This window comes from Dasypus novemcinctus, chromosome 10, assembly GCF_030445035.2.
Source record: "Dasypus novemcinctus isolate mDasNov1 chromosome 10, mDasNov1.1.hap2, whole genome shotgun sequence".
NCBI classification, from domain to species: Eukaryota; Metazoa; Chordata; class Mammalia; order Cingulata; family Dasypodidae; genus Dasypus; species Dasypus novemcinctus.
Window position 1 is genome coordinate 108465465 of NC_080682.1, and position 60948 is coordinate 108526412.

The window sequence follows — 60948 nt, forward strand, 5'->3', positions numbered from 1 at the left end:
GGACAGGCAAGAGCACAGCATGAGCAAAGACCCAGAGGTAGACAAGCACATTCAGGGCCACAGCAAGTGGCCTGATGTGACTGGAGCAAGGAGGTGGGAAAAGGAGTGGAGGGGAGGGTGGCAGGGGCAGGATCATGGGAGGCCTTGGGTGCCAAGTTAAGGAGCTTGGGCCTCATCCTAAGAGCTATGGGGAGATATGGCTGGATTGTGTTACAAGGATCATTCTGAGATCAGCGTGAAGAGTGAGGCTGGAAATGGGGTCAGTGAAGAGGCTAGTGTATCTGTCTACACAAGAGAAGGTGGGGGAAGTGGACTTGGCCCAGTGGTTAGGGCATCCGTCTACCACATGGGAGGTCCATGGTTCAAACCCCGGGCCTCCTTGACCCATGTAGAGCTGGCCCATGTGCAGTGCTGATGCGCACAAGGAGTGCCGTGCCATGCAAGAGTGTTCCCTGCATAGGGGAGCCCCACACGCAAGGAGTGTGCCCCATAAGGAGAGCCGCCCAGCATGACAAGATGATGCAATAAAATGAAACACAGATTCCCGGTGCCGCTGATAAGGATAGAAGCGGTCACAGAAGAACACATAGCAAATGGACATAGAGAACAGACAACTGGGGGGGGGGGGCCGAGGAGATAAATAAATCAATCTTTAAAAAATAAAAAGAAGGTGGCATGCCTAGGGCAGCAGGAGAGGAGAGGACTGTTTCCAGGTTGGTTAGTGAGGGAGATGTCGGTGGGCGTGTTTCTTGGTGTGGCCATACATACATACATTCTTCCACAAAAGGTCCACCTAGCCAGAAATACCAGTTCTCTTCGGTTTCACAACCCACCATACCCAAAAGCATGGGTGAGGATGAGGTGGCTCCGAGACATTCAACCAAAGGCTGACTTTATGTTACTTCTTAATATTATCCTGTCAGATCCAACACTCTCTTCAGGCTGCCAGGGTCTTCTGATCCTGGTTATCTCTTCCAAAATGTGTACTTTCCCTCCCTGCTTTGTAGCTCCTGCACGCCCTGAGTCAATATCCTGCAAGCCAGTGATTAAAACACAACACAACACAACAACAAACTCACAAGGCCAGGCTGAGGGTGGTGCCTGGAGCAGCCAGGAAAGCCCCACTCTAGGATTAGCCGCCCCCTGAGGCAGGTACTTCCCCCTGCTGGGCTCCTCCTGGGCCAGCTGCTCAGTTGCTGAACTCAGCCTGGGAACCAGCAATGCTGTCAGAAAAGGAACTGGGGAGACAGACTTGGCCCAGTGGTTGGGGCGTCCATCTACCACATGGGAGGCCCACACTTCGGACCCCGGGCCTCCTTGACCTGCGTGGGGCTGGCCCATGTGCAGTGCTGATGCTCGCAAGGAGTGCCCTGCCATGCAGGGGTGTCCCCCGCATGGGGAAGCCCCAGCGTGCGCGGGGAGTGCGTGCTGTAGGGAGAGCCGCCCAGTGGGAAGGAGAGTGCAGCCTGCCCAGGAATGGCGCCGCCCACACTTCCAGTGCTGCTGATGACAACAGAAGCGGACAAAGAAACAAGACACAGCAAATGGACACAGAGAACAGACAACCGAGGGAGGGAGGTGAATTAAATAAATAAATAAATCTTTAAAAAAAAAAAAAGGAACTGGCACCCCAAGGCTACTCCATGGTGACTCAACCCCAGCTCTGATAAGCAATGCTTCCCTTTCATGAGGGCCACAGAACACCCTCCAGAGTATACAGTTTGTACCACAGACCTCAGAATCTGGACAGGACTTTGCAGCTGTTCCAGAGCATGAGCTCTGGAGTCAGCCACTAGCAGATGCAGGACCCTGGGCAAGTTATTTAACCTCTCTGCACGCCTCAATTTCTTCATCTGTACAATGGGACTAATGATAAAATCTACTTCATAGGGCTGTGAGGCTTAAATAAATCCACAAGTGTAAACTATCTAGAATAGTAACCGGCACGTGGTAACTACTCACTGAAGTTCAGCAACTGTTATTACTTGCTGCGGATATGAAACCTGCAGTGTCTCCTCGCAGAGAAATCAGGACCATACTGGCCCACCTCTAGGAAAAGCCATGAGATACTTTCTTCAACTCAACACCATCCCCCGGAGGTTACAGATCCACCTGCAGGTTCTCTTAGATGCATGCTCATGCTCAGTTGCAGGGGCCTCACAACAAAGCCTGTCAGCAGTGATTCTCAAAGCATGGCCTTCAAACCAGCGGCATCAGCATCTCCTGGGAACTTGTTACAAATGCAAATTTTCAGGTCCCACCCCAGACTTACTGAAACAGAAACTTGAAGGGTGGGCCCAGCAAGTTGTGTTCTGACAAGGTGATTCTGATGCACACTGAAGTTTGAGAACCACTGCAGTGTAGCACAGCATAGTGATTTATTCAGGTCACTGCAGCCCTGATCCCTTCTCTTTCTTCTTGTGTTACAGCCATTGTGCCCAGAAGTACATCCCCAGAGGGCAAGCTCCCCAAGAGCAGAGCAGAGTCTCGCCCATCTCTGCCCCTGCACGAGGCACCCTGGGCCAACAGTAGGGGCTCTGCTTAAGAGGATTTGCTGAGCCAAAGTCAGAACAGTTCCAGTTTCCTCTAAGACTGAGCTCCCCTCCTCGCAGGATGCTCCCCCACATTACATCTTCCTTTGTGAGTTGTGGTCATCCCCCACACTGGGATGCCTGTCTCTCTGTCACTTCTAGTGCCCTCCAGTTTCACAGGTTTCTCTGAGCATTTTACTCTTCCCTCCCCCTTTATGTTTGTTCTAAGTCCACTGGACAGGGTGCCCCATCTCCAGGCAAACTGTCATCTCCAATTCTTATTTCCATTTATAGCCCCTCTACTGATGACAACACTCATCAAGTACTTGACTGTATGCCAGGTCCTGATATGGACGCTTTACATCATTCATGTAGTCCCTACAACAACCCCGGGAAAGAGATACTTTACTTATTCCCATTTGGAGAATAGAGAAGCGGAGGCTCACACATGGTGAGCAAGGTTGACCTGATGCAAGGTTAGAGCTCATTCGGGCTGGGGCGGGAGGCAGAGCCTGTGTGCATAAGGATTAGAAGAGCCCTGACTAGGCAGACTTACTATGATTATAAAAGTGATCCCACAAACCATTCTGAGCCCCTCCTCAGTAAGCTGCAGCGCAACAGGGGCTGCCCTTGCCTCACATCGGGCACATCTGCCTCACCATCTTCAGCGCCTCCCTTGCCACAGCATTTACTTTCTGTCCTGAGAGAATTTTCAGACGGTTCCCCCAGAGCCCTAGAGAGTGAGATGGGTGGGCTGGACAAGAGAGAGGCTGAGCATGTGGAGCTCCGGCATCACCCCTGCTGTGACCAGAATCATCCCGTCATCATCAATGGATGTCCCAACAGGGAAGGCCACATAGGAAGAGAGGTTTTCATTCCTAAAGAAAGCTTGGGAAATTGCTGAAGAGTAATTGCCTTTTTAATGGATCATTTCATTCCCTCGGCATGTGGGTTCCTAGAGAGCAGGGACTGCGTCCCTAGCACCCAGCACAGGGCTAGGAAGGTCTCAGGAGAGGTGAGCCAGATGGAAGGACAGAGGAAAAATGAGTTCTCGGGCGCGGATGAGGCTCAAGCGGTTGAGTGCCTGCTTCCCACATGGGAGGACCGGGGTTCAGTTCCTGGTGCTGCTTAAAAACAAAAACAAACAACAAGCAAACAAATGGAAAAGCAACTCAGGGGAGCTGATGTGGCTTAGTGGGTGAGCACTGGCTTCCCACATATGAGGTCCTGGGCTCAATCCCCAGCCTTGGTACCTCAAAAAACAAGAGGAATGTAAGGTTTAATCTTCCTGCCCCTCACCCATTTTCCTACAGGAGAAAGACCTTGGGAGAGCTAGAGACTCGCAGGCAGAATGATGCAAGGGGAGCTTTCTGTACATATCGCAGCAGAGCATCTGAAGCAGGGCCAGGACTGCGCTGCTGGCTGGTTCCCAAGGGACTCAGCCCTGCGCTTCTTCCTCCTGCTGGACAGACCTGCCGCACAAGGTAGGGCCAAACCTTGCCCCACCCCTCCCCAGCTCTGCACGGGGCAGGCTCATGCTCCAGGTGTGCATCCCTGTCCTGGAACCGGGGGGAGCAGAGCAATCCTCGTGCACGGACTGGGTCTGAGGCACTCACTGTACCAGAACTTGCCTGTGTGTAAAAGGTGCTCACAGAGCTCTCCTCCAGCCATTGGTGCCAAGAGTTATGGGAAAGTAGTCAAGTCATGATGCTGGGGGAGGGATTACAGGCTGCAAGACAAATGCAGCTGCCAGAACAGTGAAGAAGCTGCTCCCGAGGGAAGGGGAGACATTTGTATCCACATAACAGAAGAATTCCTAGGGCCATACACTCATCCTAAGACAAGATGCAAGCTCAGCAAGGCTGAGGGGGTCCCCTAAGGTCTGGCCTGGAGTTATTCCCTAAATTCACTGTAGGGATGAATCCTGAGGGAGAGTTCTACTACTTCTTCTACTTCTACTACTCCTCCTCTTCTTCATCATTGCCGTATTTATCATCGTCATCATCTTTCTTTTAAAGATTTATTTACTTATTTATTTATTTCTCTCCCCTCCTCCCCACCTCCCCTACCCCGCCCCGCCCTGGTTGTTCTCTGTGTCTATTTGCTGCGTCTTCTTCTTTGTCCACTTCTGTTGTTGTCAGTAGCACGGGAATCTGTATTTCTTTTTGTTGCATCATCTTGTTGTGTCAGTTCTCCGTGTGTGGGGCGCCGTTCCTGGGAAGGCTGTATTTTCTTTTGCACTGGGCGGCTCACCTTACGGAGTGCACTCCTTGCGCGTGGGGCTCCCTTACACGGGGACACCCCTGCATGGCAGGGAACTCCTTGCATGCATCAGCACTGCACATGGGCCAGCTCCACCAGGGTCAAGAAGGCCCAGGGTTTGAACGGTGGACCTCTCATGTGACAGACAGATGCCCTAACCACTGGGCCAAGTCCGCTTCCCGTCATCATCTTTTTGTTGTGAGTGTTAGCTCCTGGTATTTAAGGAAAGCTCTGTTATAACACTGGATGGATATAAGCTTAAGGAACAGGGGCCTCAGAATCTAAATTCAGCAAAGTGCATTAAAATATCAAAATACAGATATCTCAACAAAAGATCACAAAACATGAAGAAATAAGAAGCCACTGCCCAGCCAAAGAAGTGTAAAGCATTAGAAGCCATCAGTGAGGAGCACTAGCCAGGGACACACCAGATAATGACTTTTTAAAAGTGGTCCTAAGTATGCTCAAAGTGCTAAAGGAAAACACAGACAAGGAACTAAAGGAAATCAGGAGAACGACAGATGAACACAAAGAGAATATCAATATAGGTGGAAATTATGAAAAATTATCAAACAGAACTGAAGATGACAGTAACAGAAAATCAGCTCTGAACATCGGTGTGCATGTATCTGTTCAATTTCCTGTTTTCAATTCTTCTGGGTTTTATCTAGCAGTGTGACTGCTGGCTCTTAGAGCAGCTCTTTAGTTAGCTTCCTGAGGAACTTTACCAGACTGTCCTCCACCACGGCTGCACCATTCTACGTTCCCACACATCCTTTCCAACCCCTGCAGTTTTATGTGTTTTAATAGCAGTCAGTGTTATTGGTTTAAGATGACATATCATTATAATTTTGATTTGCATGTCCCTAATAGCTAGTGATGTTGAGCATCTCTTCATGTGCTTTTTAGCCATTTGTATTTCCTCTTTGGAAAAGAATCTATTCAAATCCCTTGCCCATTTTTTAAAGTGGGTTGTCTTTTTATTTTTGAGATAAAAGAGTTCTTTATATATACTAGATATTAGACCCTTATCACATAAGTGGTTCCCAAATATTTTCTCCCATTGAGTAGATTGCCTTTTCACTTTCTTGACAAACTCCTTTGAAGCACGAAAGGTTTTAATTTTGAGGAGGTTCCGTTTATCAATTTTTTTTCATTGCTCGTGTTTGGGTATAAAGTTCATGAAACCATTTCCTACAAGATCTCATACATGGGGAAGCAGATGTGGCTCAATGGATAGAGCTTCCACCTACCACATAGGAGGTCCAGAGTTTGATACCCAGGGCCTCCTGGCCCGTGTGGTGAGCTGGCCCATGTGGAGTGCTGCTGCATGCAAGGAGTGCCCCCCGCGCAAGGAGTGCTGTCCCACGCAGGATTGCAGCCCACCCATGAGTGGTGCCACCCACACAGAGAACTGATGCAAGATGACACAACAAAGAGACACAGAGAAGAGACAATGTGAGATGCAATGAACTACGGAGCTTAGGTGACACAAGAGAACAATCGCCTCTCTCCCACTCCAGAAGGTCCCAGGATGGGTTCCCAGAGCCATCTAATGAGAATAATACAAGCAGACACAGAAGAACACACAGCAAATAGACACAGCAGACAATGGGGGGGGGGAAGGGGGGGAGGAGGGAGAAAAAAAATCTCATAGATGCTGTATTAGTCAGCCAAAGAGGTGCTGATGCAAAATACCAGAGATTGGTTGGTTTTTATAAAGGGTATTTATTTGGGGTAGGAGCTTACAGATACCAGGCCATAAGGCATAAGTTACTTCCCTCACCAAAGTCTATTTTCACATGTTGGAGCAAGATGGCTGCCGACATCTGCTAGCGTTCAGGCTTCCTGGGTTCCTTCCTTCCAGGGTCCTGCTTCTCTCTGGGTTCAAGGTTCCTTCCTTCCCAGGGCTTGCTTCTTCCTGGGCTCAGGGTTCCTCTCTTCCTGGGGCTTGCTTCTCTTTCCTCTGTGAGCTTACTTCCCAGGGCTCCAGGAGGCTACAGCATCAAACTCCAACATCAAAACTCCAACATCAAAAATCCTTACATCAAAAAGCTCCAACTCTGGGAAGCAGACGTGGCTCAACTGACAGAGCGTCCATCTACCATATGGAGGGTCCAGAGTTCAATCCCCAGGGACTTCTGACCCATGTGTGGAGCTGGCCCACGCACGGTGCTGCTGTGCACAAGGAGTGCCATGCCACGCGGGGGCACCCCTACATAGGGGTGCCCTACATGCAAGGAGTGCACCCCATAAGAAGAGCTGCCTCACATGAAAAAAGCACAGCCCACCCAGGAGTGGCGCCGCACACATGGAGAGCTGATACAGCAAGATGACGCAACCAAAAAGAGATGCAGTTTCCTAGAGCCACCAAATAATGCAAGCGGATGCAGAAGAATGTACAGTGAATGGACACAGAGAGCAGAGAACTGGGGGAAGGGGAAAGAAATAAATAAAAAATAAATCTTAAAAAAAAAAAGACTCAAACTCTGTCCTTTGCCATGCCTTTTATCTGTGAGTTCACACCCACCAAGGGGTGGGGACTCAACACCCTAATGATGAGGCCCAATCAAAGCCCTAATCATAACTCATTCATGCCCAGTAAAAGACCAGATTACAAACATAATCCAGTATCTATTTTTGGAATTCATAACTATAGCAAACTGCTACAGAGGCTTACCTACATGATCTCCTAGGAGTTTTATGGTATTGGCTCTTACATTTAGGTCTTTGATCCCTCTTAATTTTTGTACAGGGCATGAGATGGTGATCCCCTCTCATTCTCTCACATACGGCTATCCAGTTGTCCCAGCAGCATTTGTTGAAGAGGCTATTGTGTCCCAGTTGAACGGCCTCGGTGGCCTTGTTGAATACTGGTTGGCTGTATATACATGGGTCTATATCAGAACCCTCAATTTGGTTCCATTGGTCAGTATATCTATCCTTGTGCCAACACCTTACAGTTTTGACCATTGTAGTTTTGTAGTATGCTTTAAAGTCAGGTAGCATGATTCTCCAATTTTTTTTTCTTTTTCAATATGATTTTGGCTATTCAGGGACCCTTGCCCTTCCAAATAAGTTTCACAATTGGCTTTTCCAGTTCAGTAAAAAAAATGCTCTTGTAAATTTTATTGGGATTGCATTAAATCTGCATGTCAATTTGGGTAGGATAGACATCTTAATGATATTTAGTCTTCCAATCCATGAACATGGATTATTATCCCATTTATTTAGGTCTTCCTTGATTTCCTTTAACAATGTTGTGTAGCATTCTATGTACAAGTCCGTTCCATCGTTAGCTAAGTTTATTCCTAGATATTTGATTCTTTTAGTTGCTTTTGTAAATGAAATTTTTTCTTGATTTCCTCTTCAGATTGCTCATTAGTAAACAGGAAATCTATTGATTTTTGTGTGTTGATCTCATATCCTGCCACTTCACTGAACTTGTTTATCCCCTCTAGAAGATTTATACACATAGAGATGATCATGTGATTTTTTTTCCTTTTGATTGGTTAATGTGCTACATTACATTGATTAAATTTCTTATGTTGAACCATGTTTACATACCTGGGATAAAACCCACTTGATCATAGTATACAATTCATTTGATGTGTTATTGGATACAATTAGCAAGTATTTTGCTGAGGATTTTTGCATCTAAATTCATAGAGATATTGGTAGGTAGTTTTTTCCTCTTTACTTTTTTTTTGAAGATTTATTTATTTTTAATTTATTTCTCCTCCCCCCCCCCCCTCCATTGTCTGCTCTCTGTGTCTGCTTGTATTCTCACTAGGTGGCTAGGGAACAGATCCTGGGACCTTCTGGAGTGGGAGAGAGGTGATCATTCTCTTGCGCCACCTCAGCTCCCTAGTCTGTTGCATCTCTTATTTTCTCTCCTCTGTGTCTCTTTTTGTTGCATCATCTTGCTGCATCAGCTCTCTGTGTGGGCCAGCACTCCATGCGTGGGCTGGCACTTGCTCGCGAGGTGGCACTCCTTGCACAGGGCAGCAATCCGCATGGGCCAGCTCACCACATGGGCCAGCTCCTATACCTCCTATAAGGTAGACAGGAGCCCAATTGTTTGAGCCACATCCGTTTCCCTAGTTTTCTTTTCTTGTAGCATCTTTATGTGGTTTAGGATTATTAGGATTAGGATTAGGATGATATTGGCATCGTAGAATGAGTTAGGTAATGTTCCCTCCCCTTCTACTTTTTGGAAGAGTTTAAGCAGGATTGGTGTTAGTTCTTTCCAGAATGATTGGTAGAATTCACCTGTGAGGCCACCTGGTCCTGGGCTTTTCTTGGTTGGGAGGTTTTTGATGATTATTTCAATCTCACTACTTGTGAATGGTCTGTCGGGTTCTTCTATTTCTTCTTTCATCAATATAGATTACTTGTGTGTTTCTGAAATTTGTCCATTTCATCTAAGTTATCCATCTTGTTGGCATACAATTTTTTTTTTTTTTATAGACATGACTTTTTTTTTTTTAATTTTTTTATTTTTTATTGACTTTGTAATAATATTACATTAAAAATATATATGTGAGGTCCCATTCAACCCCACCCCCCCACCCCCCCTCTCCCCCCCCCCCAACAACACTCGTTCCCATCATCATGACACATCCATTGGATTTGGTAAGTACATCTTTGGGCACCTCTGCACCTCATATACATTGGTTCACATCATGGCCCATACTCTCCTCTATTCCATCATGTAGGCCCTGTGAGGATTTACAATGTCCGGTGATTACTTCTGAAGCACCATCCAGGGCAGCTCCATGTCCCGAAGACGCCTCCACCTCTCATCTCTTCCTGCCTTTCCCCATACCCTTTGTCCATTATGTCCACTTTTCCCAAATCAATGCCACCTCTTCTATGTGGACACTGGATTGGTTGTGTCCATTGCACCTTTATGTCAAGAGGAGGCTCAGATTCCACCTGGATGCTGGATGCAATCCTCCCATTTTCAGTTGTAATCACTCTAGGCTCCATGGTGTGGTGGTTGTCCTTCTTCACCTCCATCTTAGCTGAGTGTGGTAAGTCCAATAAATCAGATTGTAGGTGCTGGAGTCTGTTGAGGCTCAGGATCTGGCTATCACATTGTCCGTCCAGAGATTCAAATCCCCTAAATATATCTTAAACCCCAACATTAACTGCACCTCCAGCACATTAGCATGAAAGTCTTATGAAGGGAGATCCCATCTGAGTCCAGATTCATCACACATAAACACCATTTCCAAAGAGGGGCCATCTGCCCTGGTAGTTAACCCCATCGGCCATGACCATAACTCCCATGGGTCTCTTTAGCCCTCAAAGGAACCAATATCTGGGGGTTGTATCTGCTTTATCTGTCTCTCTGACTCTGCTCAGTTGTGCATGAGGGCAAACCTTCTGCCAGCCTCCAGACTCTTTTTTAGAAACTCGTAGCCATATAAACTCATTTCTCCTTTCCATTTCCCCCTTACTTTAGGTCAAACAGCATTTTAAAGTCATGGTATTTTATGTAGACATGGATATTCTGCTGATCCGCATTGAACCTTCCGTATAAGGTCATTTTCCAGTTGCATCATCAGTTGGTAGTTGATAGTGGTCCCTCGTTGCCAGGGAGGCTCATCCCCGGGTGTCATGTCCCACGCTGGGGGGAAGGCATTGCATTTACATGCTGAGTTTGGCTTCGAGACTGGCCACATTTGAGTAACATGAAGGCTGACAGAAGGAAATTCCCAGGCACAAAGTTGCTCTAGGCCTTGTTATTATTTTGGGTTTATCAGCTCACAAGCATAGTCATTAGTATCAGGGGCTCACTGTTGAACCCTCACTCCCTCCCGGTCCCCACCACTGTATCTGGGAGACTGTCGCTGCTCCCCTAGGGACCACGACAGAGCACCACTGGCCAGGAACCCAGTGGCATACAATTTTTCAAAGAACCTCTTATGATACTTTTTATTTCTGTGGGATCAGTGGTGATATTCCCTCTTTCATTTTTTATTTATTTACATCTTTTCTCTTTTTTATTTGTTATTCTAGGTAAGAGTTTGTCAATTTTATCAATCTTCTCAAAGAACCAGCTTTTGGTTTTGTTAATTTTTTCTAGTGTTTTTTAAAATTCTCAATTACATTTAGCTCTGCTCTAATCTCTGTTACTTTTCTTCTGTTCAATTGTAACAAATGCACCAAACTATTATAAGACGTTATTAATAGGGAAGATGTGGGAGGGGTAGACAATGGGGTATATGAGAATCCCTTATGCTTTTTTTTTTCTTTTTAAAGATTTATTTATTTTTTTTATTTCTCTCCCCTTCCTCCCCCCCACCCCGCCCCAGTTGTCTGTTCTCTGTGTCTATTTGCTGTGTCTTCTTTTCTGCTTCTGTTGTTGTCAGTAGCACGGGAATGTGTTTCTTTTTATTGTGTCATCTTGTTGTGTCAGCTTTCCGTGTGGGCGGTGCCATTCCTGGGCAGGCTGCACTTTCTTTCGCGCTGGGCAGCTCTCTTTATGGGGCACACTCCTTGCGCGTGGGGCTCCCCTACGCCGGGGACACCCCTGTGTGGCACACCACTCGTGCGCATCAGCACTGCGCGTGGGCCAGCTCCACATGGGTTAAGGAGGCCTGGGGTTTGAACCGCAGACCTCCCATGTGGTAGACGGATGCCCTAACCACTGGGCTGAGTCCATTTCCCCCCTTATGCTTTCAATGTAACTTTTCTGTCATCTAAAACCTCTTTAAAAATAGAGATTATAATATAAAAATTTTTTAAAAAGAAGAGACTCACTTTAGACCCAAAGACAAAAATAGGTTGAAAGTGAAAGACTGGAAAAAGATAATCCATGCAAATAACCAAACACTGAGCTGGGGTAGATATACTAATATCAGACAAAATATTAAACTTTAAGTCAAAAGCTGCTATAAGAGACAAAGAGGGACATCATATACTATATATATATATATTTTTTAAAGATTTATTTATTTATTTAATTCCCCTCCCCTCTCCCAGTTGTCTGTTCTCCGTGTCTTTTTGCTGCGTCTTGTTTCTTTGTCTGCTTCTGTTGTCATCAGCAGCATGGGAAGTGTGGGCGGCGCCATTCCTGGGCAGGCTGCACTTTCTTTCGCGCTGGGCGGCTCTCCTTACGGGTGCACTCCTTGCGCGTGGGGCTCCCCTACACGGAGGACACACCTGTGTGGCATGGCACTTCTTGCACGCATCAGCACTGCGCATGGGCCAGCTGCACATGGGTCAAGGAGGCCCAGGGTTTGAACCGCGGACCTCCCATGTGGTAGACAGATGCCCTAACCACTGGGCCAAGTCTGTTTCCCATATACTATATATTAATAAAAGGGTCAATCCATCAAGAAGAAGTAACTATCATAAATATTTATGTAGTGAATGGTACCCCAAAATATATGAGGCAAACCCTGGCAAAACTGAAGGGAGAGATACCTCTAAAATTATTGTTGGAGACTTTAATACACCACCTCTCATCAATAGATAGAACATCTAAACAGAGGCACAATAAGGAAGCATAACTTGAATAATATGATAAATGAACTAAACCCAACAGACATATACAGAACATTGGACCCCCAAACAGCAGGATATATATTCTTTTTAAGTACATATGTATAGTTCTCCAGGATAGACCACAAAACAAGTCTCAATAAATTTTAAAAGATTAACATTATACAAAGCATCTTCTCTGAACACAATGTAATGAAACTGGAAGTCAATGACAGGGAGAGAACTATAAAATTCACAAATATCTGGAAGTTAAACAACACACTCAAACGATCAGTAGATCATAGAAGAAACCTCAAAAGAAATTGGTAAATATATGAAGACATATGAAAATGAGAACAGAACATATCAAAACTTACGGGATGCAGCAAAGGCAGTGCTGAGAGGGAAATCTGTAGCCCTAAATGCTTACATTAAGAAGGAAGAAAGAACTAAAAACAAAGACCTAACTGCACAGCTGAAGGAACTAGAAAAAGAACATCAAAATACCCAAAGCTAGCAGAAAGAAATAAAGATTAGAGCATAAATAAATAAAACAGAGTATAAAAAAACTAATAGCGAGCATCAACAAATACTAAAATTTGGTTCTTTGAAAAGAACAATAAAATTGACAAGTCTTTAGCTAGACTGACAAGTTAAAGAGAGATGATGCAAACAAATAAAATCAGAAATGAGGGAAGGGATATTACTACTGACCCCACAGAAATAAAAAGGATACTATGAATTATATGCCAACAAATTACACAGCCTAGATGAAATAGACAAATTTCTAGAAATACACGAAGAGCCTACACTGACTCTAGAAGAAAGAGAAGATCTCAACAGACCAATTACCAGTAAAGAGATCGAATCAGTGCATCAAAAAACTTCCCAACAAAAAAAGCCCAGGATCAGTTGGCTTCCACCAAACATTCCAAGAAGAATTAATACCAATCCTGTTGAAACACTTCCAAAAAACTGAAGAGAAGGGAACACTACCTAACTCATTCTATGAGGTCAACATCACCATAATACCAAGTCAGATAAAGATACTACAAGAACAGAAAATTACAAATTTATCTTATGAACATAGATGCAAAAATGCTCAATAAAATACTTATAAACCGAATCCAATGGGTTATTAAAAGAATTATACCCAATGATAAAGTGGGATTTATCCTTGGTAAGGGATGCCCACTACCACCTCTGTTATTCAACATTGTCCTAGAAGTTCTAGCCAGAGCAATTAGGCAAGAAAATCAAATAAAAAGCAACCAAATTGGAAAGGAAAAAAAAAATCTTTCTCTATTTGCAGATGACACGATCCTATATATATAAAGTCCTGAAAAATCTGCAAGGCTATTAGAACTAATAAACAATTCAGCAACGTGGCAGGGTACAAGATCAATATGCAAAAATCAGTGGTGTTTCTATACATTAATAATGAGTGATCTGAGGTGGAAAACCAGAAAAAAAAAACCCATTTACAATAGCAGCTAAATGGAGAGGGGCTGGATTGAAGGCACATGTCTATTGTTCAGGGAGTGTAGAGGCACAGAAACTATTCTGGGCATTTTACAGAGGGAGATGTTCTTGAGCTTGTTGACAGTCCCTTTGATACCAAGAGCTCAACCAACAACATCCTGTTTCTGACAGATGTTGCTTTAGAGGTCAGTGCTGCTGAGGAAGCAGATGTGTCCAGCTGTAGTGCTGAGACCTGGCACTGCAGACGTAACAGACAGGAAGGTGTGCTACAGCCTCATCACTTCCTTCAGTGAACTGGATCTGCTGTCCTCAACTCAGAGAAGGAGTTCCAGTGGCTCATGCTGTTCCTCACAGAGTTGTCCCTATAGTCTAGTACTATTCCAAAGGTAAAATTAACTTAAAAACTTCCAAATACCCATATATATATATATATATACACACACACCTATATGTGCATGTGTATGTATGTGTATGCTCAAATTACCTTCTATAGGCACATAAGGCAAACAAAACAAAACAAAACACCTTAGTTCATTGGAAATGGAAGCTTATTTTAAAATGTTAAAATGAGGGGATGGGGGGTATATGGGGACCTCATTTTTTTTTAATGTAACATTAAAAAAATAAAGACAAAAAAATGTTAAAATGTATTAGGGAGCAGACGTGGCTCAAGCAGATGAGCACCTGCTTCCCATATGGGAGGTTCTGGGTTCACTTCCCAGTGCCACCTAAAACAAAACAAAACAATACAAAACAAAAAACTAAGCAAATAAATGAAGGAAAAAAAAAACAACTCAGGGTCGCCAATATGGCTCAGTAGCTGAGTGCCAGTTTCCCCCATATCAGGTCTCAGGTTCAATCCTTGGCCCTGGTACCTCAAAAAAAAAAAAAAAAAAAGTATATGTAGAAATTGTTTGAAACCATAACTCTAACCCTTATTAAGGGCAAAGTGTAATCGACAGAATATATTATTAAAATACAAATCACATTACAGAGTCAATATATTGTTTATCAGGTCACGTACCAAAACGGAGAGTTATTTTTGAGAAGTTATTCTGAAATCTTTTCATTTTCAAACCTGAAAGTTTTTCAAAGAATTATTTCTAAAAATGATTCATTGCCCCATTTAGGGGTTAGTTTGTCAGAAGATTACAAGAGCTGCATTTCACAATATTTGCCTATGTTCACATACAAAGGTATTTGCTTCTGTTCCAAAAGACACAAAATTGGGAAATAGAACTCCATTCTTGATCATCAGATATCTGTCACTTAGAAGAAACTTGCTGGGGGAAGCAGACTTGGCTCAACGGATGAAGCGCCCGCCTACCACATGGGCGGTCCCCAGTTCAAACCCTGGGCCTCCTTGACCTGTGCGGAGCTGGCCCACATGCAGTGTTGATGCGTGCAAGGAGTGCCATGCCACAAGGGGTGTTCTCCGTGTAGGGGAGCCCCACGCACAAGGAGTGTGCCCCATAAGGAGAGCCGCATAGCGTGAAAGAAAGTTCAGCCTGCCCAGGAGTGACATATAAACTCATTTGTCTTTACATTTCTCTTTTATTCAAGGTCTTTTTCTAGTCGCATCACCAGCTGGTGATTGGTACCTTCCCCTCAGCATGGGACATGACTCCTGGGGATGAGCCTCCCTGGTGCTGAGGGATTATTAGCAATCATATTCTTTTTGGCTATTTGTATTTCCTCTTTGCAGAAATATCTGTTTAAGATTCTTGCCCATTTTTAAATTGAATTGCTTGCTCTTTTATTGCTGAGTTGTATGATCTCTTATATAGCATGGAATTCAAACTCTTATCAAATATGTGGTTTCCAAATATTTTCTTCCATTGTGTGGGCTGCCTTTTCACCTTCTTGACAAAGTACTTTGAAGCACAAAAGTGTTTAAGTTTGAGGAAGCCCCATTTATCATTTTTTCTTTCATTGCTTGTGTTTTCAGTGTAAGGTTTAAGAAACCACCACCTACCTTCAGGTCTTGAAAATGCTTCCCTACATTTTCTTCTAGGAGTTTTATGGTTCTACCTTTTATATGTAGGTCTTTGAACCATTTTGAGTTCATTTTTGTACAATGTGTGGGATAGGGGTCCTCTTTCTTTTGTACATAGGTATCCAGTTCACCCAGTACCATTTGTTGAATAGGCTGTTCTGCCCTAGTTGGATAGGCTTGACAGGCTATCAATCATCACTTGACCATAGATGTGAGGGTCTGTTTATGAACTATCAGTTTGGTTCCATTGGTCTATATGCTTATCTTTATGCCAGCACCATGCTGTTTTTACATTAAATATAAAGCCCTGAAGTGAGCATCCACCAACTTCGTTCTTCCTTTTTAAGACATTTCTTACAGCCAGTTGCTTTTTGACAAGGCTGCCAAGTCCACTCAATTGGGAAAGAGTAGTCCTTTCAAAAATTGGTGCTTGGAAAACTGAATATCCATATGTAAAAGAATGAAGGAGGACCCTTACCTCACCTCATATCCAAAAATTAACTCAAAATGGATCAAAGACCTAAATATAAGAACTATGAATATGACACTGCTAGAAGGAAAACCAGGGAAGCACCTTCAGGATCTTGTGTTAGGCAATGTTTTCTTAGACTTTACACCAAAGCACAAGCAACAAAAGTGAAAATAAATAAATGGGACCTCATCATAATTTAAAACTTTTTTACATCAAAGGATTTATCAAGAGAGTAAAAAGAGAACCTGCCCAATAGAAGAAAAATATTTGGAAACCACATATCTGATAAGGGTTTAATAATCAGAATATATAAAGAAATCCTACAACTCAACAATGAAAAGATAAACAACCTAATAAAAAACAGGCAAAAGGCTTGAATAATATTTCTCCAAAGAGGATATACAAATGGGAGGATGTGAAAAAATAGTAAGAGTCATTCATTTCTGGGGGAATGTAAAATGGTGCAGGCACTGTGGAAGACAGTTTGGTGGTTTCTCAGAAAGATAAGTTTAAATTACCATATGACCTGGCAATCCCACTACTAAGTATATGCCTAAAGAACTGTAAGCAGGGACTCAAACAGATATTTTCACTCTAATGTTCACAGTGACATTACCTACAATCACAAAAAGATGGAAGCAAGTCAAGTGCCCAACAACAATGGATAAACAAAATGTGATACATGCATACAAGGAAATACCACTCAGTATTAAAAAGGAATGAAGTTACGATTTATGTGACAGTATGGTTGAAACTTTAAGAAATCATGTTGAGTAAAATAAGCCAGACACAAAAGGACAAATATTGTATGATCTAACTGATATGAAATAATTGAAATAAGAAAACTCATAGAATCAGAATCTAAAATATACACTAGCAGGAACTATGTTGGGGGTAGGAAATGGGGTGTTAGTGCTTAAATTGTACAGAATTTTTATTGGGGTAGACTGTAAAGTTATGGTAATGAATAGTAATGATGACAGCACAACATTGTGAGTGTAATTAACAGCACTGAATTATATATCTGAATGTGGTTAAAGGAGAAATTTTAGGTGGTATATATATATTACTAGAATAAAAATCCAAAGAAAAACATTGGACTGTACAACACAATGAACCCTATTATAAATGATGGACTGTAGTTATAAAAAATACAATTATAAAGATGATCTTCCATGAATTATAACAAATGTACTTCTCTTATGTAAGTTGTTAATAATAGGGTGACATAGAAGAACTCTGTATTTTATATATTTTATGCAGGATATTCTGTAAACCTACAACTTCTCTAACAAAAATATTAATTAAAAAAACAAAAGTGATTCTTACAGATGAGAATCTTAAATTTAAGCCCCACAGTAAGTACAAAGAGAACACGAGAGAACACGCAAGCTCTTACAGATGGAATTCAGCATGCAGTGTGCAGGGGACAGGAGAACGGGGTGTTAGTGCATAATAGGTGTAGGGTTTCTGTGTGGCGGATGGGCAAGTTTTAATAATGGAAACCACAACATTGTGAATGTGAATAATTCCATTGAATTTTATGCTTGGGATGGTTGAGATGGCAAAGTTTATATTGTCAAAATGTTCCCACAATTTAAAAAAACTAAAAAGAGCAATTAAAGAGTCAGTGACAATCAAATGCACTAAGTGATGCTGGACGGGGACCAATGAGGAGAAAATGCTCCAAGAGATATTATTGGGACACGTGATAAAATGGGAATATAGACTGTAAGCTTTATATAAATATTAAATTTCTTGAACTTGGTAACCATGCCTAAGGTTCTTTCTTAAGAAAGAACAAGGATATTCACTTAAACAACCTATACTCAAGGGTTCAGAACATGGACTGATAGACAGGCAGATTAATAGAAAGATAGATAAATAGAATGATACTGAAAATGTGGCAAAATGTACAAATCGGTGGATATGAGTATCTGGGTGGGTGCGGGTGTAGGGGTATGGTGGAGTTCTCTGCATGGGATTTGTATTATTTTTGTAACTTTCCTGTCAGTTTGAACGTGTTTCAAAATAAAAAGTTAAAAAAAAAAAAAAAAAAGGATAGGGCCAAAGGCCACTGCCAGGCCCCCCAGGCTGGCCTTAGAGCTGGGAGGTCAATGCTCTTGGGTTCTGACTCTGAAACCAGAGTCATCTTCAATGTCCCCTCCTTGCCCTCTGTCCTCTGTTCATGCCACCAAGACCTAGAGGTTCTAGAGCCTCAGAGTTTCTCAAAACCATCCCGTCTTTCTTTGTCTGCCACACCTTCCCTTCAGGCTGCACGGTCATCTCCCTCCCTTCCTTCCTTCCAACTTTACCAATTCCACCTTTGGACCAGCCCCTGTGCTGGCCACTGGGACACAGAGGACTGAAATTCTACCTGTGTCCTCAAGGAACCCTTACCTCTTTGGGGATTTAGGTAGGTAAACATTAAAGTTATGGCTGCTGTGAAAGAGAGGAGTCAGGGGCCTCATGGAGGCACAGTAGAGGGAGAGGGTCCTTGAGGGGCACTCTCCACCTTCTCCAGCCTGCTCTTGCCGTGGGTGCCCTGCGTGGACTGCCCAATGGGCTCCCTTGCCCTCCGGCCAGTAAGAAGCTCTGGGAGAAGACCCGAGGGAGAGGGTGGGAGTAAACTTACCAGGTCCCTGGGGATCAGCTGTGCCCCTTCAACAGAGGCCATAGCTCTGCCAAGGTCTTATTTACAAATGGATTCACACCCACAATGGGGCTGAGACCCCAACATGCCTTCTGTGTGGGGCACAACTCAGTACCTAACAGGTGCCGAGGAGGTGACAGCTGAGGGCATTCTTGTCTAGACGATGATCTTTCTAAAGCATAAAACTGACCACACCTCACCCCGGCTTAAACTCTCTATGGCTCCCCTTATGGCTCTCAGGATAAAGCCCAGACTCCTTAGGCTGGCACCAGTTGTACACCATCTGGCCCCTGATGGCCAAGCAGCATGTGGGGAAGTCACCCAGGAGGGGACAGGAGGGGACGTGGAACGGTAGGGCAGGAGTGCCACGAGGGGTGCTGCCAGCCATGAAGCAGTGCTGGCTGGCAAACTCCTGGATGGGAAGGCAGAAGTGGGCGAGTTTCTTGGCCAAAGGGTCATTTCAGGCTCCCTGCCCCGTGCCAGAACCTCTGCCCTCCCAACCTCCCAATAATCTGAGAACTGGGCAGAAGTTGAACCCAGATAGCCTTGGAGCATGAGCACTGGGCCAAATCCCAGTCCCATCGCTAACATGTGCAAGCTCTTCAGTTCCCTGAGCTTCAGTTTTCCCAACTACAAAAATGAGAGTAACCTCATGGGACTGTGAGGCAATGCACGGGTAGTTCCGGCATCAGGGGTGTTCCCTCTCCTTGGCCCTGTGACACAGGAAGAGCACATGGGCTGGGAGGCAGGGACACTTGGGTTTGAATCCCAGCTTCACTACTTCCTGTGCGGTGATCCTAAACATGTCACTTCGCCTCTCTGAACCTTATCTGCAAAGTGGGATGAGAGTCATTCCTCACAGAGCAGTTGTGAAGATTTGGTAAGCTCCTACCGGCCAGGGCCTAGCATGGGGTAGGATACTTGGTAAATGTTTGTTTTTTCCTTTCTCTCTGTGTCTCTCTGAGGGCAGGCATCTTTCCTGCCTTGTGGGCTGGCCCCTTACCCTCCTCACCGGTCCATGGAGGCTGGCTCAGAGATGCAATGTCTGAGGTGCACTTGGGAAAACCACCTGAAACTTCAAAGCCTCTCCCATGATTCCTCAAGGCAACACAACACTGTGACTGAAGAGGGTGGTGGGACATAGCGCCCTTCCAAAGCCCACCCTGGCCAAGCCCTCTGTGGAGGCTTAACTTCACCTCTTTGTCTCTGGTTTAGCCAAAGCACCCATGGGCTGGGTTGGGAGCCCAGTGAGGCTAAAGTGATGCAGGTCCATGGGGCACATTCTCATGGGCATCCTGCGCGCTGAAGAAGGAGCAGGCCAAGCTACCAGAGACAAGTGATGTAAGTGGGGTGTGGGGAAGGGGCCATGAGGAGGCAGTGTCTGGTGCAATCCTCCACCCCCACCTCACACAGGGGCAGAGAATCCCAGAACACAAAAGGGCCTCCAGGAAACTTCTTCTCTGGGCTACTTGAACCCTGGCTTGGTTTTCCAGCCAAATGTAACCTGGACTGAGCAGCACTAGCCTTGGGTGTGAGAGCTAGAGAGCAGGGGCAGGGAGTGTTCTGGAAGTCAGGCTGCCACTGGCTGCTGGCTCTGAAGCGAGCGAATGACCCTGTCAGTCCTTGGATCTGCCTCTGCCTCCTTTAGTGGATGTTCCATTGTGTGAAGGATCCAAATTAGGGGCCAGAGCGTGTTACTCCATTCCCCAGGCTCCCACCTCCACACCTCCAGACGTGACCTTTTTCACCCCCTATCTGATCAAGGTGTCCCTGCTGCCCACGCCCCTCCCTTGGCTGTCCATCGCCCACAGGACAAGCTCTCTGGCACAATTTCAAGGGCCTTCAGGTCTGGCTCCTACCAACCCTCTAGCCTCACCTCCTATCCCTCCTGCGCCTGTATTCCCTCTTCCAGCCACCTAGGGTGCTCCAGTCACTTCTAGGCTTTTGTTCATGCTGTAATTTCTGTCTGGAATGCCCGACCCCTTCTTCTCTGCCTGGCAGAATCCAACTCAGCCTCCCAGGTCCAGCAGCAGCGTCATCTCCCAACCTTCTCGACACTATTCCTTCCTTGGTGCTCCTGCACCGCTTTGTCCATGATCTAATGTACAGTTCATTGGCCAATCCACTGTGGACCGAGCTGCTCTGGTGAGCCAAGCCCCACACTGGGGCACATGTAGTGAGGTTCTTGCCCTCTGGGGGCTCCTGGCCCAGTGGACAGGCAGACACTGCAGACAGTGACTGCACAGGAGGGAAGGGCTAACCTTCAGAGCCTCCCATGTCTCCCCGTATTACAGCCTGGCTGTCTTGCGGTCACTGGCTTTGGAACACCATCTCCCCCACTTGAGTGAATTTCCTTTGAGGGCAAGGACTGGACCTGATTCCCCTCTGAACCCTAACTCAGGTCCTGATCCAGACAGGATGCTCAGGAAGAACGTGCTGAGTTAGATTAATATGGGATCCAAATGTCCTGAAGAGGCCTTGGTGACCCCAAGTCTTGGGAAGGCACATAAGATAATGGTACTTACTTTTCTTAGCAAGGTGCAAATTTCCTTTTACATGGAATTTCACTTGATCTTCAGATTCCCACGTGAGGTCAGTAAGACAAGAGTCCATTTCATGATGCTGAAACGGAAATTTAGAGAGGGGCAGTGACTTGCCCAAGGACACTTGGCAAGTCAGTGCACAGGCAAGGCCAAACCCAGGCCTCTTGCCTCCCAGTCCAAGCTCTGCCCCATGCATCTTACTATGAGATGAGTGGGTGAGCTATGGGTTCCAGCCCAAGGCCTCCTCCCCAGGAGATTCTTCTGGGGCAGGCACAAACCACACACTGATTTGGAGTCCTTCCAGGCTAGGTGGAGTCTCGCCCCAGAGAGGATCCAAAAACACCTGCGGAGAGGGGTGGCAAGAAATCGCGAGCACCCTTAGCATCCACCTGGCTGCACCCCTTGCCCAGAAATACACCACACCCATTCCTACCTCCTGCTTTTGCATATGCTTATTCCTGCTGTCCCTCCACTCAGCGGGCACACCACTCATCTTCCTTCCGTTCCTTGAAGGTACCAAGTTCCTTCCACCCTCAGGGCCTCAGCATATGTCTGAGAAGTGCTCTTCCTTCTACTCTTTGCTAACTCACACCTCAGGACTCAAGGACATATTCTCCGTGAGGTTTATCCTGACTCCCCCCACTTTTTCCTAGGGATTTACTCAACCTCTCTGACCTGACAGCTGATATCATGACTTGCTTGAGTTGAACATATGGAAGTACTTCTAGGTCCCACCACTGGCATTTGTCACACACTGCCCTGGTGCTGTGACTTCCGTCGTTTCTCTGCTGAAGAGATGATAAACACCTCAAGAGCAGAGACTTCCCTTCCTCTTATGTGGTGACCCCACATCCAGCTTGCTCGAGCTGTGCCCCGGAAATCCGTCTTTTCATTGACATGCTTGTTGTCCCCATCCTTCCCCTCAGCCTTCACATCCGATAAGTCACACCCACATTCTGGCAGACCTCACCTCCCTGGATGCTTTTCTCCATTCCCTGCGCCACTGCTCCAGCTCATCCTTTCTCACCTGGGTCCCTCCCACAGCTTTCTCACTGCCCTCCTGCTTCCAGTCTCTCCCATCCATTGCCCACACTGCAGCCCGAGGGCTCTAAAAAGTAACCGATCACTGTCACTCCCCTACTTACAGCTCTCCCAAGAACCCCCACCGCCCTCCCAACCTCTCAAGAACCTTCATAAAATCAGGCCCCATCCTCCCTTGCTTCAGCCTCATTTCCCACAGTTGCCTGGGCTGCAGCCACGTCAAGACCCCTAGCCCTGCCCCGAAGAGCTGGCTCTTCCCTCTTTCTAAGACTTTATGTCTGTCCTCCTGCCTCGCCCCACATCCACACCCCCCATTTGCAAAACCCCTACTCAATCTATGGGCAAAGAAAAGAATTTTGGAATACCTTCTCTGTGACAGGCACTATGCTAGACTCCTCTCAAACCTTACTTCATTTAGTTTTCCACAGCACCTCACAAAATAATATTTATTATTTCCTTTCTACAGATATGGAAACTGAGGTTCAAGAAAAGCAGGGCCAGGACAGGCCTCCAGGGCCATCTGATTCCACAGCTGCTGGGCAGTAACCTCCCTGGGAAGAGTGCCCAGTCTCCAGCCAGGGGCAGGGTCCTCTCGCCTCTGTGGTTCCCCAGTCCCCGGCTTCGTTTTCGTCCCTGCATCGTTGCTGGCAAACGGGTGCGGCTGTCTCCGCCGCTCTCCACCCTCACCTGCCTGAGCTTTCCGAGGACAGAGCCAGGCTGCCGCGTCTGCGGTCCCAGCCGCCAGCAGGGTTAAGGACCCTCTGTGAGGTTTTTTGGGAAGTAGATGGAAGGTGACGGCAGCTCGGGTGGTGTAGGCGCTCGGCCATAACCTAACTGACCCCAAAACCATCGACCGGAGGCGAGACCTTTGCGTCGACAGCCTCAGTTAGGCCCAGGCAAAAGATGAAAAACGTTTCCACCCTCTTGCCCCCCGAGTGCGCGGCACGTGCTCTGCTTTCCCCGCCCACGGCCCGGATTTGGGCCATACCAATCTTCGCGGGGGGGGTGGGCAGAGGCCGGCAGAGAGCAGCTGGAATGAGCAGGCGCCCTTGGTGGAACAGGGCCTCGCGTGCCAACGCTCGTCCCCGGTCCGTGCAGCCCGCGCCAAGCGCCGCCGCCCGCAGGGGGCCCTTCGGCGCCGAGCCGAGCCGGGAGCTCTCCCCTCGGCGGGAAGTGGTGCGGGCCGCTGGGCGGAACGCCCCGCCCCCGCCCGCGTCGGGCCCGCCGGCTGTGAGGTTATAAAGCGCCGCGCGCCGCGCGCCGCCAGTGGGGCCGCAAGCCTGGCTGCTCTCGGCGCGCGCTCGTCGGCCGCCCGCGCCGCGGCGCCCAGCTCCTGGTACCGTAGCCGCCTGCGCTTCGGCGCCGCGTCGGGGCTCCGGTCCTCTGCGCGTGGCCCTGGCCCCGGCGCCGGGGCATGGGCCAGGGGCGCGGGCTGAGGCGGCTTCCCGCGCAGCCGTGCCCGGCCCCGGCTTCAGCATGAAGACGCTCATAGCCGCCTACTCCGGGGTCCTGCGAGGTGAGCCCCCGCCGAGGCTGTGCGGACGAGGGCGTCACGGGGAGCCTCTACCTTCACGGGAGGGGACTGGGAAGCGGGCTGTCACAGCGCAGGGGGCTGCAGGGCCGCGGGCTCTCCTCCTGGGGTTGTGAGCTGGACGGCGGTGACGGGGAAGGGCTGGACGACAGGCTCCCCGGGGTCTTACGATGCGGGCACGTGGCTGAGGACTGACCGGCGACTGCAGGTTAAGGCCCCAACGCCTTCCTTTTCTTTTGGGGAGGTTTGCCCCCCCCTCCCCTCAGATTACCCGGGCCTGAGGTGAGGAAAGAATACCCGCTACTTAGTCTGGTCCAGACGGCCTGGCCTGGCGGTCAAGTCCGCGCTCCATTCTCCACTCTGGCACACGCCAGGCCCTTTCTCCTGGCTGTGAGCTGGGAGTGATACCACCCGCCCCTCTCGGTTATTAGGGATGTTAGGGAACTCCTGAACGGCCCCAGCACCTGACGGTTTTCTCCCTTCGGGCCTGGCAGGGTGGAGCAAGCTTTAGCAGGGTGAGACTGGCGGCCCAGGGTGGCGAGGCTTTTGCAATCCCTTGAAGCAGCCAGCCGGCGGGAAGGTGCCTGGCTGGAACAGGTGTGCCCGTTCTGCCTCCGCCCCACGGCCATCCTCCGGCCCCAATGCGGCTCCACTAGGTGGGGACTCAAAGCCTGGCACACTTAGAAGGTGGGGCCGAGCCCGGCTGTTCTCCAGCCCGACCCACGCCCCTGTGCTTGCTGCCAGCCTGGGACTAAGGCCCTCAGTGAATCGGGGGCAGAGCTGAGAGCTGACCAGTGTTTCCCTCTCAAAGAAGAGCATCCTTTCCAACCATCAGACCGACGGGGATGAGAGGCAGAGGGCTGTGTGACCTTTCTCCTCGACAGATGCCCAGCCAGGGGATTAAGTACAAATCTGGAAGTCCCCAGGAAGCCGTCACAGCTGTCCTGGTCTGCGTGTCTGTCTCACTTTGAAACCTCCCTCTCTCCGAAACCTTTGCTCTGCTTGCCCAACTTCTCCTACTTAGGGTTTTTCTTTAGTAATTAATCACCTACTCCCCTTTCATCTTCATTATAAAAATAAAATTGCTAATTTTTGACATTAAAAAAATATATAGACAAAAAATGAAAATTGCTGGTAAATCGACTATCCAAAGTTAACTTCCTATTAGTGTTTTAGGATCTCTCTGATTTTATCTGTACACATTTTCCACATGAAGTTGACATGCTGTAGAGTTCTGAATCCTGCTTTCTCCCTCCTAATGTGACCTCATGAGCATTTCCTTCACTTACTCAAAATCGTAGCGTTCCAGGGGCTGCAAGCTGACCCACCCTGGAGCCGGATCACCGTTTGACCATCTAACGTGGCCTGGCATTGGCATCGTTCCCCACATGATCACCACGTGGCACTGGCCCTGTCGGCCCCGGTTGGGCCGGGTGCTGCTCCTGACCCTTGGAGAGGTTCCCAGCAGCAGTCCCTGCCTTGGGGCTACCTCACGCACCCTGAGCAATAGCCTCGGACAGCCCCTCCTCTCACTTAGGAGTGTTTTTCCATTCCCTGTGCCCTTGGATGCCCATGAAGGGGAAGGAAGGCACTTGCCCCCGTTCATGCTTTTAGAAATAGTTTTGTCTCCAGTGAAGGGGGTGGGGGTGCCCAGCAAGACAGCTCTGCTCTCCACAGGCTGTGAGTTGTGTCTTCCAGGAGCCAGGGATCCCAGCTCTCCCATTTCTGACCTAGAGTTTGTTGCTCGGGAGGACTTCTATTCTAGCAGATGGTTTAGGGCAGGTCACTTAAGAGCTGATCAGCCATGGACTATAGTTAATAGTACAGTGATAATACTGTTGTTTCATCAGTTGTAACAAATGCACCACACTAACACAAAGTGTTAGTAAGGGGGAAGGGTGTAAATAGGAACTCTGTATTTTTTGCATGATTTTTCTGTAAATCTACACCTTCTCTAATTTAAAAAAAAAATTCTTTTAGGAGCATTTCCCCCTGTTATCAGATCTTGAAAAGATGCTTTTTTGTTGCTTTTTGTTTCACTGGCTGCAAAGAATTTCATCATAGGATGTAGCAAGCAAGGGCTGGTATGCAATGCAAACCAGTCAGTTTTGCTCTCTGGAATCTGCTTGGTAAAAGACTGGGTGGAGTAGAGGAGTGTGCTGAAGCAATTTATGTGTTATCTGGTCATCTATTAGACCTGCTTTCTACATCCTTGGTCCTTGCAGACGCTCCTCAGTGGCCTCGTTTGCCTCTGTGGGTAAGGTACCACTATTGTGAGGTGGTGAACAACCTGTCAGTGGCAGTGTGCCAGGAGAGACCATGGATTCTATGAAAGGAAGTCCTGTGCTGGGTAAGAGCAATGGATACCTCGATGTCTAATTCCTTGGCCAAAAGGAAAGCCGAGCTGTGAGAGCTCAGTTGGATGGGTGGCTATGAGTGTGTGTGTCTGGGGGAAGGAAGGCAGTCTGTAGGCTTCTGAAGGACGGTCCTGTGCGAGGCATGGAGGCAGCAGATTTAATTGCACTTGCTTCTCTGTTTTTGCCCCCTGACAGGGGTCTCATAAGGCCAGAGCTTTCTGATGCCTGCCCTTATCCCCACAGGACCCAGCATGGGATGGTGGCAGCCTGGGGAAGTTCTGAACTGTTTATTCTGTGACTTTAAAGAGAAATGCAAGGAACAGGGGAAGGATTATGGGGACCAGCGTTTTTTTTTTTTTTAATTAATTAATTAATTAATTTCTCTCCCCTCCTCCCCCACCCCGGTTGTCTGTTCTCTGTGTCTATTTGCTGCATCTTCTTTGTCCGTTTCTGTTGTTGTCAGTGGCATGGGAATCTGTGTCTCTTTTTGTTGCGTCATCTTGATGTGTCAGCTCTCCGTGTGTGCGGCACCATTCTTGGGCAGGCTGCACTTTTCTTTCGCCCTGGGCGGCTCTCCTTATGGGGCGCACTCCTTGCACATGGGGCTCCCCTACGCGGGGACACCCCTGTGTGGCAGGGCACTCCTTGCGCACATCAGCACTGCGCATGGGCCAGCTGCACACGGGTCAAGGAGGCCCGGGGTTTGAACCGCTGACCTCCCATGTGGTAGACGGACCCCCTAACCAATGGGCCAAGTCTGCTTCCTGGGGGACCAGGCTTTGATGCAATGGAGGAGAGTGTTCTAACATCTTGAGGACTGAAATAGTCTGGGAGTGGCTGGAGATGGACTTCCCCATCCATGGGAATATGCGAGCAGGGACTTGGTAAAGGGTGAGACTCAGTGGTTAGATTTATTAGGGGTGACTTGAACTACGGGTTGAAAGTCACCTAACCCAGTCCTAAATCATGGGATAGCAGCATCACTTTCATGTTCCCGTCTCAATTCTGTGTCGTTTCCCTACACCACTTCCCCAACTGCTCATGGGCCATTTGGAGTTATCTCTGCTACTGGGGGCTCATCTGGGCTGGGAAAGGAGGCCAGTAGTGACGGTTTCTTTTCTTGGGCTGGGTGACTCAATGGTTGGTGTGGAAATCCCGTCCTGCCCTCAGCTCCTCCTACGCCATGAATGCAGCAGCAAGTACTTGAGTCATAGAATCAGAGTTAGCACTGGATCGGCCCTTTAGCAAGCATCTGACCCCAATCCTCGTGTAACCCTGAGCCCCTCCGCCCAGAGAAGGAACTCACCCAGGGTTATCAGAGCCAAGATTAGAACTCAGATCCAACTACCAGGCTATGGCTTGCCTCCTGGAATGAAGGTCTTAGAAGTGTGGTGAGACCCTGTGCATCGTAGCCCAGTGGCTTGCTGAATGTGATGCTCATCAAGGTGGTCCCTGCCTACCTTATTTGGGGAACCACTGCCCACCCCCTCATCACCACAGCCTGCTTTATTTTTTATTGCCCTTATCATGGCCCAGGTATCACGCATACTTTTCTATTCAGGTGATTGTCTCCCTGCAAGAATGTCAGCCCCATGGGAACAGGGACTTTGTCTCTCTTGGTCAGTGTCATGCCCCTGTCCCATCTAGTACAGTGCCTGGTATGTAGTCGGTGCTTAGTGAATATTTGTTAAATGAATGACTGACTGAAGGAACAAGCCCTCCTGAGAGCTCTCCTATTTCCTTTGGTAGGTAGCCCTGCCCTTACCTTCTGTGTGATTCCTCAAGCCTTCCTCAGGCCCCTTTGTGCCCACCTGTCCTGGGCGCTGGGGCTGCAGCCTTTCCCTGCCCTGGGAACACTTCAAGTCTGGTGAGGAGCCAATTCTGGGCCTGAGCCCAAGTGGGCCCACTGGTTCCTCTTCGTGACCTGGGCTTAGGAACTAGAGGGACAGGATTCCAGCCCTAGCTCCTCTCTGGAACCTGGTTGAGTAGCTCACTTTCCCTCTGGGGTCTCATTCTCCCTATCTGGAAAATAGGGTCAGAAATCTCAAACTCAAGGTGGCTGTGAGGGTTTGAGTTAAGAAGAGTAGAAAGTGCCTTAAAAACTCACTGTGATGCTCAAGTTAGTCCTCGTTATTTGTCCTGTTGGCGTGCAGTGGGCCCCCCATGGAGAGCAGTGCGCTCCCCTCTGGGGCATCCGGGAAGGCCTCACAAGGTGGGGACTGTGGCACGGGCCTTTCACCTTACTGAGTGAGCATGTCATGCGTCAGACCTTTTATTTACACACAGGGGATCAGGTGCAGTCCCTGTCTTTGGAGAAGCAAAGCCAGTGGGGGTGTCCACGAGATGACAGTGCAGTGATCTGTGCCATGTTAGGGAAGGAAGTGCGCAGACCTGTGACTGCTCGAGGTGAGGGTAGGACTCTAAATCATCCTGAGGTCAGGAAGGCTTCCTGGAGGAAGTGAATTTCTGTCTGGGTTTGAAAGCTGGATACAAGCAGGCAAAGACATTCAGGCAGAGGAACAGATTGGAGGGTCCTGAGCAATCCTACTGGGCTGAGGTCCTGGTGCACGAAAGGGAGACAGGAGGCTGTGGCCAGGCATGAGAGCTCAGCCAGGTGGGAACGTCTGAGAGCTCTTGGGAAAAGAGCTTGGCACAGTCAGAGTTTCTTGACCTCCATCCCTTTAGGCCTCCTGGGGATGGAGCTGCTGGGGCATATTTGACGGTCTGTGGGCAAGGGCTGGGGCCAGGAGTCAGGCGTGGGGTCTCTCCAGCCCCTGCTCTCCCACGGGACTGCTGTGCAGCCTAAGGAAACCATGACCCCTTCCTGATCCTCGGCTTCGTCATCTGTACTGAGGAAGGCTGGGAGAGATAACCTCCTCCAGTTCCGTCCAGCTCTGCTGGGAACATGTGATTCCACTGATGCCCCTTGACTGCTCTGGGGCCCTCGGGGTCTGCCTTCTCCCATCTTGTCCTCGACTTCTTATGAAAGTGGGGTTCCTGCTTGGGGCCCAGGTAAGTGTCCCAGCAGAATCTATCTCCCTCCACTCACCCATGATCTATATTGCGATAGAGGACTATTTTGGGGACTTCTTGGTGATGCACCCACAAGCTGGTGGTGTTGCCATGGTAACTCCTCCCACTTCAGCAACTATTTTTTGGATGTGCTAGGTCAGAGGGTGGAGGTGGGAAAGTGGGCCATCGGAGTACTCAGCAATCAACAGCCTGGATGCGGCTCCAGAATATCAAGGACATGTGTCCTGAGAGCCTGCATCCTTGGCCTCACCTCTCAGGACTCAGCTCTTTTTCATGAAAACCAAATATGTGAAGTTCCTCAAGAGGAGCTTATATTCCTTTCTGGGGGAACTTTTGGGGGATATAAATTCACTGGTAGTTTCCAGTAGGGCACAGAAGGCTCAAGTTGGCAGGATCTCAGGCTTCATCTGATCGACCCCAGTGCCAATTGGGAAACAGACCGAGAGAGGGGAGGAAGAAGACCAGAGTTCCAGAAAGTCTGGGTGCCCAGGAGGTCTGGCTCACCGCCAGGATCTTGCCCACCAGGCCCTGAGGACAGACACGCAGAATCCAATGAGTCTGGGCAGGGGTCCTGATGGCCAGGCCAGGTGCTCCCACCCAGTGCACCAGCCACTGGGTCTTGATTTTCCAATGGTTTGACTTGTCCTTTGGGCCAGATGTTTGGATGGCCCTGCTTTAAAGACACCTCGTTTGCTAAACAGAATCTTTGAAAGGGATCCCCACCCCTTCCAGAAAAAAACTCCTCTGTGCGTGGGGACCAGCTGGCTGGCTGCCTCGGGGCCCCCTGGGCACATGAAACGTTGGCGTGGAGGGGACTGGGTGGTTCTCCCTGCCTGGCACTCCAGGGCCTCCATGCTTCCCTCTGCACTTCCTCAACTAGATTCACAGCCTCTGCTGAGTGTTTACTGGATATTTGTAGCTAGTTCCTCACACTCGTGTTCTCCCCCCCCTCCAAGCCTTTGCGAATGCTGCTCTCACCTCCTGGAGGCCTCCCTCCCGTCAGTCTGGCGGGCCCTTACTCAGCCTTTACATCTCACCCGAGCTGTTTCTTCCTCCAGGAAGGCACTCCTGAGAACCTCCCCTGGTCCAGATTGGGGGCCTCCTTCTGGTTGTGCTGGCCCTGACTCACTCTCTGTGTATAATGTTCACAGCCCTCTCCCCCCAGCCTTATCTGGGGTGGGGTCCGAGAGCAGCACTCAGCCTCCGGCAGGTCCCGGAGAAGCAGAGGTGAGGCGGGTCGTGGTGCTCCGGTCCTGGTGCGGAGCCTGGGTATAGAGAAAGCACGCGTTGAGTGAGGGTCAGCATTTGCGCTCCACCCCTCTGTCCCTCTGGAGCCTTCCACTGCTGCCCCTGCCTTTAACTCTGCCCCCTGGGGCTGGATTAGACCTTTCCTTCCTGATTACCCAGAAAGCTCTGTTTGACCCCCTGTGATAGCCCAGGTCAGGCAGCCATGGACTGGCCTTGTGTCTGCTCTTGTCCAGGCCCTTCTTATTCATCTCAGACCCCTTTGAGCAATCAGTCATTCAACAGACATTGACCAAAGAGTGCCTCTGTGCCTGGCACCGTGCTGGCCCGGGGGTCAGCATGTCCATCCCTCTGCCTCCGTGCAGGCTTGTACTGAGCCCCCTGGAGTAGCTCAGGGGTAACTTCCTTATTGTCCACTTGGCAGCTCTCTGGGTCAGCAGAAGGCAGTCGGCTGAGGACCAGGTGAGCCCAGGTGTGGGGTTCTTGGGGTTGGGGCGTGAGCAGCTGGCTCCCTAGTAGAGGATCCCTCGAGCCGTCCCATCTGAACCGGCGTCTTTCCTGTTCTCTAACAGAGGTACCAGTCACTCTGCTTGGCCCTTCTCCATAAGCTGTTTAGACTCCTCACAGCAATCCCAGAGGAAACTGAGGCTCCGAGTAGGGAAGTGACTTTCAAGGTTACACAGCGGATAAGAGTCAGAGCCAGGATTTGAATCCCAAGTTGGTCTGATGCCAAAGGCTCTGCTCCAAGGCAGGGCAGGACTTGTTTTATCCATTAGAGAGGACCGGGAGGCTCACTTGATAATTAGCCGGCATTCATGCAGCTCTTTACATTTTATGAAGCCCTTCCCTATCCATTAGCTCATTTAATTCTCCCAACGATCTTGCAGGGTAGGCATTATGTCTACTGCATAGATGAGGAAACCAAGACTTATACAGGAAGTGACTCTCCAAGGCCACACTTCCTGCAAGTTAGGGGCCGGGTTTCCCCTGCCCTCCCAGCCCACTGATCTCTGCACCTTCTCCAGGCTGGTGTGACCCTCCCGGATGCCAGTGGTGGGTGTGGGTTGGGGGAGCTGTGGGGGCTGTCCCGAGGCTTGACCTGCCCATCTTGTGCCTTCATGGCAATGCTCCTGGCACTGCCTGCCTGTGGAGGGCAGCCCTGCTCAGGGCCTCGGGCTCCACAGGCCAGAAGATCCGCTTGCCCTTCTCGCTATCCCATTACCCTCAACTACTTTCTTTACAGCTCTCATTACCGCCTGATGTCACATCATACATTGATACGTAAGCATGGTTTTTTTCTTTTCCCTCAGAATTTAAGCCCCCAGAGAGCTGCGTCCTTATCTGCTGTGTCACTGCTGTTTCCCCAGTGCCTGGCATAGCAGTGTGAGGCCCCTCCTCGGCACTCCATGCATCAGGTCTTTTCTCTGCCCCCACCACCTCCTCCAGGAAGCCACCTTTGACTACGCAAGCCCTTTCCAGTTTCTCTATTCTCAGCTTGTGTTTGGTGAACACGAACCCCTTTTTCTGGGCTGTCGCACATTCTGTGTTTGGGTCTGTCTGTCTTCAACTCTGAGTCTTTGTTCCGGCCGTTTTCCCCACGCACAGTGCCCGCTTTCCTCCTTGCCTCCCCAGATCTCATCGGCAGGCGCACCAGGGGCTCCCCTCTTCCTTGGAGCCTCCCCGCCACCACCCTTACTCTGCTCCCTCTTCTTACAACACAGAGCCTCCCGGCTGCCTGCCTCTCGAAAACCTTTGTGTTTGCTCGTTTTTTATACCCCTTCCTACTCCCGTAGATAATAGAAATAACGACAGAGCTACCATTCAATACCTAACAAAGGCCAAATGCACTTTACCCACATTTTTGTCATTTAATCTTCCCAACAAGTCTGTGAGGTGGGGATTGTTATTCTCGTTTTACGGATGAGAAAGTCGAAGCCAGAGATGATTTGCCCGAGGTGGACGAGCCAGGCAGAGGGAGCAGGCGTGTCTAAGGAAGGCCAGGCTGCGCTGGTTTCCTCAGCCCTGCTGTGCAGCCTCCTTGCTACTGATGCCAGATATTAGGCAAGGAGGGGTTTCCACACAGCAGGGTGTTTGGCCTCCTTGGCTACTGATATTAGGTATTAGGCAAGGAGGGGTTTCCACACGGCAGGGTGTTTGGCCTCCTTGGCTACTGATATTAGGTATTAGGCAAGGAGGTATTTCCACACGGAAGGGTGTTAGGCCTCCCTGCCGTGGGCAGCTCTGGCTTAGCCCTCACAACAGGAGCCAACTTGTGGGAACACGCAGGGGGGGATTCCCGTTTCTCGCATGGGCAGTCTGTGAGAAGATGTCGCCACCAGGCTTGGGCATGGCACAGGGTAGGGCAGGTAGCCCTCCCTTAGCCAGGTGTGCTCTGAAGCCTGGGTGTGGCCTGGCTTGTTTGGTAGGGCCCACAGCCCTCAACAGCGTGGCTCTGTGGAAGCCATGCGGAACTCAGCCCAAATACTTGCCTTGAGTCTCGGCTCCCCGACATCCTGGCCTTGAGCAGGTGGTTGAACCTCTTTGGCTTCTCCTCACCTCAGTTTCCCAGCCTTGCCTCCCAGGGAGTGCTGTGGGACAGTGAAGCACCCTATGCATGGGGAAGGGGGGGGAGAGTCCATTCTGGATGGTAAGGAAAGCTGCTCTGGGTGCCTCTGGCACTTGCTCTCACTCTGCCTTCTCCAAATCTAGGAGCAAATGAGCTGTGTAAATAAATGGTGACATGCGCCAAGGCGCTGCTGTTTGATTCGGTTATTGGGAACCTTTGTGTCATAGGACCGGTCAACTTCCTCTGTGGCCTCTTCCATGAAAAAAAAAAGATCTCTATAGGCAGAAGGTTCTGTTTCATCTCCAGTGGAGAAACTTGGACTCAGGGAGGGTGGGAGAAGCTCGCCCACCATCTCCAAGGTCCTCAGTGCGGGGCTGGCCTGGCCTTCCTGCCAGCCAGCGCAGTCTCCCTTGGGGACCCAGGCCTTTGACTGCCTCCAGGACGTGTGGATTTGTTCGCCCATTCAGCAGACCTCTCACCAGGCCCTGGGCAGGGCTCTAGGCACACAGACGAATCTGGTACCAGCCCTGGCAATCAAAGTCACTAGCAGAGAGGGAAGGCCGAGTAAATCGACACTGACACAGTGGGGCTGGCGCTGTGAGAGTGAGCAGAAGGGGACTGGGAGTGCCAAGAGAGGCTGGAGGGGTGGTGAGGCACACATTTGAGCTGGGACTTGGCTAGATACTGAGGCACCCTGCTGGCCCCACCCAGGAATCGGGGACAGTCAGGCTGGGTGTGAAGGTAGTGGCAGCGGTGGCAGCTGATCACAGCATTGGCATCCACACCATCCTGTGCTGGACCCCTCCCAACCGCCGATGGGGCAGAAGAAGTGCTAACAGCTGGATGGCACAGACTGGCAGCGACCTGAGGGTTCCCAACTGAACCCTCACTTCCCATCTGCCAGGGCGACTGCGTCAGGGCTGCTGCAAGGTCGTGAGCCTCTAGGTCCCAAGGACCTAGGAGTCCCCTGGAGGAAGCCATCACAGCAGTGACAAGATCAGAGGGCTCATCTCCCCTCCCCGTTTTATAAACGGGAGACTGGAGCACAGAGGTGAAGTATCTTGGCCAAGGTTTATGTGGGAGCCAGTGGCAGAGCTGGGCCTGGCATCACAGAGCGGCCTCCACTTTATCTGCTGCATGAGCTGTCTCCTCGTGGTCCACCCGTTGAAGGAAAACAGGTCATTCCTATTCTCCCACCCTCTCTCCCCCTCCACCCAGCATTGTGTGGGGAGAAGGGGAGGGGGATCCTGCAGCTTCGGTGCAGCGCACAGGCCTGGAAGTTGGGCCAGAGTTGAATCCAGCTCTGACACTCTCTGCCGAGTCACCCGGGCCATGTCACTTCTCTGAGCCTTTTTTTTTTTTGAGTCATACAATATGTTACATAAAATATTTGGTTCATAGTAATGCAATCATACAGTATTTGTCCTTTTGTGTCTGGCTTCCTTCACTCAACGTAATGTCCTCCAGGTTCATCCACGTTGTCATATGCTTTATGACTTCATTTCTCTTTACAGCTGCATAATATTCCATCGTGTGAACAGATCACAGTTTGTTTATCCATTCATTTGTTGGGTTGTTTCCAACTTTTTCTGAGTCTTTTTTAACACCCTCAAAATGGGGATGAAAGTGCCAAGCCTACAGGACTGTTGAGGAATCAGAGTGCCTAGAGGTGTACTGGTGACCCAAAGTTTTGTAGGCTTCTTGGGCGTCTTGCCTGCCACCCAGCCCTAGAGGGAGGGAGCCCAAGGGCCCGAGGAATGGCCAGAGCAGCGACCTGCTCCTCCTTGGGCTCAGCAAACCTTTCTGAGAACCCACCCTGGGCCAGTCACTTGAGACCCAGACATGGATCAGACCCAGGCCAGCCCTCGGGGATCTCCCAGTCCCATGGGAGAATGGACTCAAAATCAAAAATTAGTGCAAAGGAGGGACCGTGGGAGCCCAGAGGGTGGGGTCCAGGAAAGGCTTCTTGGAGGAGGTGCTGCCCCAACTAGTTTGAGGGCGCTGCCTTAGCTAATTGTTAGGAGTCATCAGGTGGGCACGGCAGGGAGGGACCTTCTAGTTAGGAGGACAGTGATCAGATGTTTCCTAGGTCCACAGGGGGCTGCCACGGGGGGGCCTGGCATTAAGCGTCCGCGGACAGGCCAGCTCCCAGGCTGGGCTCTGGCCGGTCAGCCAGGTTGGAATTGTCCAGTCAGGAGGCCCCCGATGGGCCTGAGGAATGCGGAATTGTAGCCCTCACCCCTGCCCTCCTCTCCAGGCAGCCCCTCACTCACGGTCCCAGAAACACCCGTCCCTCATCCTCAGGGGAATTTGTGTCTCCCATTTTGTTGGCAGAGCAGGCCTGTGGGCGGGAGTCGGAGCTGGACAAGGCAGGATGAGAGCAGAATGGACACTGTGGGACGCACTTGGGCTTTGGCCTGACTTGCTGTAGAACTTTTGAGAATCTGGTCTGTATAATGGGGTAAGGGTTTATATTAGTCAGCCAAAGGAGTGCTGATGCAAATACCAGAAATTTGTTGACTTTTATAAAGGGTATTTATTTATTGTAAAAGCTTACAATTATAAGGCCCTGAAGAGTCCAGCTCAAGGTTATTTCCTTACCAAACTCTCTTGCCCCATGTTGAAGATGTGGGCGATGTCAGCGAGGGTTCAGCCTTCCTCTCTTCTTAAGGCTCCATGGGCCCAGCTTCTGATCGCAGCTGCAGGCTGGCACAGGGCTTGTCTCTCTTCCCGGGGCTGTTACTTTCCGGGCTCAGCTGCTCTGGTCTCTTCACAGGGTCAGCTGTAGACTATCAGGTAAATGGCTCATCACTCTTCCCAGGGCCTCTGCCGTGTCTGGAGCTCGCTCTCTTTTCTCACATATTTGCTTCTATATCTTCTTGATTGAATATCCATTTATATAGTCCAAAAAGGGGGCGGGGACTCAGTCTCCTTAACACATGGCCCAATCAAAGCTCTAACCTGGATTTAATCAAGCAAATGTAAAGCCTTTGAATTTAAATCAATCAAAGGATATCATGCCCAGAGGAACAGACTAGTTTACAGACATAATCTCTTTTGGGGGTTCATAATCTCAAACTGCCGCAAGGTTGAACGAGATGGTTCCCGCACTCTGAGCTTGTCTCGTTTTAAGAGACCTAATCAGACTAGCAGAGGGATTTGGCTTGAGAAAGAATTCTTAGGTTTCATTTGGGGATATGTCACCAATGTGGAATTTCTCCCTTCTCACCCGAGCAGGAGAGCTGCCATAAGCCCTGGTTGGTTGACACCGATGCAGAGATGGGGGCTGGACAGGACGCCTCCCAGGGACTCTGTTCCTTAAGCAGTCTCGGGCTCTTGGCCTTGGGGCCCTGTCCGTACCAGGAAGCAGTCAGTCAAGAGAAGATCCCACCTTCTCTCCACGGCCCTTGGTTCATGCCCAGAGGGAAGCAGTGGTCCTCGGCTTCCCTCCACCCCTGAACTTGCCCTGCCAGAGACTTTGGATGGAGGCTCTGACAGCAGTGTTTCCAAACTCATTACCTGCAGCTTCTGATTCAGTAGATCCAGACTGGGGCCCAAGAGTCTGCCTTTCCACTACCTTCCAGGTGATGCTGATGCTTTCCTTTCCAGAGCTCACCTTTGAGTAGGAAGGTGCTGGAGTACGTTCTGTCTTCTCTCTAGCCCAGGGTCTCGGCCTGCCCCAGACGTGGAGCAGGGGCTTGCCTGGTCCTTAGCCCTTCCCGTAGTGGCCACCGCTCCTGCTTTATTCATCGCCCTGGCTCAGCTGCTGGAGGCTGCCGTGGCAGGCTAGCCTTCGCAGCTGAGTTTCAGGCCTTTGCTGGGCCTCACTTCTCCCCCCACCGTGCACACAGGTGCCCTTTCCCCCAGGCCTCTCCCCACCACTGGCCATGTTGGCCAGGCCCTATGTATGGCCTGTTCTAGGAATTGCTGTGCCCTGGGCAGAGCCCTTTGCACTTGGCAGCTGCTGCGGGGGAAGGGCACGTGGCTTGAGCAGGAGGTGGGAACCCTGGGTTCCAGCTCAGCTCTCCCACCCTCTTTTGGGGTGATGCTGGGCCAGTTGTTGCTCCTCTCTGGGCCTCGGTCTCCCTGGCTGTCCAACTAGGCTACCCTTGATGATGCCAGAGGGTGCCAGGATGGGTTTCAGGGAAAGTTTGGAGGGTGGAAAGAGCCTGTCATGGTGGGGAGGGGGACCAGGTGAAGAAGCTGTTATCAGCCAAACCTCTGGAACGGCTCTGCGGCCCAGCCTCCCTGTTTGCTTCTGCGAGTTCAAACCCACCTCAGTTACCCACGCGAGTGTTACACGCTACTGAGCACCTGCTTCGTGCTGTGCACTGGGGCATGGCAGTGAGCCCTCATGGACTTGCCGGGGTCACACAGTGAATGGGTCCAAGTCTGACCAGGGTCTGACTCTTCTTGCTCTACCAAGCCCCCTTCTTCTGACCAGTCAGATTGGGATGAAAGGAAGAGGGTTGATGTGTTTACCCTGAGGCCTAATGTTTTCCTACATGCCTCCTAAAAGCCAAAGCAATTGTTAGCGTTTAGCTGAAGAGGGGTATGTAGCTTTCGAAACTCTCCTGGGAACTTGCCCTTCGACAGATTTTGAAGAAATGTAAAGGCTTGAGGGTAAGCCCCCTCCACCTCTCTCCCTGTCCCCGGCATGTAGTCCAGGGTGAAAGGTCATGAGACCCTCGAGGACAAGATTGGGGCTAGCTCCTCTGTGCTCTGGGCCCAGCGCAGGCTCGCACACAGAATGGACGTGGAGGAATGTTTGACCAGCACGCAGTCGGCGCTCGGGACAAAGGGCGTGTAAACGGCCTCAGCAGCAGTGGGAGGGCGCAATGGCCCCCTCCTTTGGTCTCGCGGCTGGAGTGAGTGAGGAAGGTGTTAGGAGCCTGCCCCAGCCTCTTCCCAGGGCTGCCTCTCCTGGAATTGGTAGGCTTCCTGGCCCAGCTGCCCATCGGCTGTTGGAGCCCAGGGTGTCGTCCTGGGGCCACAACCAGAGAGCCAATTAAGTGGGCCCATCTTGCCCTAATTCCCTGGCTTGGCACCTGCTCGGTAGCAAACCTGATTACAGGCCTCAGTGTCCTCCAGGCTGCCCACGGAGGACTCACTTCCAGCCCCTTTATGGGGGAAGCGGAGGCTCCGCCTGATTCCTCTCAACCCCAAGCTTAGGCAATGAGCTGACGCTGAAAGTCATTCCCTCTGAAGACCCGGGACCAGGTTCACGTGCAGTAGTGCTGGAGGTGGTGGTGCTGGAGGCGGGGTAAGAGGCTCAGCTGCCTGGGCCTGGGGTGTCAGCCCTGGGGACAGTGGGGCAGGGCGGGGATTGGGGGTGCTCAAAGTACACTTGTAGAAAAAACATTGCAAACTGGATGTTGAACCTGTGTCCTTGGCCTCACAGACAAATAGCAAAGATTAAATATTTGTACTAGATCCAGATACAGGATCGGGACGATAGTTTGATTGCGGCAGGGGGAAGGAAGAGAAGCAGCAATATGGAGAGGCTGCCCCGAAGCCCAGCCCCTGAGATAACTCACTTGGTTTTCACACTGACCTTTTGGGGTGAGGGGTGCCATTCCCATCGTGTTCATAAAGAGGTGGGGCCACCGGAAAGCACGGTGAACAACCTTGAGTTACAAAGCTATTGGGTAGCAGGGCTGAGATCTCAACCCAGGGGTCTCTAACTCTGGGGCCCATCCTCCTCTCACATCTAGGAGGTGGGTGGCTGGGACTGTGGCTCAGGACAGCATGGGGTAGGCTGACCTCTCCCCTCTGTCGCAGGCACTGGCTCCAGCATCCTCTCGGCCCTCCAGGACTTCTTCTCCATCCCCTGGCTCAGTAGGTCCAAGGTGGAGAAGCAGCTGCAGGTCATCTCAGTGCTGCAATGGGTCCTGTCGTTCCTCGTGCTGGGTAAGCTGGGGCCTGGAGGGCAGGTGGGCAGGCAGGCAGGGACCACCTCCCCCACAGAGGTCAGAGCAGCAGCTCTGCTCTGCAGGGCGAGGGGTGAAAGCCACGGGCAGCTCCCAAAGGCCCTCCTCCCCCTGACTCACAACCTTTTGGGTCCTAGGTCAAGTGTTCTGACCCTAGGCCTGTGGGCAGCCTCAGTGGGATGTGGTGGGATGGCATTATGGATGGGAAAACCAAGTCTCAGAGAAAGTAGGCATCTTGCCCAAAGTCACTCACATATGAATCTAGATCTGTAAGACCCCCCAAATCCTGTGCTTTTTTCAACGTGCAAGCCTTCCTACTAACATTTTCTGGCAAATCTGTTGCTTTGCTTGAGGGTGGCGTGCTGCCGAGTTGAAGTCCTGACTCTACCACAAACAAGCTCTGTGACTTTCCATGAGTCACGTGAGCTCTCTGTTCATTCCCTCACTTAGAATGTGAGGAAGAGGCTGCCTACCTCACCTGGCTTTTGTGGGGATTGGAGATGAGGAACGAGAGTGGCTGGCATGGGGGCAGGTGGTGAGGTCCCCATTATATGGGAACTGTGGTTGGGAAGTGCCCTCAGGCCCACCTCCCCAGCCCTGCCTACCCTCCCCTGCTGCCCTTGGCCCTTTAATGCTGGTTCCCTCCTGTCCCAACACCTGGTCTGAAATAAGCCAGTCTTCAGCTTTGGGTCCAAGTGCAGGCTTTAGGGAGGAGTCCATGAGCCCCTAAAATAAGATACAAAATTAGATATGAGAATGCATGCGTTTTTTTCTGGAGAGAAGGCCCTGAGAAAGACACCGGTCTGGAAAGAGAGCAAGTTAAACCGGCTCCCTGTGGGTGCAAATCCCCAACTTGGCCTGCATTTGGCCCCTTGTTAAAATGCTTGTGTAAAATCTTTGTAGAGGGAGAAAGTGGGGGCCCAGCTGGGGCTGAACCTTGCTCAAGGTCACATGAGTAGACAGTGGGAGCAGAACAGGAATCCAGGAGTATCAGCGTCCTCGACCCCTGCCTAGCCTGCTGCACCAGTTCCCTTAATCTCCAAGTGCGCCCCACAAGCCACCACCATTCCTATCTTAGTGGGCCAGGGCTTGGCTGGTGAGGAGCCAAGAGCTGTTAGAATCCCAGCCCACCCAGCAGGCGATGGGGATTGGCTCCAGGATGCAGGCTGCCATCCATCACGACCACCGCAGCCCCCCAGCCGGCCCAGCAGCTTCCCACTGCCCCCAGGTGGCCGTCAGGACTGGCGGATGGGCAGGTCTGCTGAGCTGCTGCTAATCACTGCCCCAGCAGCCCCAGCCACTCCCACCCACTGCCACCCAAGCCCCCTGGCTGAGACCCGCCTGGGGCTGCAAAGGCTGCTCTGGCCCCATTCGGCCTCCCTCTGCATCAGAAGTTTTCCCCCATTTTTGTGTCATGGGCCCCTTTGGCAGTCTGAAGACTATGGACCCTTTCTCTGTATTTTTAAATGTATAATCTAAAGGGCATTGGATGTCACAGGAAACCAATTATATTGAAATATCAATATCCATTTAAAAAGCCAAACTGCCATGTAGCAGCATATGTACTTTTTCATACATTAAGTAAAAATATCTAGCAGCAAGTGTAGCAACTATTATGTCTTAAGTACTGATAGCTCAAGCTATCTTCTACTACAGTGTGATATGAGAACACCTTTGCTTTCTATTGGTGTCACTGTCAGCAGCTAACACAGTGTGGTTTCCTACACTTGTGAGTGAAGAAAATGCTTCACTTTTTCTGTAATGAAGATGTCATTTTTCTCCCATCAGTGATCTCCATATTAGACACTGTGTGCCTGGCTCTGTGTTAGGCCCTCTGCAAGTGTTACTTCATTTCATCTTCTGAGGGCCCTGTAGGGGCATCGAGGCTCAGGACAGGCCATGGCAGGACAGGATCAAGGCCCAGGTCTGCTTGGCCCCAGAGTCCGCATTCCTCAGTCACCCACGCCGCTGCCTCCCCTGCCCCTGAGCACCCATAGGCTGCCTGCACCACAGGCCGTGGGGGTTTTGTGCCATCTCAGTGGGCCGCCCCGGGGTGGGGGAGGGCTGGTCTGTGCGGTGGCCCGGAGCCCGCCACGTGTGGAGCAGGCAGGTGCTTCCGGCACGATGCTGACATCTCGTTGACCCAGCGTGGTTCCTGCCGCAGGCCCATAACCTGAGAGGTGGGGCAGGGGCGCCTGGACAACTGGCCCATCGCTCAGAGGACAGTGATTAAGCTCTGAGAAGGGAAGGGCGCTGGAGGGTTTAGCTCATTCCTTGGCTGGGGCTGGAGAGATTGATCTGGCCTGGTCCCTGCTCCCCGGGGGCTCGCGGGCTGAAGGGCACCCACCTTCCCAGATGGCCCCGTGTCTCGGCAGTGAGGCCTGGGCTCAGCCCCCTCTGGTCCCTGTGCACCTCAGGAGAGATCAGGCTTTGCTGGCAGCTGTCTCCATGCTGCTCAGGTGCTGGCCTGCACCCCGACAGGCCCGCGTGGAGCACCCCCAGCCTCTGCAGGGCTTACGTATCTGTGGAGCCCAGGAGACTGAGGGGCCCAAGAAAGGGGAACAGAGACACAGCGCTAGACAGTGTGAGTGACTTAGTGCGTGGCCTTCTCTTAGACATAGCCATTCACCCAGCTACCTCGGGTACTTCACAGTTTGCCTTTAACAGGGTCTCCTGGGCTGCAGATGCATTCCTGAAGACTCAGCTACCCATCTGTGATGTCACATACCTAAGCTGGTCCTGAAAAACTGGACGCCTGGTCACTAGGTGTTCACTGCCCCTCCCAAGTGGTTATGCCCTGCTTTCAGCTACCCTGAGGAGACGCTGGCCTGAGAGTCTGCAACGGGCTGGACCGGGGAGCCGAGGGCCACCATTTCCCTGCCCTTCAGGAATGCCTCCGCTCCCGGGGAGCCTGTGTCAGGCCCTACCCTTTCCCTCGGGAAACGAGAGGCGGCTCAGCATGCTGGGAGGAAGCGAGCGTGGGCCCCAGAGTCGGGCAGCCCCGGAGCACGCGGCCGGCTCAGTGTCCAGCACGGGGTGTGCGCACGGCAAGGCTTGGCTTTCCTCCCTGGGCAGTGGAGAGGGTGCTGGAAGGGGGCCATGCTGCCCCTGCCACACGTGAGGCCCTTTGCTGGGTGCCGGGGGCAAAGATGCGGTGGCCCTGGTATGGGAAGTGCTGGAGTGAGGGGCTCATGTGAGGTAGAGCGGTATTGGGGAACGCTGCTTAGATAAGGGCTGAACCATGCCTTGAAATCTGGTAAATGTTAGAAAGAGAGAAACCCTGGCAAGGGCCTCTCAGGGTGAGTCACGGGATAAACAGGCTTGGCATCGGCTTTCCTTCTGTGCCAAGTTATTCAACCTTCTGGCTGGCAGGCCCAGGACAGATAGGCCAGATGGGAGCTGGCCCCCAGGGGAGCCTTCTGAGTACCCTCTTAGGGTTCTCGAGGGGAGGGAAGCTGGGTTCTCGAGGGGAGGGAAGCCCCTTGGGACTGCCTGACCCTCTGTCATGTTGGGTGTGGGGCAGCCCTTCTCCTGGGGTGGGCAGCCCCTCAGGTCCCTCCAGTGAAAGCCTGGAGCTTATGTTCAGTGAACCTGTAAAGGCTGGCGCACAGTGTATGGCCTTTTTAGGAGGCCTGGGTTCGAATCCCGCCTCTGCTGCTGTCCTTAAGGCAAACTCCTTCCGCCCCGAGCCTGCGTGTCCTCATCCCGGCCCTGCATTTGGGGCACTGACTCAGCCCAGGTCCTGCAGTGCTGTGCCGGCGTTTCCTGCCTGCGCCCACTGTCACTGGTGCCAGGGGAGCACCAAGGAGGGGACAGAAAGCACCGCTCTGAGGCGGCTGTCCCGGGAGCTGAAGCGCAGCAGCTCCAGCGCCACTCCCAGGCCGCCCGAAGCCTGGGGCCCCTGGACACGGGACAGCCCGTCAGAGTCCAGGCCCAGACGCCCCCGTCCCCCCCAGCCCGCTGCTCTCCGGGCTGACCCACCCCCTGCCACTGCTCATACGACGTGGCCGCAGAGCCCCCTGTGTCCTTAGTGCCACGGTGAACGCTCGCTCCGTGCTTGGCAAGCGCAGTCAGGGCCAAGGGGAGACTGAGGCCTCTGGCCGCCCGCCCCCCGCAGGCGTGATCTGCAGCGTCGTCCTCATGTACATGTTCTGCACCAGCTGCTGGCTCGTCGCTGCGCTCTACTGCACCTGGCTGGCCTTTGACTGGGACACGCCCAAGAAAGGTAAGACGTGGACACTCCCACCCTCCCGGGCAGGTGCAGCTCCGCAGCTGCCGACCCTGTAAGGAGCACCTGCAGAGTGCAGCCGGGGCGGGGGGAGGCCCCTGGCAGGGCTCCGTCCTGGCCCCAGAGGAGTTCACATGCAATTGAGGGTGAGCCTGGTGGAGGGAGTGGGGACCAGGCCCGGGGACAAGTGGGCAGGCTGTGTGGGGAGGCAGTCACCGACCTCAGCTTCCGGTTGGAATGCCATCTCCCCCGTTTCTCGGGGGCGGGGGGGGGGGGATGTCCCTGTGGCAGTTTTCAGCTCCTCTGTCTTGTCTGCCTTGCCCGAGTCTCCCGCCCTCAACTCCTTTCCAACACTGTCTTTTGTTCCCTGGAAGGTGGCAGGAGGTCCCAGTGGGTCCGAAACTGGGCTGTGTGGCGCTACTTTCGAGACTACTTTCCCATCCAGGTAAAGCCTTGCAGGTGTTATCTTGGGGTGATGGGAAATCCAAACTCAGATCTTAACCCAGCTTTCCACAGTGAACGTATGTGCCAAGTTGAACCATGCAGTCTCACTGTGAGAGAGGCTCTCATCTGTTCACACCCTACCCCACTTTGTGTAGGCTTTTGGACAACTTAGTTTACATATAATGCCATACAGTGAAAAGAGAAAACCAAAACTCACAAAAAAAAAATACTAGTATTTCAACCATAAGTGTCAACAGATTTGCTGTGGTTGAGCTTCACATCCAACTCTGAACTTCCTGGCAGCCAAGGCAAAAAGGGAAACATAATCAGTATCATCTTCTTGGTTGGGAAGGAAGAAGCTTGCTGAAGCTTGCTGATTATTGCTTGGGGAAATGACATTTTCTAGTATTTGGATCTAAAGATGTTTCATACACAGATTTGAGTGATGTAAGGAGCAGGTATAAAAGCCATTCCTTGTTCTGCCGAATATTAAGGGCATAACTTAATGTGGAGGTGATTTATCATAGGGCAATACTAAGGTAGTCCAAGTTCATCTGGCCTGAACCAGGGATCGAATGTAAAGCAGTAGGGGTGGAGGGTTTTCTGTCCTTCCAAAGGTCTCACAGAAATAGCACTTCTCTCAGCTGGTCACTGAATGGGTTCTGGGGGTCATAGCCAGGGCATTGGGGTGCAGGCAGTTTGACGTGCAGTGAAAGAAGGGCCTGACCCCGGTGGCTGAAGTAGCTGGGGAAGCCTTCTGGAAGAGGTGCTCCTAGAGTTCTACCTTAAAGGATAGTCGTACTGAGGAGGCAGGGGATCCGAGCACATGGGCTCCTGAGTTTGAGAATAAGACGGGAGTGTGGAAGATGGTGGGGAGGTGGCGTGAAGGACGATCTCTGTTCATCGAGCGCCTGGAGGAGCCAGCGCCTTTCCACAGGGAATCCTCCCAGCACCCTGTAAGGCAGGCATTAACTTCCCCCTTTTCACAGAAGAGGAAACCACAGGTGAGAGAGGAGCAAAGTTATATGAAGCCAGCGAGGGGCAGAGGTGGAATTCCAATTGTCGTCCTGCCTCATAGCGTGGGCTCTTCCCACCACGGCCTCCCTGGCAGCATTGCTGTGGGAGACGTGCTTCCCACGGGCTTGGGGGGAGGCGGGCACAGGCAGCCCTGCTGGTCTCGGCTTCCTTCCCGCCCCACGCTGGCCGCGCTGGGGTCCGCGCTGGCCTCCTGAGCACCTGCCTTCTCCGGGCTGACCTCGATGTCCTGGGAGGCTAAATGGCAGCCAGGCCCGGTTTTCTCTCCGGCCTCCACCTGGCCCTCCGCCTGTGGGCTGCCACGCAGGGGGGTGAAGCAGAGGCAGCAGGTGCCTGGGACAGCGCTGGTGGAGTGTGGGCGGCTCGGGCGGAGCCCTGCTCCCGCTCGAGGGAAGGACGCGTGTGGCCGGCTCTCTCAGCACCCCAGCCGGGCACACCCTGGCCGCTGAGGTCGCCCAGCAGAAGGCGGTTGGTTCTGAAGCCTGGCTGCCACCTGTGAGCGTGGAAGCATTTTGTGCGTGGTGCAGGGTGGTGTGCATTCGCTGTGGCGAATCGGTGGGCAGGACAGCCGGCAGGCTGCCTGGGGGAGGTGGCCAGGGTGCCCTGCGTTCTTCAGCTGCGGCCAGCGTCGTAAGGGTGGCCCCAGGGTCAGCGCCCTTCTGTCCAGCCTATGCCCAGGCTTCCCAGCAGCTTCCTGCTCCTCGGGGTCGGGGTTCCCACCCCGCCCTTTCCCTGACCCCATCTCACTCTCTGCAAAAACCTCGAGGCTGTTCTTGCTCATTTTGGAGAAGAGGAAACTGAGTCCGAAAGAGGGACAAAGTCTCAGCCACGTTGCAGGCAAGTCCAGGGCGGTGTTGGTTACAGAACCCAGGCTTCCTGCATCCAGGCCCCCAGTTCTCACCCGCTGAGTTCCTACTGCCTGCTTCTCTGGAAGAAAGTTTCTTGAGCTCCCTGGGCCTCATTTGCATCATCTGCTAAATGGAGCTGATTATATGTAAAAACTGGCAAGTGTTGGGTGGGTATGAGGGATTGTGGATCCTGTTCCCCCGGCACAGGCCCTCCCCTTGGGGGGCCGGGCTCAGTGTGCTGGGCCGTGGCCTGGTCCTCAGAAAGCCTCCTGAGAGCCCAGAGCCCCTGCCACCCAGAGCAGGGCGTCCTGTTGCCCATTGATCAGACCTGGGGCAGGCAGGTCCCCTCCTCCACGTGCTCCCTGCCCTTCCAGAAGAACCAAAACAAAACCCTGTGTCCCTTATCACGCCTCTGTTCCAAGAGGGCACACATGAGCTGGCCCTGTGTGCGGGCTGAGGGACACCAGGACCCATGCCAGGCCAGGCCTAAGGCACTGAGCTGCAAACTGCCCCTGCCTGCCGGTGACCTTGACCAAGCCCCTGCCCCTCGGGGCCTCAGGCTCCCCTTCGCTGCGGGGAGGGTTTGACGTTAGGGCAGCTTTGATGTTCTGTTGCTGTGTGTGGCCCTCCGGTCCCACCCCCTCTTCCTGGCCTCTTGCAGGTGGTTGTGTAATGAGGCTCTCCAGGTGAACCCATCGCCCCTCCCCTCTCCCTTCTCAGTGAGGCTCTTTGCTCTTTGCCTCTGGAGCTGGCCCAGACAGCATCCCTTCCCCCAGCAGAGTTAGGGTACACGTGGACTGCTCCAGGTCACACACAAGCCAGTAGCAGGGCTCCTGCAGCAACCGCCCTGGTTCCCAAATCAGTCCTGCTCCTGACCAGCTCCTCCCCCTGGAGGCCTTCGAGCATCTGGGCTGGCGGGGCAGGGGGGCTACCTGGGACGTGCAGAGAGGGGGCCCTCAGCTTTCACCCTGACTCTTCCCTCACCACCATCAGCCAGCTTGCTGACCAGGCAATAGGGTTGGCCTGGAGGAACTCGGAGCAGGGCGCCCCACGACCCACTTCGCAGGGCCTCGTGCCCCGCCATGTAAGCTTAGCAAGTCTCCACCTGAGCTGCCTCCTCTACCCAGGCCTGGGTGGAGCACAGCTCTGTGAGCACCTTTCCTGCCCCACCAGTCTGACCTCGTGTGGACTGGGAGGCAGCGTGTGAGGAGTGGCTTGCCAGGAATGTGTTCCCGGCTCACAATAGCCACCGGCCTGGCCTGAGCACCCTCTTGGGCTGGGGCTTTGCCATGGGAAAGTCAGGGCATATGAGAGGGGGTGTGTCACAGAGGCGTCATCAGCTCTGTCCTTCCTCCTTCCTCCAGAAGGACACTCTGTCCAGCCCTAGGGTCAGGGAAGTGTGGCACGAGCACAGACCAAAGCCTCCATTCTGCTGGGTACTGACCAAGGGCCATGAACCTTCATTGTGCCCCAAGCCGTCTCAGTTAGCCCAGCGTACCATCAGATAGAGACTTGGGGGAGGGAGAATGCTTTAAAGAGGCACCTGGAGTCCCATCAGGTGACACATCTACATCCTAGCAGCCCAGGAGGAAGCACAGCTGGGTGGCCTGGTCCACAACATGGGCCATGATTCACTGGGACCTCAGGGGAAGCAGCAACTCCTGCCTCTGGCCTCAGTCTCCATCTTGTCATTAAAAGAAGGGCCTGGATCTTCAGGGCCCTTCCAGTCCATTCTCCACCGGGGCTATCAGGACAGACCCAGGCCTGGCCATTGGCTCAAGAGCGAGTGTCCAGTCCAGTACTGGCTGCCCCAGCTCTTACCTCAGTGCCTTCCTGGAAACCATGGAAACTGGCACAAGACATTTTTTAAAATTCTGGCTTTGTTAAGAACTAACTTTGTGGGCACCGCTGCTCTTTGGAAATGTCCAAACAACCACCTCGCAAAGCTCATGTAAACTGGGCTCCTTTTAGGTCCCCCTGCTGCCTCAAGCCATGGACCAGACCTGCTACTGTTCCCTGTTTTTTTGGGTGGGCAGCTAAGAATTGGTTGGGTTTTCAAGCGGCACTTTTTGTTGGTCGATTGGTTGGTTTTGGGGGGTTGTGTGTTTTCCAAGCAGTTTTCATCTGCATGCCGAAGGCAAAGTGGGGGAAAGAGTACTAATGTTCCAGCAGTAGGTGGTAACACTAAGGGGGCTTGCTCACGCCTCCACGTCCTGACATCACAGAGCTCGGAGCAGTACCAGCCGCCCTCCGTGCCACCCCCTCCAGCGTCCGTCAGCTTCTAAGAGGTGAAGGTTTGGATTTCAGTTGTCTGTGGCCAGCGCCTCCTCTCCTCCCTCGGTCTCGAGGTTCCCGAATCTGGAGTCACTGAGGACCTAGACCTTGATATTGTGCCCACGGTCATCGATGCCGCCTGCAGCTGGCGTCAGTGCAGGGAAGGGGGCGTGCCCGTGCCCCGCAAGTGGGGATGTGCCTGCCGCCACCTCTCCGGAGGCGGGGCAGCCAGAGAAAGGCCGAAGTGCTCAAATTCTTTGCTCCGGGAATTGTATTTCTAGAAGGTTGTCCCAAGAAAACAATCCCATATGTGCACAAAGATATGGCAGTTACAGAAGCATTCTTTCTAAGAGGAAAATTTTGGAAGCTATTTAAATGTCCACCAGCTGGAGTTTGCTTCAATTCTATTATATGTAGTGCAGCTGTGGGAAGGCATGTTACTGAGGAACTTTGACAAGGAAAAATATGTTTTGTAGAAAATAATATTAAAATGATATCAACCGGGGAACAGATGTAGCTCAAGTGGTTGAGTGCCTGCTTCCCATATACAAGTCCAGGGCTCGATCCCCTGTACCTCCTAAAAACAAACATACAAACAAAAAAAACCAACTCTCATTGGGAAGCAGGTTTATCTGAGTGGTTGAGCACCTGCTTCCCATACATGAGGTCCTGGGTTCAATTCCCAATACCTCCTAAAAAAAAGAAGATATCAACCACACCATCGCAATTTGGTGATTCTTAAAAAAGCCTCTGTATATGTGAGTAGGAAAACCAAAGCCATCAATGTGTCAGAATTGTTTCCTCTGAGTATCGCAGTGGCTTTTTGATGATCTTTTTACTTTTCTATATATTTTCGAAAAATCAGTATTTTTCTTAGATCAGAAAAAGACATATTTTATGAACAAGATGCCTTTCCTCTCCAGCCCCCTCCAGCCCTCCGTCCCATCATGTTCCTTGTAATGCTGGGGAGGCGTCCCGGGCTCTGTGTCTCTTGTGGCTTAGGGTTTGGGGAGGCTTTGCACCACCCCATCCTGCAGGCGCCAGCGCCAGGGCAGGGGGCAGGCCCCGAGGAAGCCAATCATTCTTTGGAGCATCCCAGGACAGCTTTGCCGATAGTAGCGCAGATCGGGCCAGCCGCTGCCACCAGCCTTTCCTCCCCACCCTCCACACCCCCGGGGTGCTGGCACTTGTTGCTTGAACTGTCCTCTCCTCCCTGCCCCAGGGTCAGAGCCGAGCCTGGCTGCCCGGCCAGAAGTTTCCATGCAGTCAGCAGCTCTGGGCAGACAGTTGGGTTTTCACTGAACAGTGGCAGAACCCTCAGGGCACAGGGCCAGATAGACCTACCTCCACGGAGCTCACAGTCTGGGGAGAGTGGTGTGAGGGGCAGAGCTTGCAGCCAGGGCCCTGAGGGCCAAGCTGAGGGCCTTGACTTTGCCCGGATGGTAGAGGGACAGGTGGGCAGATTTGGGTGTTGGGACAATCACTCTGGCTCTCACGAGGGCAGCAGGAGCCTCGCAGAGTGCAAAGAAGAGCGCCTGGCGTGGGCGACTGGGGGAATAAGGGGAATGAGTGAGAAAGTCACCCTCCTTCTCAGGGACTCACCCTTTAAATGGGGACTGCCGGGCACCCGGCCCCGTGGCCCCCGGTGACGGGAGGCTGAGGTCAGAGGTGGGGTGTGACGCCAGTGCCTCGGGCCAGCCGTCCCAGGGGCTGCAGCCCGCCCAGCCCCTCCTCCCCTTGGGCGTGCCCTGGGGGCCCCCCCGTGCTCTGACCCAGGCTCTCTCCGCAGCTGGTGAAGACACACAACCTGCTGACCACCAGGAACTATATCTTTGGCGCCCACCCGCACGGCATCATGGGCCTGGGTGTCTTCTGCAACTTCAGCACGGAGGCCACGGACGTGAGCAAGAAGTTCCCCGGCATCAGGCCCTACCTGGCCACGCTGGCCGGCAACTTCCGGTTGCCCGTGCTGAGAGAATACCTGATGTCTGGAGGTGAGAGCCCCTGCCACGCTGCGCCGGCGCGGCGGTGGTAACGCCGGGGCACGGGGCTTGTCCAGTGCCCGAGCACGGGGGATGGGGCTGAGCGGGAGAGGGATTCACACCGACGCGGGCCGTGCCCTCGGAGCCCTGGACCCCGAGGGGCTCGTCCCGGCTCGGATGGAAGGCTCTGCCAGCAGCCTTGAAGGCTGAGGGTGGGGGAGGCTTTGGATGGGTCAGCGTCGTCCTGGAGGAGCCACGAGGGGCTAGGTGCCTGGGACGTGGGGTCTCCCGCGGGTTTGGTGAAGTCAGACTCATTGCTCAGGAAGGAATTAGAGCAGCGATTTGGCCAGAAGGCGAGAGCCAACAGGCAGAGCAGGTGAACCTGGTGTTAGAACTGGTGGCTTCTACCTCTGCCCTCTCCGTGGCCAGGCTGGCGGCCGCGCTGGCCCCTGGCTGCCTGGCTTTGCACTGTGGTTGCCACAGCTGAGCTGGGCCTGGGCCCCCTACATAGCAGCCTAACTTTTCTCCTACCTTGGGCCTGATTCCTGCTCTCTGCCTGTGTGTAAGGAAGTGCCGTACCCAGAATGATCAGTCCTGGCTTGTGCCATTTCCTAGCTGGATGGCCTTGAGCAAGTCACATACCTTCTCTGAGCTGTCTTCTCACCTATAAAAACCTATAAACATATCTGGCATTGTGGGCCTCTCTGAGCCCATGTTGGCACCACCTCTTAGTGAGCCTATCTAGCCAGTTTTGCTTGGCCCACCCCTCCCTCCACCTTCCAGGCTCCCTGCTGCCCCACCCAGCCCTCTGGTGTTCCCAGCCCTGACCCACCTTGGCATCTAGAGCACAGTTGCCCAAGCAGCTCCTGGCTCTCCTCAGACCAAAGTTTGGCACCTCTCGGCCTGTGAGCTCTTCTCCGGGGGCCAGGCAGTGCCCCTGCGTGAAAGAGAAGAAGCAGAGGAGAATCTGGGCGACCAGCGAGGGAAGGCTCGTGGGCAGGGCTGCTGACCCTCCCTCTCAGGGCCCTGCTCGAGGGAGATGAATAAATGAATGAAAGGGAGGAAGTGTGCAGAGAATCCTTTCCATGCCGTCCCCCTGCCCAGTCCTTTCATACTGTGTTATTTCAGTCTTCAAGACTCCACTGGGGTAACATCTCCCTCGGAAGCCTTCTCTTGACCCCCTTCTCTGGGCACCCTCAGCCCCTCTGCAAAATCTGATCATTGACCCTGGTGGTGTTGTCATCCACCTGCCTGTCACCCCACCAGCCTGATTCATCAGCCTGGCCCAGTTAGGACCTCAGGGAGTATTTGCCGAATGAATGAATCCCCAAACAACCTTGTGACATTATCCCCATTCTCCAGATAAGCAAGCTGAGGCTCAGAAAAGTGCACCAGTGCCATGCAGCTTCTAAGTGGCTGGACCCAGGTCCAGACTTGTTTCTGTTTTACCCTTGACTGTGCAGCAGGTGGGGAGTGCATCAGTGGGCAGCCCTGACTGTACGGCCCCCTCTCCCCCACCCCCAGGCATCTGCCCTGTCAACCGGGACACCATCGACTACCTACTTTCAAAGAATGGGACCGGCAATGCCATCATCATTGTAGTGGGGGGCGCGGCCGAGTCCCTAAGCTCCATGCCTGGCAAGAACACCGTCACCCTGCGCAACCGCAAGGGCTTTGTGAAACTGGCCCTGCGCCATGGGTAAGTGCCTCCCCAGACATGCACACCCCCGCCGCTCGCTCTGCTGGGCTCCGGGCAGGAGGCTGCGTGGCCCTGAAGGAAGGGCCTGGGTCCTGGGAGGGCATAATGGAGTTCACCAGCCTGTGGGAGGGGAGCTCGGAGCCCAGGCCGTGAGCTGCCAGCCAGGTTTGTCCGGCTGTCGGCTGGGTGTCGGGCTGGGGCAAAGATGCAGGTCAGCTGAGATTCCACGCTCATAAATGGGAAAGCATCAGAGCGGGGCCTATAAAAAGACTTATCACCTGAAAACAAAATATATTGTGCTGCTGTATGTGCAGCAGGGGAAACAGAGAGATGGAGGGTGAAGAATTTTCTTGTTAGTTTGTTTGCTGTTTATCATTGTGACTGTTAATATTATTGAAATAATGAAAATGCTCTAAAGATGACTGAGGTGACAAATGTACAACTATGTGGTTGTACTGCGCACCATTGATGGTACACTTTGGATGAATTATGTGCTTTATTAATATGTATCAATAGGATGGAGTTTTTTAAAAATTAAAAATTCTGACCAAGTTTTTAAAAAGGAAGTATTATGCTGCTGGGAGGGCAAGAGGAGGATTCTATGGCTAGCGGCATCAGGGAAAGCTTCCTGGAGGTGGTGACCCTGAGGGCAGGCAGAGAGGAGCTGGGCAGCTTGGGCTTCTGTGACCCTTTCTAGAAAAGCAGACGCGCACTTTGTGTTGCCACTGGTTCAGCACATTTCATTTTACAAAGTACTTTCACTTCTACTGTCTCCTTTGATCCCTGGCAATCCCGCAGATGGTGGCATTCCCCGTTTCCCACTTGAGAAAACCGAGTGAGGCTAAGTGACTTGGTCTGAGATACATTGTAAGAGGCAGAGCTAAGCTCTTGGACTCCAGGGCCACAGTTTTTCCTCCCATGTCTGGGCTCTGGGAGACCCCAGGAGGTGGACCCTGGGGAGATGGACCACTACCGGGCCCTAGGCCAGAGTGGGAAAGGATGTGGCCTACAGTCACAGCTTAGGGACAGCACTAAGCCACAGCAGCTGGCCCATCCAGCCACCCGGTGGCCAGGGGCAGACGCCCTCCTTTCTCAGGCTTCAGGACTTGGAGGCACCATCAAATCAGACCCAGGCCCTGCCTTCAGGGAGCGCCATTCGGGGCGGGAGACAGGGACAGTGACAACACAGTGCGGAGGGCTGTGACATGGAGGAGAGTATGGGGCTGAAGAAGCCTGACTCAACTGGGAGCGCGCGCTGGGGGCTTCCCTGGGTAGGAAGGCCTTGGAGGGCCAGAGAGGAGAACCAGTGTCCTGGAGCAGGGCTTTCACCCTTTCCTCTTGCGAGGGGTCCCGAAGCCCCCCCCCCCCGTTCCCTAGTCACTACCAGAGGTGGACAGGGGGCCCACGTGGGCCCGGTGCGAGGGGCATGAGAGGTGGGATCCCCCAGGTATTCTGGTACACCTGCAGGGCACAGGGCTCCGCTGGTGTCAGCGTCTCTAGGACTGAGAGCGGAAACCAGAGCCAGTGGCTGGGGTGTGACAGACTCTTTCTCTCCCTTCCAGAGCTGACCTGGTTCCCACATACTCCTTTGGGGAAAACGAGGCGTACAAGCAGGTGATCTTCGAGGAGGGCTCCTGGGGCCGATGGGTGCAGAAGACATTCCAGAAGTACATCGGCTTCGCCCCGTGCATCTTCCACGGCCGAGGCCTCTTCTCCTCTGACACCTGGGGGCTGGTGCCCTACTCCAAGCCCATCACCACCGTCGGTGAGCGCCCAGCCTGCGGGGGCGCGCCTCGCTCCCCCCCCCCCCCCCGTTAGGATTGCGCCGGCTTCCAGCGGAGGGCCGACCGGCGAGGGAGGTGGCCTCCGTGGCAGGGCCGGGAGAAGATGAGGCACAGGCACAGAGTCGAGGCGCCTTGAACTTTTCATTTTTCCATTGCCCACCAGGCCCCAGGCCCCGCTCTCGGCGTCAGTAGTGCAGTGAGCCCGTGTCTTTACCCTCCTGGAGCTCACATTCCAGGAGAGGAAACAGACCCTCGTTTGAAGGTAGAGGCGGAGAGCCTTCCAGGCGGTGTCCACAGCATGTGCTGAGACCCCACGGCAAGGGGGAGCTTAGTGGATCCAGGGGACAGAAAAAAGCCAGGCGTGGACTGGAGGAAAGAGCGCGTGTGGGGGGCGGCGCAGGAGGGGATGACGGCGAGTGGGGAGGAGCGTGGGTTGTGAGGGCCTGGGACTGGAGTCTGTGTGTGTGAAAAGCCTCTGGAGGGTTCTGAGCAGGAGAATGGAGCAACCTCGTTTGCATTTTTATCTCCTGAATTTTCTGGAGGGGCAAGAGTGTTATAGCAGTGTTGGTAAGAGGCCAGGATTGTGATGGATGAGGTGGTGGGAGGTGGCCAGATTCAAGACCCACGGTTAAAGGTAGGCTTGGCAGGGCTTGCTGAGGAACTCGATGTTGGGTGTGAAGGAAAAGAAGGGAGCCAAAGATGACTCCAGGGTTTTGGGACTGCACAGTAAGGAAAGGGTGGTGCCGCTGAATGCGATGGGGAAGGCGGGAGGAGCAGGTTTGGGTGAGGGAGTCAAGTGTGCTATTTTAGGTGGGTCTCAGTCGAGTGCCCTTCGTGGAGATGGGGAGGAGCTGTTGGGGATCCGAGTCTAGAGCCCGGAAGGGGCCGAGGCTGGAGTATGAAGTTGGTGTCAACAGCACGTAGATGGTTTTCCAAGCCGTGGGACAGAGTGAGACCACCTAGGGGGATGTGGCGGTGGAGGGTGGAGGACCGAGCCTGGGCAGGGATCAGGGAAGCCAACAGTGCCAACAAAAGAGGCTGAGAAGGAGCAGCCAGAGGGAAGGGGAGCCAGAAGAGAGAGGTTCCAGAAGCCCAGAGGAGGCAGGACTGCGGGTGGGAGGGGGCGATCCACTGTGCCATCACCCCCCAAAGGCGGGGGACAGTGAGGGCTGAGCCCTGACTGCTGGGGTTGGCAATTTGGAGCCTGTGGCAACTTTGACAAGGGACTGTCTCATGACTGCTGGGAACACTCCAGCTGGAATCAGTGGGCCAGGGAGAGGCTGGAGGTGAGGAAGTGGAGGCAGTGGGAAGGGACCTCACTTGAGTGTGACTATGTAGAGAGCAGAGAAATGGGGCAGTAGCTGGGGGGTTATCAATTAGTTAGTGGCAGAGCTAGGACTCATAGCCAGCCCCCTGGCTCTCTTGTCGGTGCTCTTAACTGAGGAGGGTTCAACATGTTTGGGCGTTGATGGGAATGATGGGCAGGGAGGGGGAGGTGGGTGTGGGAAGGATGGGGGAAGGGCTGGTGATGGTTCCAGTACTATGAGCCAAACAGCCTGATAGGTGAGAAAAAAGACCTAGCAGCCACTGGGTATGCAGAGCCCACAGTCTATCAGAGAAAACTATGTTACAGCAAAGACCAGTGGGTGATATGGGAGGATGTGGGGTGCCCTGAGGGTCAGAGTGGACCCCAGGAAGGAGATGACTGCTAGCAGACTAGGACTGTTAGCTAGGAGAGGAGGAGAGAAAGACAGTTTCTGTCAGAATCAGTAGCCCAAATGAAGTTCCAACAGCCAGATTGTGTAGATTTTTGAGGGACAAAAAGAAACAATCTGACTGGAGCATACACCTGCAAAAAGTATAGCAAAAAATGAGCTGCATTTGGCCCTCAGCTATGCTATTTGGGACAGTTGGGAAATACCCTCCTTTGAGAAGATTCCAAAGAATTACCTCCTACAGGGGGCTTGGTGTATATGCGTGTGTGTGTTAGCTCTTCCCAAGCTAGAGATCACATCAGGAGGGTGTGAGCCACGAGCAGCGGCTGCAGAGGCCAAGGCCCACACAGGTGTTTTCAGCTGCCAGTGCCCAGGGTTTTGCTTCGTACTTTTAGATGGAAACAGCCAGCCAGCCTTTTGGGTCACATGACCCCAGCCTCAGCCTTGGGTCTGGCTCTACACAAATCCGGTTATCAGTGGAGTGGGTGTAACTCAGTGGCTGCGCACCTGCTTTGCATCTATGAGGTCCTGGGTCCAATCCCCCGGTGCCTCCTAAAAAAAGAAAAGAGGGAAAAAAACCATCGCAGGTCTCTGCAGTTTGGGAGTGAACAAGAACATTGCCACAGTGCCACTGTGGCTGGACAGCGGCAGGGTCCTGAGGGCAGCGCAGAGCAGTTTGTGCTCCACCTGAGGAAGGGAAAGCTTCTCCCCTGTGCTTGCGGGAGGAAACCGATCCCTGGGGCTGCTGTGTGGAAAATGGTGAGGCGGGGGGGCTGCTGTGTGGAAAATGGTGAGGCGGGGCAAGACTGGAAACCAGAAGAACAGTTAAGGAGGCTTTTGTGGTAGAAGGGGGCTGGGACCGAGGAGGTGGCAGTGAAGTGGGTGCAAAGTGCATGCCTTTGAGAGAAACTGTGGAAAGAGCAGTGCAGGACTTAGGGATGGATTAGGTATGAAGCAGCAGCAGGATGAGAAAATACCTCCGAGTGTGGTTCTCCCACCCTTACCACACTTGTTAGGTTATTTCGTGGAATCCTCAGACGAGCCCTCTGAGGAAGGAGGCCCACGTGAGAAATGAGGAAACAGAGGCTCAGAGGGGTGACGCGACTCACCCAAAGCAGGGCAAAGTAAAGCCATGGCTTGATCCCACAACCCTCCCAGAGCCCTGGGGAAGGGCACTACATCAGCCCGTCTCGAGTTCTCCCCTGGGCCTCAGTCTTCTCACCTGCGAAAAGAGACGGCCCGAGCGGTGCCGCGCGAGGCCTCCTGCCCCGCGGCCGGCACCGGGGCGGGCACAGGGCGTTGGGCCGCTGCCGTCGGCCTCTCGGTGGGCGCTGGGGGAGGGGGCGCAGAATGGGGGTGGCTAACCGGAGGCCTCTGCTCCGTCCCTGCAGTGGGCAAGCCCATCACGGTCCCCAGGCTGGAGCACCCGACCCAGCAGGACATCGACCTGTACCACGCCTTGTACACGGAGGCCCTGGTCAAGCTCTTCGACGATCACAAGACCAAGTTCGGCGTCCCGGAGACGGAGCTCCTGGAGGTGCGCTGAGCCAGCCCTGGGCGGCCAGCTCCCGGGAGCAACCAGCTACAAACCGTTTTCTACTGAGTTCTTGAGTGCTTTTTGCTCTGTAAATTTGGAAGCGTTATGGGTGTCTGTGGGTTATTTAAAAGAAATTATAATAATTTTGTTAAACCGTTCCAATGTTAGGTCTTTTTTAAGGAGGAAACGATTACTCGTTCGAGCTCTTTGGCTTCAGGTCTGTCCTTTTCTCGTGGTGGCCCTTTCCAGTTAACTCTGCCAACCCCCTCGTCTTCCTTTCCCAGAATTACAGAGGAAGCGCAGTCCACGTTGATTGCTGAACGACAGCCACTAGTGACCCAGGTCAGTTAGATGGTTCAGTCGTGGCGCTGGGGCATGAGAGGCAGGAGCCCCTCCTTGCACGAACATCTCTCTTCCCAGGCGCCCACGCTTCACTGCAAGACTGGTCCCTCTTAGCTAGAGCAAGACTTGGGGGACACGGTTGTCCCCGTCTTGCAGAGGGCAGTGGTGTGCCTCTGGCACACGCCAGCGTGACTCTCCTTTCTGTCCTCCCCCTCTCCTGACACCCACCCAGGAACTTTTCCAGTTTCTCCCCCAAATCTACTTCTGCTTCTCAAATCCGAGCCAGCACTGGCCTCCCGAGCGAGGGCAGGGCTGACCGTGGTGGCGCGCTGGGGAGAAGGGCTGGCCCGGGTGCACCACCTCATAGATCCTCTGGAGTAACTGGTTCAGGAGGCTGATGACATGGACTCAGTGCAGCCTCAGCCTGGGCCCAGATCACACACTGCCTGGGGGCCTCGGTTATGCTTAACCCACACTCCCCGACTGGGTGTGAGGAAGGGGTCTCTTCTGTCCGCCGAGGGGGCCTCCCTTCCGAGCAGCAGAACCGGTTCCGGCGCTGGAGGCCTGTGAACCCCAGCCTCCCAGCTTTGTGCCTTTCGGAGGGGGGTGGCCAAGGAGGAAATGCAGCCCCTCCTCAGTTGTCTTCTCTTGATTTCATTGTGCCATGTCACACTTTTGTATATTCCCAGACAAATAAATGAAAACAAGAGTTGTCTCTGAGTTTGGTGGAGATTGCTCCTGCATCCTGTTGCTGAGACTTGGGAAAGGCCACGGCCCCCGCCAGGCTGTCCGCAGAGCCCGCCACGGCCTTGCTCTTTCAGCCCGGTGGCCCTGTTGGGGTATGTTAGTTACCTGTTGCTGTGCTACAGAAAGCCCCCAAACGGTGGCTTAAAACAGCATCCGTCATCTCCGTTTCTGTGGGTCGGGGGCTCGGCGTGGCTGGCTGGGTGCTCTCACCTAGGGTCTCTCAAGACCTCAGCGTGGTGCTGGCCAGGGCTGCGGGCATCTCCAGGCTCGACCTGGGCAGGCTCCGCTCCCAAGCTCATCCACGCGGCTTTGGCAGGACTCGCAGTTGCTCACTGGCCAGTGCCCGGAGGCCACCCTCATTTCCTTGCCACATGTGCCCCCGCATTGGGCAGCGCATGGCAGCTGTCTTCATCAGCTAGAGCAAACACGAAGGGCCAGAGAAAGAAGGTGAGCAAGGCAGAAGTCTTTTAAGACCTGATCTTGGTAAAGAAGAAAAAAAAAATTTTTAATACAAAGAAAAAGGAAAATAAGCAAAAAGAAGGGGGTGGGGGGGGGATCTGTCTTGGAAGTGGTGTCCTATCACTGCCATATTTTGTTCATTAGATGCAAGTCACTAGGTCCAGCCCACACTCGAGAGGAGAGGATTACACAAGGGAGTGAACCCCAGGATGCAGGTGTCCCAGGGAGCCAGCTCAGAAGCCACCCACCACAGGCGGGGAAGGGCGCCGTCCAACCATAGAGAAGGGCCTAGGCTGGCCGAGCTGGACTTATTGGCCAACTATGTTCCCTTCCCTTGGTTACAGCAAAATGGGGGGGGGGGGGGGGGCGGCCTGCTGTCCCTCCTGATTTCAAGCCACACCAAGGTCCCAATGGGTACTGAGCCCTGGGGACCCTTCCAGCCAGGTCCACAGGGCCTCCTAGTTTCCACACTGCCCGGATGCCCGCCCTGGCGGCTCATCCGCCCAAGGGCCCGTTCCCCTGTGCTGGAGGCTGAGTGGGCTGCGTGGGGCACAGACACTGACCAGAGCTGTGCTGAGAGCGGGGTGGCCGGAGCTGGGACCGACACCCCTAACTCAGCCTGGGGTGCCTCTTGGAGGATAAGGCTGAGCAGGGCCTGAAGGGAGGCTGGAAGTTTGCCCCAAGGGATGAGCCTCCCTGGCACCGAGGGATCACTACCACATACCAGCTGAAGAAGCAACTAGAAAATGACCTTGAATTAAAGATTCAATGCGGAACAGCAGAATATACCTGTCTACATATAATAACATGACTTCGGGAAGCAGTTTGACCTAATGTAAGGGGGAAATGGAAAGGAGAAATGAGATTATAAGGCTGTGAGTCTCTAAAAAAGAGTCTGGAGGTTGTCAGAAGGAATAGCCCTATGTACAATTGAACAGAGTCTAAGAGACAGATAAGGTAGATACAACCCCAGGTATTGGTTCTTTTGAGGGATAAAGAGACCCACGGGTTCTATGGTCATGGCAGAAGGGGTTCAATGCCATGACAGATGGCCCTTCTTTGGAGCTGGTGTCTCTGCGTGATGGAAATGGACTCAGAGGGGATCTCTTTTCACAAGACTTGCATGCTACTTTATTGGAATTGTAGTTGGTGCTGGGTTTAAGATATATGTAGGGGATTTGAATCTCTGGACTGATAATATGACACCCAGGCCCAGAGCCTCAACAGACTTCAGCTCCTACACTTTGATTTATTGGACTTACTCCACTTAGCTAACATGGAGTTGAAGAAGGTCAACCACCACAACATGGAGCCTAGAGTGTCTACAACTGAAAGCAGGAGGAGTGCATCCAGTACCCATGTGGAATCTAAGCCCTCACTTGACATAGATGTGCAATGGACACAACCAATCCAATGTCCACAGAGAAAATGTGGAATGGGTGTGGGAATGGTAGCCATGGGGGCTGCTGGGTGTGGGGAACGGGAGGAAGAGATGAGATGTGGAGGCATTTTCGGGACGTGGAGTTGTCCTGGATAGTGCTTCACGGACAATTACGGGACACTGTAGATCCCCCCAGGGCCCACTGGATGGAACGTGAGAGAGTCTGGGCTATGATGTGGACCATTGACTATGGGGTGCAGTGATGCTCAGAGATGAACTTACCAGGTGCAATGGATGTATCACGATGATGGGAGAGAGTGTTGCTGTGGGGGGAGTGGGGGGCGGGGGCGGTGGGGTTGAATGGGACCTCATATATATTTTTTTAATGTAATTAAAAATAATAATAATAAATAAATATTAAAAAAAAAGTTTGCCCCAAGGGCAGCACGGGGAGACAGCGTTGCAGGTTGAAAGGACAGGAGGCGCGGGGGGGGGGGGGGGGGGGGGGGGCGTGGATTGGAGAGGCTGCGAGGGGCTTCTCGGGTGAGCTTCTAGGTGGCTGGGAGACAGCGCGGTGAGCGGAGGTGCTGCGGCGGGACAGGCGGGCCCAGGGGACCTGGGTTCTGCAGTGCCAGGGAGGCGGGGAAGGGGACGACCCGGGCCGCCCCAGGTCGCACGGCTCAGGTAGGACCGGCGTTTGGTTCTGGGGGGGGAACAGGCCCATTTTCCGAGTGCCCCAGCCCCCCTGCCCGGCTAGCGCCTAGCCCTGGTCCCGGGCTGGGTGGTCACCTCCGCCTCTGGCTTCCAGCCAAGCCCTGGCCCTAATCTAGGCCACTCCACCGAGGTAGGCCGCTGTTCTCAAGACTTGCTAGTTGAGGACCATCGGCGCCTCCTGTGCCCTGGGGAGGGTAGCCCGCTCTGCCTGTGAACCGTGGCCCTTCCCAGGTCCCCGGTCCCCGAGGGTTCCCCCGCCCAGGCCTGCGTCGGTGGAGGAGCGGCCGTCCAGAGCAGGGGCAGCCCCCCCCCCCCCCCCCCAGGGAACTCCAGGTAGATGCTGTGAGCTCCGCCTTGGGTTGTCAGGTGTTGCCTTGGAAGACAGAACTGGAACCGCCTTTCTGGAAGGCGCTCTTCACCTTTGGGCATTTAAGGTGGAGCTGCAGCCCAGCCTGGAGTCTCAATTCCATGATTCTGCCTGTGGTTCCCACACATATCCACTAGGGGGCACTGAGGACGGTTCTGAAGCGACTGCCACGCAGCCAACTTTTAAGCCTTCTTTTCACATTTTGACATTTATGCAGTTCCTACCTTGGGCTAGAAGCTAGGGGGTGTAAAATCAC

General features: G+C 52.4%; 1 protein-coding gene across 2 annotated transcripts; it reads left to right on the forward strand.

Moving 5' to 3' along the window:
- The first annotated feature begins 23662 nt into the window (after positions 1 to 23662).
- Positions 23663 to 57744, forward strand: DGAT2 (diacylglycerol O-acyltransferase 2). Of its 2 annotated transcripts, none has more exons than XM_058305980.2 (8): positions 23663 to 23990; positions 38988 to 39116; positions 43254 to 43361; positions 43739 to 43809; positions 49755 to 49959; positions 51472 to 51646; positions 53209 to 53411; positions 56537 to 57744. In XM_058305980.2, the coding sequence occupies exons 1-8, from the start codon at positions 23951 to 23953 to the stop codon at positions 56689 to 56691; spliced, it is 1086 nt and encodes a 361-aa protein (XP_058161963.1). In that variant the 5' UTR covers positions 23663 to 23950; the 3' UTR covers positions 56692 to 57744. The 2 variants fall into 2 exon arrangements, with proteins under 2 accessions (XP_058161963.1, XP_058161965.1); XM_058305982.2 differs by having other exon boundaries at positions 23740 to 23990; positions 43297 to 43361.
- The last annotated feature ends 3204 nt before the right edge of the window (positions 57745 to 60948 follow it).

Coding starts and splice junctions, on each gene's coding strand:
- DGAT2 (XM_058305980.2), top strand. CDS start 23,951: ATGAAGACGCTCATAGCCGCCTACTCCGGGGTCCTGCGAG. Junction 51,647..53,208: donor AAACTGGCCCTGCGCCATGG/GTAAGTGCCTCC, acceptor TCTCCCTTCCAG/AGCTGACCTGGTTCCCACAT. Junction 53,412..56,536: donor CAAGCCCATCACCACCGTCG/GTGAGCGCCCAG, acceptor CCGTCCCTGCAG/TGGGCAAGCCCATCACGGTC.